This window comes from Trematomus bernacchii, unplaced genomic scaffold (genome assembly GCF_902827165.1).
Source record: "Trematomus bernacchii unplaced genomic scaffold, fTreBer1.1, whole genome shotgun sequence".
NCBI classification, from domain to species: Eukaryota; Metazoa; Chordata; class Actinopteri; order Perciformes; family Nototheniidae; genus Trematomus; species Trematomus bernacchii.
Genome location: NW_022987828.1, coordinates 9730567 through 9802655, shown reverse-complemented (window position 1 = coordinate 9802655; position 72089 = coordinate 9730567). Strand labels below are relative to the sequence as shown.

Genomic DNA, 72089 nt, shown 5'->3' with positions numbered 1-72089 from the left:
CTGTTGATAAGAATAGGTGTAATTCAAATGCTATAGTCTTCCCAATCAATAGATCTCAACCTAATTAAACTGACTTTACATGCAGACTCTATGGTAGTGATGATGCTGTGGGTTCAGAATTATAAGCTTCCTATTTTCATTTAAAAGACAAAAGGGGGAGACATGGCAGGGCGGTTGCAGCAGACACCTTGAGCTAAATGTGTGGAAGTTGTGAAAGAAAAGAAGGCTCCTTTCTGTGTACCAGAGAAGTTGTAAAGGAAATGAGCTCAGAGAAATGACAGTCCAATTTGTCCTTCTAAAGGTCTGAGTGTGGCTCGCTTAGAACCTACATCTAAATACATCATTAAAGTTATCCAAGATGAGAAACTTGCTGATGCTTTGATTGTCTCAACCATATACTGTAAAGGTCTCCACACTTACATATATATTATGCATACACATGGGCCTTTTTTGAATTAAATGTATTGTCTAGTATATACAGTAGACTAACTATAATTGATAATGATACCCCACCCGAATCAATACATTCTGTCAGTTTTTAAAGTATTAGATATGCCAGGCTTGCATGATAAGAGCAATATTCTTTTGAAAATATGTCCTTCTGTCATGTATCAATAGTGGTCTGACACCGAAATAACAGAATAACTGCAGATCCGAATGGATAACAAATTGAGTCCCTCCGCCACATTACACGAATAACTGAATTCCCTTAAAGCTGGATCTATTAATGTAAGGATAATGACAGCTTGGTCAAAGAACATTGCAAGTATGATATTTTCCATACTGTACTCCCTTGTTTCCTGATGCAGTATATTAACAGATTCATGCAATACATATATTATGTGCCACCTTTTACATACTAATCATTAGGTGTTTTCTCTATGGACTTTGCCTTTAAATAAGCAAAGTTAGAGTCATGTCCATTGGGCTTCTGGGACCATTTCACTAATTGCAATTTATGATTACGATGGATAGAGCCTCAGCAACTGGCACAGTGGAAATTGCAGCTAAATTGATATATTCACAAGTACATCAGGAGACTTCCTTCAAATTCTCTGACAGCCTTGTAGGGGGATAATAACCTTGTTGGTGCAGCTCTATTACAAAATCATAAAACTACTCATGGTTTCAAAAAAAGCCTTTTCCCATCCTTGAAAATGTCCTGATATTCATTAATTCAAGACCTGAATCCTAATAACAAAATAGCTATGTGAGTGTCTTCGAACATGATTAATATGATAAGAATTAAAGCAATAAAAGCATAATAAAATGTATGCAACAAATATGAAAATCAACATGAATACTTGAGTTCATCATGCAAAAGGGCCAGGTTAAGCTACACAGGGTAATTGTCTTCTGCAGTTCATGGCAGGTTCATGCAAATAAAATAAAAATGTACTGTACAAGAGTACATAAGCACTGATCCATGACAATTAAAGAACAGACAATTAGGAAAACAATGACACAACCATCACTCTGGATGTCTGCATGTGTGAGTGTACAGTCACCATGACATAAAGTTGGAGAACATGTTGAGAGGTGAGTTATTCCTTCGTTCTGAGGGTAAAGTGTGAAATATTTTGCAAGGCGCGAAAGCATTTGTAGGGCTGAGGAATGGCTTATATTTACATTTCTGCCATATAGCTGGGGAATAGATCTAGTCGTGCTTTTAAAGTGATCACTCAAATGTTAAAAACAACAATTATTTATTAAAGCTGATGGACAGAAGTATGGATTTGGGTGATGTTTTCTGTTAAAACCAAAGATAAGCCATTCAGAATTAACTTCTAGAAAATGTACAGTAGTCTAGCCAAGATAAAAGTGAATTACTTTTCCAGGTCACATTTCGGATCAGAGTTAGATGGTTATTATATAATTGAAGAAAGCAAGGTTGGTAAACTGTTTTGATCTGTGGTTTAAATCTTAATTCTAAATCCAATAATGCTGACAGATTTCTAGCAGTGGGTTCACATTAGCAAACAGTAACTGCAACTACTTGCTTAGGGTGAGGGAAGGATCAGATTTGTGGTAACACTTCTACTGAGAGAGGATAGTTCTTGTTTTAACAGGTTGGTTGACAAGACCATTTTTCTTGATAGTGCAGTCTCCCTCTGCAGTAATCCACTTTGAGATGTCATGTTTCATTCTACAGCAAACAAGAAGCTTGACAAAAGGTCAGAAGATATTTCAAATGATCATAAAATGTGTCATCTCGAAGTGTACTCAGGGAGGTATTTCAGGCCGTGTGTGTTTACTTTCCCCACAGGTTGGAATGAAATCGAGGGGTTACGTATGGTAACCCTTGTTATATAAGCACAGGCGGAGCCCTCTACTGGACTCTATGGGTACTCCCCTCGATCCTATCATGCAAGCATTCCTTCACTGAGACTTTTCTAGACGTAGCCGGCCCCTGGACGGGCCTAGCTGAATGCGCGCGCATCTCACCGCATAAGAGGCGGCCTCGCCTCCCCACTGCCATCCTTTACTTCTCTTCAGCAAGCAGCATAGGACAGACAGGGCCCCAGAGGTAGAGGGCTCCGCCTGTGCAAAGGAACCCAGTCATCTCTGGGAATCATGTCTGTCATATCCTTTCCTCAAAGTAAGAACACAACATAACACATTAACATCATAACAAGTTGTAGATTTTAAGTCAGATTGATAACGTGTTTCTGACAAGTTATTTGAATTACACAGATATTTAAACCACTCTTCTTAGCAAAAGCACAGACACAATTATATTTGAAAAACAGATACGGATTTTCTCTTTATTTTCTTCTTATCCTTGAAGTGAGGGAAAAGCTACTTCTATAGCCAGCCATCCAGAACACTTAATTTTCCTTTACTCTCCTTTCCATGACACCGGCACACAGGGCCGGTCCTAGACATTTCGGTGCCCTAGGCGAGATTATGATTTGGTGCCACCCCCCCCCTCCAAGCAATACACAATAGAATATATAAAGAATAAATGAAAAATCTCTACAAAAGATAAATACACTACAAAAACTGAAACGTATTGACATGTTGGAAGGTTGATACATAAAGAAGGTTTCAAATGTATTCATTATTGTATGTACATGTTTTAATTGGGGGGTGGACGTCACATCCTCTAGGGCAGTGGTTCCCAAACGGTGTGCCGCGGCACACTGGTGTGCCGTGAGGCAAGTCCGGGTGTGCCGTGGGATTTTGTGACAACCATACGTTATTATTGCAATATACAACTACACAAAAATAATTATTTTTTAATTTACTATATCAGTACTTTGTATGCACTCATTTCATAATACAGAGGCAAACTCTATACCTAAAAACAATTATTTAAAAAAAAATCCTCACAGAACCCCATATTTCGCTGTTAACGCAGTTGCAGGTGGGAATTATAAGACCGTGACACATCGAAGGCTGAAGGACAACATTAAAACAGAGAAACACGCAAGAGGGAAAATGGAGCGCTTTCTTGTGCGGAGCAAACCACCAACCACCAGTGCAGAGACTGCCGACAACCCACCACCGAAAGAAAAGAGGAAAAAAACTGTCAGCAGACAGTATCATGAAAGTTACCTGTCTTATGGCACTGCAGGCGAGTGGCAGATTTTCCCTACAAATAGACGAATCTACTGACATAAGTGGGGCTGCCCAACTTCTGGCAAACGTCAGATATGTTGATGCTGACTCTATCAAAGAGACGTTTTTCTTTTGCAAAGAAATGGAAAGCCATACTATGGGAGAAGAAATATTCAGGGTAACTAATAACTATTTAAAAGAGAACAGTCTGACCTGGAATATGTGCGTCAGTCTTTGCACAGACGCGCGGCAAGCATGACGGGGAGAGTGAAAGGATTTATTGCTAAGGTGAGAGCACAAAACCCACATATCGTGACAAACCACTGCATTTTGCATAGAGAGGCATTAGTTGCCAAAACCATGCCCCCAGAGTTGACTGAGGTGCTGAATCAGGCTGTGCAGATGGTGAATTACATCAAATCAAGGCCCCTGAAATCTCGCCTCTTCTCCCAGCTGTGCGCCGAGATGGGAGCCGACCACCAAAGCCTGATCCTCCACAATTTTTAATTTTGTGACCTGTCTGGTTTAAATGAGTGTGTTGCTGCTTTGATGAAGCCTAATTTGATAAAGTTTCAAATTAATTTCTGAAATATTTAGTTAATAAATATTTCATAAGTAATATAATTGTCTTTGTCACATTTTATTTGGCATTAGTAAATAATTATGCACATTTACAGATATTTTACATGATATGAGTGATAACACGTGTTATAAGGGCTATTTTGCACAATAGGTGTGCCTTGAGATTTTTACTTGTCCTTTGGTGTGCCTTGGGCACAAAAAGTTTGGGAACCACTGCTCTAGGGGGTCCGGGGGTATGCCCCCCCCGGAAAGATTTGTTTTAACATTTTAAAGTAAAATGCTTCAATCTGGTGCACTTTGAGCAGAATTACTAGAGACTAGATAGGGGGTACAACTCTAAAACACCCATATGAAAAAGATCGGTTTACATTTTAATAACCAAATAAGTATGTGAACATAACCAATAACCTACCATAGCCAATAACAAATGAATGTAACATATTTTATTTTTGTTGTTCATTTATATCTTATTTTACAATTTGTCCAGTTTTAAACGATATTTTTGGTTTACTGTCCTATAGTATACATTGGAATGATTTCAAACCTGTTTTTATTTATCCTAATAATTATAAAGGTGTGCCTTGGAAATATTTGTTTACATAAATTGTGACCAAACCGTTTGAGACCCACTGAGATAACTTAGACTAAAGTGAACTATCTAAACACTCAGAGTCCTTTATCTCTCTGAGCTGTAGTTATCAGCCTCAATCCAACAACAATCCACGGTACCGATGCGCGCCCTCTCTCTCTCTCTCTTGCTCGCTCGGAGGCTCGCTCGCACTTTGGCTGTGAGCTGCGGCCGCCTGATAAGTCAACATCCCCCACTTTCATCACTTACAGCGCCCATCGTACAGGGCAAATGAAAAGTGTAACCGGGGTGAAAAGGGTGTTACCTTGACTTAATTATGAATGTTGTTACATCAAGGCTGAAAATTAGGATGATTTTTTTTTTCCCAGAACTACCAGCACAGCGCCCCCCCAGATCTGGCGCCCTAGCTATGCCAAAGACTGGCCCTGCCGGCACAGGCTCATTGAGTTTGTACCGAAACACTCCAGGTCAAAATAAATTGCCCGCTGCAATACAACTTAAAAAAACAAGGTTTGCAGAGAGTAAAATGAAGATAGTAAATAGGTTAATTTGTCTTTAAAAAAACGATATTTAGGAGCGTTTCAAAATCCGTATTGTAACGACAAGTGGAATTGCATTGACAAAGAATAAGAATAGAATAGAATAGAATCGTTTAATGTCATTATACAGGTACAATGACATAAATAAATGCTTCTCCCCCCCAAGGGTGCCATCAAAACAAACAAAAAAACATCACAACACAAGACAACAAATACACGCAGCATACATACCCAGGAACAAGGAACAAAGTGCAGCAATTACCTCCAGGAGTACAAAAGTAAAATCCATAATGTCCATAATGTAACAAATAATAATAATAATAGTAGGTATGTATCTACAACAACAACAGTAATGATATACATGCATATATGTACCGGGTCACATCCACTTCACATGCAGGATGACCAAGAGGCAATAATAGCAAAGTGAAATGTATTTTCGAAGAAAAATACCATATATTTGGTCTGTTGTTTGTTATCTCCCCCTGCCTAATCTCCTGTTTTGCCACCTTCAGTTTGACAATGAGCCTCTTAATGCACCAGGCAGTAGCTGGAGGACCTGATTGACAAAGATCTCACGCCCGCTGGTACTTGAGCTGTGGAGTTTGCTATTGATAAAAGATCTTGGCAGGGAGTTGATGGGTAATGGGAACATGTACACATGGCCAGCTTTATTTACTTTTTCTACTCTTCTCCAAAGTTCCAGGGATGGTATAATCTGGACGTCGACAGCCTGTCATCACAACACCATGATGAGAGGGTTGTGCGACACAAACAACTAATGACACTGTTGGATGGATGATTCGCTAATCTCATGTCTGGTGGGTATGCTCCCTACAGTATGTGATGCTGCGTCAGAGATTACAATGAGACACATGCATCATACGTAAAATATCCTGTAAAATTATCATGTTCAATTTGTCACAGAATTGAATCACATTTATGAATAATTCAATGCAAAACATACTTAAATATTGCTTGTTATAGAGCCAAGCCACTAAGCCCTATGGTTAATTATAAAATGGTTCAAATTGCAATGTATTTACATGTATTTTGTCAAAGGCAATCCATGGATTTTCATTTGAAGATATGCTGCTAAGCAGGTCTTACTGTTGCTGTGCCATTATGGCATGTCTTTGTGGGACAGAGAGCAAAAATGGAGATTGGAAGAGAAAACAGACATTATGTAATTGGTTTGGTGTTAAAGCATATACGTGTTATAATTAAAAAGAAGAGAAGAGTTTACGTGCATTCAGGTTAAAAAAGAGAATGCATTGAATTGATGTTAAAGCCAATTCATTTTAAGAACATCTTATAACAAGATTGTTCTAAAATGAAGAAATCCTCTAATTTCACACACTCCTGTTTAGAGACGCCTGAAACACTGTATAACAAAGGACAGTAGACAAATGGACATTCATTTAAGCTGTTAAAGGAGCAGTATTGATCAAATTGTTCTCTAGTGAGTCATTATTCATGACCAGCCATCGATTTGCTGTCACAGGATGTCTCTAGCCTGCAAAGCTGTGGGCCATGTGAGGGCAGGGACGTGCACAAACATCACATTAAACTGCTATCGAAGAGTGGTTGTGGTCTTAACAGCCCTGAAAGACATCCAAAAGTCATTAGTGCGCTGGACATGCTAGCTCCTGGCAAGACCTACACATTGGTTACTCTTAATACGAGAACTTCTGTTTCTCTGTGAAATAAAGTGTGGTGAGTTGAGCAAAATCTACCTTTTCTGAGCTTTTTCCATTAACAGTTTTTAAGAAAATAGGGTGATATACACATTAGATGCATTTGTATATGTCTAATTGTGTTTTGTTTTTGTAATATTGATATTTTTCTTTAAGCTTTTATACACACATATGGGATTTGTATATGAAATGAGGGTAACACTTTATATTAAGGTACACAAATTAATCATCAACTAGTTGTTAATTAACATGCATATTAGCAGTATATTGGCTCTTTATTAGTCATTATAAAACACTTATTAATGCCTTGTCTAACCTTCAGTACACATTTTACAAAAATATAAATGTGCAAATATGAAACATACAGGTCAATATCACCTTGCTATTGGTCGCTGAACTGTCAATACCCCAAAACATATTCTTAGATATAAATACCTAATTTTGAATTATTTATACACAATTAACATTTATAGTTTCATGTATTGTTACATAAGAATAGATCATATTTGTTAAGTGTTATTATGGGAGAATTACTATTCTTGTGGTACTACTGCCTTATTGAGCAGAGCATATTAAGACCAAAGCTCATGTGCAACAACTTCCTTTCTTGCAATAAATAAGCACTATTTAGAGGTTTATTGAGGAAAAACTCTCAACTAATGGCTTATTACTTGTGGAATATGGTCATGTTGAATAAGGCATTAATAAGTGTTTTATAATGACTAATAAAGAGCCAATATACTGCTAATATGCATGTTAATTATCAACTAGTTGATGGTTAATTTGTGTACCTTAATATAAAGTGTTACCGAAATTAGTTGCTTATTTGTTTTCGTGTGGACGGTTAGATGAGAAGATCAAAAACATTTCTGTCCTTAACCGTAAGTAAAGCAGAAGCATAAAGACGTCCTTAAATTACTAAATACGCTACTGTACTTCACCTGTTAAGCCCCGAGCCTGTTTTTCAGGTTTCAGGCTCGAAAATGACATGCCCAAAACAAATGACTACAACTGTTACGGTTTTGTATTTATGTTTTCATTTTCCACCTTTTGTTTTGAAATGTTTTCCTCCTTGTGTCTTCTCTGTTCCTTCTTCCTGTGTTTGCCTTCCTGTCATTAGTTCCCCTGGTGTGTCTGATTGTGTTCACCTGTTGCCCTTGTGTTTCTGCCTCTCTTACCCCAGCTGTGTCTTGTCTTGTGATTACCCCTCCCTGTATTTAATCTTGTCTCTTCCTGTGTTCCCCTGTCGGTTCATTGTTGGTTTTTCCTGTCTTCCTCCATGTCAGTCACGATTGTCTCTCCTGTCTCCCTCCATGTGGGTCACGGTCAATTTTTTGTACAACCCATTTGTTTCATGCCTTGTTTTGATCAGCTTTTAAAATAAAGCTCACTTTTTGTTACGAGACCTGTTACCTTTTTGATAGTCTGCATTTGGGTCCTACCCTTCCACGCCATCCTAACAGAATGAACCGACCAGCTTTGGACTCAGCAGACTCGGATCGTTTTGCTCTACAGGCAGAATGTCTTGGGTACTCTCTGGAGTACATTTTTTATACCTGGAATGGCGCCTCTTCTAGACGTGGTAGAGAGGCTGCGTTGAAGGAGGCACGTCAGGAGGTTGCTCGCCAGCCCTGGCTTAGGAGCATGTTGCCTGAGTGGCTACAACTTTTCACAAGTAGTCCTGAGGACTTGTCCGAAGCCTCTAACCCTTTCCTGGGGTATGACCAGGCCTGGGGAGGCCCACAGATCCTCCAAAGAATCTCTAGGAGACGCAAGACCAAGATTCCAGCCCGTGCTCCAGTGGTTCCAGCTCCATTCTCTGGCCCTTTTTTGGGATCCCGCCTGGCGTTTGGAGGTCCACGGAGCCTCCAGGGGGCCTCGGAGAAACGCAAGGTCGGGAGGCCGGCTCGTGGTCCAGTACCGGCCCACACAGCCATGGATCCGTGCACCAGTACCGGCCCACACAGCCATGCTTCCGTGCTCCATTACCTGGCTCACACAGCCAGGGTCCAGGCTTCTGTTCCGTGCCCAGCAGCCATAGTCACTGCTCCAGAACCGGACCTTACAGTCATGTTTCCGTGTTCCAGTGCCGGTCCACACAGTCATGGTACCGTGCTCCAGTACCATCCCACACAGCCATGGTTCCATGTTCCGGTTCCGTGCCCAACAGCCATGGTTCCAGCCCCAGTTCTGGCCCCAGCAGCCATGGTTCCGGCCCCAGTTCTGGCCCCAGCGGCCATGGTTCCGGCCCCAGCAGCCATGGTTCCGGCCCCTGTTCCGGTCCCAGCAGCCATGGTCCCGACTTCAGTTTCGGCTCCAGTACTGGCTCCCCGGCCGACGCCAGCCCCCCGTGTCCTGTCGGTGGTCCGGCCGACTCCAGCACCTCGTGTCCTGTCGGTGGTCCGGCCGACTCCAGCACCTCGTGTCCTGTCGGTGGTCCGGCCGACTCCAGCACCCCGTCTCCTGTCGGTGGTCCGGCCGACTCCAGCACCTCGTGTCCTGTCGGTGGTCCGGCCGACTCCAGCGCCTCGTGTCCTGTCGGTGGTCCGGCCGACTCCGGCACCTCGTGTCCTGTCGGTGGTCCGGCCGACTCCGGCCCCCCGTGTCCTGTCGGTGGTCCGGCCGACTCCGGCCCCCCGTGTCCTGTCGGTGGTCCGGCCGACTCCGGCCCCCCCGTGTTTTGTCAGTGGTTCGGCCCACTCCAGCCCCTCGTGTTCTGTCGGTGGTCCGGCCGACTCCAGCACCCCGTGTCCTGTTGGCTCTATGGCCGACGCCTACCCCATGTCCTGTGATGTTGGAGGTCCCGCCGACTACTTTTCTGCCGGGGGTCCTGCCAACCCTATGTCCTGTGCTGTTGGAGGTCCCGCCGACTACTCTCCTGCCGGGGGTCTTGCCAACTCCATGTCCTGTCCCATTGGGGGTCCCGCCGACTACTCTTCTGCCGGGGGTCTTGCCAATCCTATGTCCTGTCCCGTTGGGGGTCCCGCCGACTACTCTTCTGCCGGGGGTCCTGCCAACCCTATGTCCTGTGCCGTTGGAGGTCCCGCCGACTACTCTTCTGCCGGGGGTCTTGCCAATCCTATGTCCTGTCCCGTTGGGGGTCCCACCGACTACTCTTCTGCCGGGGGTCCTGCCAACCCTATGTCCTGTGCTGTTGGAGGTCCCGCCGACTACTCTTCTGCCGGGGGTCTTGCCAATCCTATGTCCTGTCCCGTTGGGGGTCCCGCCGACTACTCTTCTGCCGGGGGTCCTGCCAACCCTATGTCCTGTGCCGTTGGAGGTCCCGCCGACTACTCTTCTGCCGGGGGGTCCTGCCAACCCTATGTCCTGTGCCGTTGGAGGTCCCGCCGACTACTCTTCTGCCGGGGGTCTTGCCAATCCTATGTCCTGTCCCGTTGGGGGTCCCGCCGACTACTCTTCTGCCGGGGGTCCTGCCAACCCTATGTCCTGTGCTGTTGGAGGTCCCACCGACTACTCTCCTGCCGGGAGTCTTGCCAACTCCATGTCCTGTCCCATTGGGGGTCCCGCCGACTACTCTTCTGCCGGGGTCTTGCCAACCCTGTGTCATGTGCCGTTGGGGGTTCAGCTGTGGGTCCTGCCAACCCCATGTCCTGTCCCGTTGGGGGTCCCGCCGACTACTGCTCCGCCAGGTTTCCTGCCAACACCAGATCCTGTCCTGTTGGGGGTCCCGCCGACACCTGCTCCACCAGATTTCCTGCCTACACCATGTCCTGTCCTGTTGGGGGTCCCGCCGACACCTGTCCCGCCGGGGGTCCTGCCAGCTCCATGTTCTGTTCTGTTGGGGGTCCCGCCGACACCTGTCCCGCCGGGGGTCCTGCCAACTCTGTGTCCTGTCCTGTTGGAGGTCCCGCCGACACCTGTTCCACCGGGGGTCCTGCCAACTCTGTGTCCTGTTCCGTTGGAGGTCCAGTCGACACCAGCCCTTGCTCCATCCGGGGTCCCATTGACACCAGTCCATGTCATGTCCAGGATCCCGTCTACGCCTGTTCCGTCGGCTCCGGTTCCTGTCTGGCCGACAACGGGTCCTGCCCGGCCTCCGGAGCTGTCCCGTCAGCGCCTTCCTGCCCGTCCTCCGGAGTTGTCCCGTCAGCACCTTCCTGCCCGGCCTCCGGAGCTGTCCCGTCGACGCCTTCTTGTTCGCCCTCGAGCCCGGCCCCCTGAGTGCCGGGGCCTTCGCCCTCGAGCTCGGCCCCCTGATTTCCCCAGCCGTGGCCTTCGCCCTCGAGCCCGGCCTCCTGACGCTTTCAGCCGCTGCCTTTGTTCTCATGCCCGGCCCCCTGAGTTCGCCCGCTGTGGTCTTCGCCCTTTTTTGAACTCTGCCTTGCCCCCGGGCCGTCCGCCCGAGACCCCCTCCTTGATCTCTGCCTTGCCCCCGGGCCGTCCGCCCGAGACCCCCTCCTTGATCTCTGCCTTGCCCCCGGGCCGTCCGCCCGAGACCCCTTCCGGGTCCTCCGCTGTGCCCCTGGGCTGTCAGCCCAAACCCGTCCTCCAGACCCCCTCCACCCACCCTGCTGGAATTTTTTGGACTTTTGGGGGTTTTCTTGGGACGTCTGGAATCCGTCCCTTGAGGGGGGGGTTCTGTTACGGTTTTGTATTTATGTTTTCATTTTCCACCTTTTGTTTTGAAATGTTTTCCTCCTTGGGTCTTCTCTGTTCCTTCTTCCTGTGTTTGCCTTCCTGTCATTAGTTCCCCTGGTGTGTCTGATTGTGTTCACCTGTTGCCCTTGTGTTTCTGCCTCTCTTACCCCAGCTGTGTCTTGTCTTGTGATTACCCCTCCCTGTATTTAGTCTTGTCTCTTCCTGTGTTCCCCTGTCGGTTCATTGTTGGTTTTTCCTGTCTTCCTCCATGTCAGTCACGGTTGTCTCTCCTGTCTCCCTCCATGTGGGTCACGGTCAGTTTTTTGTACAACCCATTTGTTTCATGCCTTGTTTTGATCAGCTTTTAAAATAAAGCTCGCTTTTTGTTACGAGACCTGTTACCTTTTTGATAGTCTGCATTTGGGTCCTACCCTTCCACGCCATCCTAACAACAACTTCACTTCTAAAAGGGTTATATGAATAATTTCTTTTATCAAAGCAAGGTTACATCTGTGAGTTGGATGTACAAGTGTCAGAATCAATATAGATTTTTCTCAGTCAGAGTAAATTCAGATGGAACATAGTAAAAAAAGGTAAATTCTTACCTCCGCCTAAAGAAAAAACATTACTTATAGTGAAAACCACCCTTGAATGATGGGATGGTAGACTAAAAGCTTTAGGAATCCAAACTATAACATATAAGTACCCTGTATCAATATTGAGGCAAAACAAGTTAAATTTGACCTTTTTAGAGAGGTTTAGCAAAAGAAAGTTCCAGGCGGAATAAGCTTTCGGCACATTTGGGTACATCTGGTTCCATCAGTGCCATTTGACCTTTTTCAGGTACCAGACTATAAAAATGATGTATTACATTGAATTATCACCATAGGTATTCATTCCATCCAAAGAAAAAAAAAATGTATAACAATCTTTTATAAAAATTTTTTATTTTTAATTTAATTTGTGAGAAAAAAAAAAGGCCCTCCGACGGGGGCTTTGGGGCTTAACAGGTTAACAGTTATACTGATGTACTGTATTGAACCATCACTGTTGGGAAACTCTGTTTGGAACATGAACACAGAGATGAAGGGCAGAAAAGTGGGTTATGCTGCATGTGTGGTTTGAGGAGTCTGTCTAATATTTAGAAATACGTTTTGACAGGGTTTTTTGCAGTGAGTCACCATTGACACCATTTGTGTAAATCCAAGCTGTCCACAGATATTTATAGAATATCTCAGCAATTGGTAAAAAGGGCTCTGTATTACTGTAGTTGTACAACTTTAACATATCATATGACTTCCTTGGTTAGGGATAAATGCTCTTATAAATGTTTGCCATTCGTATAAAAAGGATATTGGTATTCCCATTTGAGAAAAAGAAGGATCTCTGTATTATTAAGAATTGAACAAGATAAAGTCCTATTCAGTATGAGGCAGGCACATGCAGCAAAGGAGGAGAAGAAACAAAGAAAGAAGCAACTTGTTTGTGTTGAATGTGGTTTACTGCACACAGTCTTCCAGTTGGATCTGCTTCTGGTGACACTCAAACTGGTCCACCATTTAAGGAGAACCTTTTCTATGACAAACAGCTGTATATCTATGTAAGGAATAGGTTACAAAAGGGTCTAGTGAAGTACCGGCCAAGAACATTCAAGAAGTGGAAGAGGGAACGTTAGACAGGACTCTTTGTTAATGTCAGATTTTGTTCCCTGGATAGAGTCATCGGCTCCACATGGCAGTTCAGACTGAGAATTAACTGGGCAGGTCAAGAGGCAGAAACATCATCACTGCAACCACAGATGGACATCATCACACACATTTGCGCACTCACGCATGCACGAACAAGTACATAAATTACTTCAAGCATTCCTAGTGACAACAACGAATATGAATATGGCATACATTATAATGGGAGAGAGAAGTTTGAGTCCTTAAAAAGCTATTTAGGTTCATAACAGTGTCTGGAAAAAAGAAAATGATTAACTGACGGAATGAAGGTTGATGACTCAAACTGTTTCATCCCCCTCATTAGTGAATCATTTGTTTGAAAATGTTACTGAGTGAGTATCAGAGTTCCCGTTAGAATATTTTTTTGCCGGTCAACATGTCCGTTAAAGTTGAAATCTTCCGGACAAAATGAGAAAAGTGCCGGTCAAAGGTCTTCTTTGTTATTTATTGAGCTTTAAAACAAATTGATATGATTCGATATTAAACAAACTAATTATAGTAGATTAACTACATTATTCAAAAGTGTACTGTAACTTACAATAACACGGGAATAATAAACGGAGCGCTCTCTCCTTCTCCTGACAGCCCATCAGTATCATGCAGCTCACGGATCCAGTAATGAGTGACCCGACAGTAAAACTAAACATATCTCTAACTAGTTTAGGTAGTTTGAGAGGTAATTAAAATAGCTACGTGTGATATTCTAACCTGAAGTGTGTGTTGCTCCGCTCGCCGCTGCAGGGGATCATGCAGAGCTGCGTGTCGACTCGTCAGCAGCTGATCTCTCTCTCCCGTCAGATTAGACTTCACTCGCGTTTATGTCCATATCGATCAGATCTAGCTAGTTCTAGCTAATGATATGACTACCTGCTTATTAAAAGACACCTAAACAATAAGCGTCGCTATGCAACCGGGTGAGGCCACAAAGTATAGCGCAGCATTATGCATTTGTTTACATGCCCACCGGAACCCTGAGGCATTACCAACAGATCAACGCACAATCAACCCATACAGGACATCTCTTTCTCCACATTAAGTGTTAAGGCCCTGACACACCAGGCCGATATCGGCCGTCTTCGGTTGTCTGGCGACAATGCGTTCCTTGTCGCCCAAAGTCAATTTGGTGTGTCCCGAACCCTCGGCCGTGACACGCCTTATTTGGCCTTGCACGGTCGACACCCGGCCGATTCAACATGTTGAATCGGCCGGGTGTCGGACACAAGCTATCGGGCCAAGAAACCACTCTGATCAGCTGTTCAGCTAGCAAATGAGAAGCGAAACGGAAGTGAGGGACGTAAACAAACGATTTAAGGCACAGGACAGCAGCTAAACACCAGCAGGTGATACTTAAAGACATCAAACATAGCCCTTAAATGTCCTGATATCGGCGGGAGCGTCCCCGGCTGTCCTCTGCTGAGAGCTCCGTGATTTTTTTGGTCAAGTCCGGTTTATTTGTCAGTATAAAGTTTCAGGATTAGTCTCAAGTACCTCAACATTGTCCTTAAGTACAGTGTCTAAGTAAATGAGATAGTGTCTACTGCTGTTCATTTACCTATTGTGAGTCGCCTCGGATAAAAGCATCACATGGAAATGTAAATTTAGCAAGAAGTGGCCATTATTACATTACATACATTACTACATTGCTGACTCAATAAACTACACACCCGCCAGAACACTGCGATCATCAGATGCAGGTCTATTAACTGTGATTTTATAGTATGTCTGCACTTTATGTGCTCATTTCATCATTCATGTATTTTTATATTCTAAAACATGTTTTCGATGGACGAGAGTGAAAATGGAACGCACACGCTATTTGCTGTTTGTTTATATCACAGTCTGTTCTTCTTCTCTTTCTTCCGGTTGTTGCCTATTTTGAATGACGAATACACACTACCACCGCCTGCTGGTAAGGACAGTTATTGCCACTCACGCATGCGCAGTTCGTACGTGCTCGGCTGAAGTCTTTGCGGTGTGTTCCAGTGCGACACATGGCCAAGACGCAGGAGAACTCGTCGATGGAACTGTCGGTGTCGGTGTCGGCGAGTTCTCTGGTGACGGCCTGGTGTGTCAGGGCCTTTAGACATTAGAATTGACTCTTCACATAGTCTTCTTGTCTGTCACATACTCGTCTTGTCTGTCACATACTATTCTTGTCTGTCACATAAGTGGCGGAACTGATGCGCTAAGGGAAAATTATTTTGACCGGACATTTTGACTGGAGATATTTAGATTTGCCGGTCTTCAGCATATTTTACCGGTCATAGTCCGGTAATTACCGGCTAACGGGAACTCTGGTGAGTATACAAACAAGTTGTGGTTGCAATGTTAACCCAAAACAAAAAGAGACATTACTATGTGCTAGGAAAACAGTACACTGGCCATCTAAACATCCAAACTAATACTGGTTGTAAACAGTCTTAGTCAAACTTCACCATAATACAAGAACAACTTTATTTTAGTTTGAATTGAACTGTTTACATAGGTCTTTGTGATTTTGAAAGAGTGGCCCATTCATTAGTATGATTTATATCAAAGGGACCTGCTGTAGTGCAATTTTCTTATTTTCCTTCATCAGGACATTTTTGAAAAGTGAAATTCTAGAAAGATTGAAGAGTAAAGATAACTTTTTACAATTTACAAACAATAGTTGATATAATTATAATAAAATAGCATGTCAAAATGTTCAAGGGTGTTGCAAATGTCTGTGAAGTTTAAGAAAATATCCGGCATCTGAGCAAGTGGGAATTTCAATCCTGAGGAGTAATGGTAGGGTGCAAAAACCCGACCATGAGAAATAGCCCATCAGAACCCCACAATGAGGAGCTGAGCTGCCTGTTCAAAGCTAAATATGTGTTTGAAAATGTTGTTTATTTGTGCAACTTAATGGTAGGTTGTCCCGGAACATAACGTACGAGGACGAGGAGAGGAAAAACACACACCTGCGCTAACTGACACTTCAGCCAGGGGCCACAGCACAGAGACTAATGTGGACAATAAGCAACGACCCTGATAGACGAAACAACAGCCTGTAAGAAAATAATCATGAGGGGTGACCATTTCTACAAGCTGCTGTCTTACTAAACAAGAAGTTAATGGCCATATCAGGAGAAACATGGCGATGCTCAGTGTTAAATAATAATAGTGACTCACGCTGTGGATTGAGATCGATGAGTAAAAGGTTAACATAATGCACTTTTAAGCAAATGTGTTTCAGACATGACATCTTGTTGCTACCGATGATTAGGAGCTTGTTAAGCACTGTATGTACGTACAACTGAATGTAAATGACCCTGTTAACCGTGAGTTAGCAGTGAGTTTACATAAAGCTGTCATAAGCAGTTAGAGGGTCATGCCTTGCGCAATGGAATTATAATGATGCACTCTGATTCCCCCACCACAATATCAGGAGTTACAGTTTGCTCCTGGTGATGATTGTTATGTAATCAATATGTTATTCTTTTGTCTCTTAAAACAATTAACCCCCCCACTACATGTGGTAATGCCAACTGCCAACGTTGTTCACAGTTTATATAAGGGAGTACAACATCACAAACCAATTATTGCTGACGTGATATAAGGTGCATGAAGAGGCTGTTTCTTAAGTCACTAGTCATGTGCATGCCTGACCTTTTATAAATGATGGTCACAATATACCTTATGCTGTGAAGTAGATTATATATCTCTGACGCTCTGTCTTAGTGTCCTACAAGTACAGCGTGGTACCTTTCTTGCTCTTTCTTTCTCTTGTTTCTTTCTCCACCTTGAACTCTCGGTCCAGAAATCTCTGTGTTTACTATCAATCCTCCTGGGAATTCTCTCTCTAATTGTTTAGAAGTTATTTTTTGGCATCTTAATCCATATCTGCATCAAGATACACTTAGATGTATACACATTTGTTTTAGATTTTCCTTTGTGTATGAGACAAGAAAATTCCTTTTAGAGACTTTGAGGCTCCAGATGTTTTGCCATCTTGTCAATTTCACCTTGATTTCCTGTGAGAAATATCTGTAAATTAGGTTGGAATCGCTGAGACATTTCCTTTATGGTAACAGGATAGAATGAACTATTGCTAATATGTAGTTTTGCCAACTCATTCTTCATTCAGGGAAGGTTGTGGACCCTTCATCTCCTTAAACATCAGCAGCCTGTGCATGTGTCTCTCTTATGAAATGTGTCCTGAAGAAACCTGAAGACCCTGAGCAATATAACTGATTTATTAATGTGCAGATGACTGTCTTTCAAAACACCTTTGGTCTCTGTCACCATAAGTGCTTTTTGGTCATCAGAGAACTGTCTCCTGTCGTTAAATGCAATTGCACTGATTCTTGACAGGAGACGATGTTATTTCTCACTGAAGTTATTGTTAATATCCCACACCTGAATGAGACAGGATCTTTACGGAGGATTTATTTTCTAATTATTTTCCTAAATAATAAAACACTTACTAATAACTTGATTATAGAATATTTACCTTGTGATAATCTACCACATTTAAATATAAACTATTTGGGATGTTTAATGCATATTGGTAAAGTCTCATAAAGTATTCTATCAGATATAACAAACGTGAAAAGAGCATGACTGTGCTACTTTAATTCAGAGGCAGATGCTTACGGATAAGTAAAATATGAGCTGGCCCATCAAAAAATTGGTTTCAGGATTTCAAATAAAGAAAATAGTCGAGTGTGCACAAAGTATATTAAAAAAGAAAACCTTACAAGTTGATGCTGAGAGAATGACTTTAAAGCATAGCTAACATGGCTTTCTGTGGATGTTAAAACAAGTAAAACGTTTCTAGTTTCTTATCATCATGTGCAGTTTGTAATTTATCATGGTTATTGTGCTACAAGAACCCAAAAATTCCATATCAGCCTTTATCACGAGTAGGGATGCTCCGATCGCCAATTTTGGGGACCGATCGCCGATCGCCGGAATCAGTATCGGCCGATACCAATCGCCGATCCGATCGAGTGGGCGGAAAAAAGTGATGTTTAAAACTCAGTTAATGGGGCTCATTCACTGGCGCTTCCACAAACAACAACCAACATAATTATTACATTCAAATGAAGACATTATTCAAGTTTACATTCACTTTGGATAATAACACGGGAGAAATGAGCGGAAGCGCCCTCTCTCTTTCCTGACAGCCTGCCAGTATCTCATGCAGCTCACAGATCCAGTAATGAGTGACCCGACAGTGAAGAATAAACATATTTATAACTAGTTTAGCTTGTTCCAGAGGTAGATACAATAGCTACGTGTGTTGGGTCTAACTCTTGTGTGTTTTTCTTCACTCACCGGTCCGTCACAGCGGGTGGAGCTGCAGGATTTCTGCTTGACACACGTTGCATACCACTATTTTATTGTCATTTTCGGACACCTTAAAATACTGCCAGACTGGTGAAGCCATTTTGGCGAGGTTGTTTTGCCGCGCACAGAGAAAAGTGTCATGTATTTAATGTCATCCGATCGGCTCTCGCGATCGGCATTTTTAGAAAGCACCGATCGATCAGCAGAGAGTGAGTGTCGGCCGATATCGAACGGCGGCCGATCGATCGGAGCATCCCTAATCACGAGACACTTTAAATGATGTTAGGACTGAATTCACTTGTGTTATTGTCAACATGACTAACAGACAGATCTCACCATCCCTGAATCTCCGGATTATTTAGAAAAAACAGCAACCTGGACTGTTTAACAAAAGCCAATAATTAATGTGTTCCTTAGCCCAACACTATTTATTTAACAGAGATAATTTGACTTGTAAAGCATTCCTTTTTTTTTTAAATACATTAATTATTCACGCGATTATCAACAAAATACATTTCCTATTTTTCAAGGAAGTAACAGTTTCACTTCATAAAAAAGCGTCTAAAGAAAACAAGTGACTTATAGTTATGAGTGAAAACGTTCACGTAGCAACAAAGGCTGGGGTTAGCCGCCATTGAAAAAACAAGGAAGAAGAAACCTTGGCCCACGTTCAGTCTGGATTGATAAAGGTGGATTGGTGCTTTTAAACAGTCTACGGCGATAACTAAATACTGAGGAAAGAAAAAGTGACGCTTGTATGTTTACTGGTCTCATGTTCTCTTTTTAAGAATAGAAAGGTAAGTTATCAAGAAAGAAAACATTGTGTGTGTATTTGTGTTTCTGACTGCCGACTATGTGAGCTAGCGCTAGCTAACGTTAGCTGACTGTTAGCTAGTTTACATTACTAAAAGCAACAGTAGCCTAAACGTTTACATACCTTCCATGGTTTGTATTCCCTTTAGGTCGTTAAATGCTGCTCTTCATATAGTATATTAATATATGTTAAATTATATATTTATATATTCATAATGAATCTTGTGCCGCTGAAGGAGAGTCTCTACACACCCATTGCCATGGTTACATTTCCTTCTAGCTGGTGGCTACATCCAGCATTAATTCGACCAAGTGGTTTTTTAAGACGATCTGTTTGCATGCCGTAGTCACAATGCAATATGCTGTGAGGTAAATATGCCTTTTATAATGAAAGGCTCCCTGAATTAAAAAAGCAAATTAAAATACAGCTTAATAAATGAAACAGCTTTTATTTTCAGTGTCCCATTATTTATTACCATAAGCACATACAATATATTAAATGACCAAGAAAGCATGCAATATATTATTTTTTTAAGGACAAATAACCAAGAAAATATATCTTATTTTAAGACATTCAAAATACCTTTTCAATTGTTCTACATTCCACAAAGTTACATCTTTATTTAAAAACCCTGAATTTTCAAAACATAGAGGACCCTAGAAAACACACAACACTTGAAATACAAAAGCAATGGTGGTCAATGAAAGGATATCTTAAGTATTAAGTTAATTGACCTTACTCAAATCTCTTTTCAAACAAGATAAAAGCAATACGAAAAGAATAATTAACAATTATAGTAAACATAGATAAGTTATGGCAGTATCAGTTTACAAGTCTTACATGTCATAGATTATACACATGCTACAACTTTTAACAATAATGGAGTGTCACAGTGTACACAACAATTATATTCTCATAACACCTCAAGGAAAAGTCCTGTATTTAATACTGACTTAGTCACTGACTATGTTGCCCCATTTATCAATGTATAAGGTTGAACCTTTCATTGTGATTTGTGGTGCTTGATATCTTCCCAAAATGTGATCTAAACACAAGAGAATTGTTGAATATAAACTCATCACTATCAACATTTCTGTAACTCAACAGCCAACATATATATGATTAAAGAATTTCTTCTCTGCACCTCAAGTGAATGCATTCAGTCTCCTCTGTAACAGGCATGGAGGAAGTCCTAACGTCCATCTCATCCACAGTCTTTCCAGGGTCATACGTGGACCTCCAGCGCATCAGTACAATCTTCTTAAGGTACTTAACTGTGTTGTTCTTGACGCTGACAAAACAGAAGGTATTGATCATGCTGTTGCTCATGGCGATGCACTCGATGATGTAAAAAGCAACCAATGAGTTCTTCTGGCTGGTGATTAGTGTTGGGTGGAAATCTCGTATTATGTTGAAGGCATAGTAGGGGGTCCAGCACAGGATGTACGCCGTCATGATCCCGATCAGGATGATCACTGTCTTGCGACGACAACGCAACCTCTTCCTAATCTGCTCCGTCTGGAAACCTGGAACACTCTTGAACCAGAGCTCGCGGGAAATTCGGTAGTAACACATAACCATGATGATCACAGGCCCAACAAACTCCACAGCAAAAACAAACAGGAAGTAAGAGCGGAAGTAGATTTGTTGGTCTACAGACCAGATCTGGGCACAGAAAACTTTGTGAGTTGTTGGGGAGTTGCCACCATGAGGAAAAATGGTCTCAGAGGTGAAGTAGGCTGAGGGAATTGATATCACAATAGGAACAATCCAGACTCCTGTGATGAGGAAGTAGGCGGTTTGGTACTTCATACGAGGCCTCAGAGGATGGACTATCGCCATGTACCTGGAAGAACACAGACATATTGATGGATTGAATGGCAGGGAATCAACTCCTAATACAATGCAGTCCAATTAACCTTTTAGCAGTCTGTGTGCTATGTGAAGTCGATAGATTTGACCAATAGCTTTCTGTCACTTATGGAAGATTAAAGTCCAATAGACATTGTAGAAAACAGTTTTAGAGGCTTTCTGCCACTCAGAGCACACTCTCTTATCCATATGTAAAGTGTAAAGCAAAGGGTACAAGCTTGAACTAACATACACAAGGTTTGTTAGAATTGTTTACACTTGTGTCTTTAGAAAACAGTAATATAATAAACTCTGGCATCCATATTTAATATTGATGTGTCAGCTGTACAAAAGCAAAATAATTATTTAAAATTCTCTCTGCTCAATATGTTTAGATGTATATTGATTATGTTACTTGTTCACAGACACTCCATTAAAGGTTAGCATGTAATGATGTTGCTGATTTAGTTCATCAGCAACATCATTACAGAGCATCCTCTTAATGAGATTCTCATTGATATATACTGCACCTAATGTGGGCGATCTTGAGCTAAATGTCAACAAACAATAGATGGATAAGTGGTTAATTTGATGAAAAAGCGAAAAATACACTTCAAATAGCAGCTAATTAAAACATTTTCTAAATTACCAACAATTCACTTCAATACGTTTTCTGCTGCAGTATTACCATTTACACCGCCTTGAAATATATTTACAATTTATTTTTGCAGACAGAATAAAATACAGAGTACCACCAACTAAGAAGTAACCGATTATCCATGACCTTGGCAGCATGCCTGGGGATTCTCCATAATAGTCTGCACTCAGTAGGCAACAATATGTGTGTTGTTAATATGAGTATTGAATGAACAGTTTTATAATAATCACTTGGCACACTCAACCATTATCAGCCACAGCCTTCTTATTACATTTAAATCTCCTTACAAGGCATACTACATTTTTAAAAGGCTTCTTTGTGAACCAATCTGGATGTTTTGTGCACTCATGCACAAATGTGTCACCCTACATTAATGTGTACACTGCAAGTTAGTAATCTGATATTCATGTAGTGCAGGGATATGGAATGGAGGTAGTGGTGGAAGTTTAATTTTGGAGACTTGGATTCTGTAGAAGTCAGTGTTTTTTTAAGCTGAGAAAACTGAACTTTCTTTGCACAAAACATGGGAGGGAAGCCTAAAGGAAAGAGAATCTGCAAAAGTACTCAAGTATCCTACAAGAAAGGCAAAATGCAATGGTATCCATTTGAGTCTCTAAGACGCATTGTTGCCTACAGAACCTTGGATTTAAGACGTTTATATAAAAAAAACAGGTGCAGGCAATTAACCAGACAATTAATTACATTAATTATGACGTGAAATGCTATATGCGTTACAGCAATACAGTGCGGATTAACTGTGGCTCTCCCAAGGGACGTTTTCTTTAGCATAATTTATCTAGCTTTGTAACTCCCAAGAGTATATTAGTTTATTTGAATATAGTCCTTTTTCACAGCAGACATTTTTTAATTGTTGAAGAAAGAGAAGCACAGGTGTTTCTAATCACATTAACAATGGCTTTGTCATATCCAAGTGTCCCTGTGACAGTAGTGAGTCAGCATGCAGAACCCAGCCATAATTAGTTTTATCATTTGCACCTGTGCTTTTTTTACTGGGAGAGGTTAGAATGTATTTTGTGAAAAGGGCCTTTTTAGAATGTGTATATGTGATGTTACCTAAACCCTTCAAATATCTAAATTTGCTCATCCATATAAAAAATGGTGGTTCTATAATTCTATTTATGTGTCTTCTACGACCCTTGTCTTTTCCCACGTACATTCTGAAAACATTATTGTGAAAAAACAATATCTAACCTGCTTAAAGCCTACTTTTAAGCATGATTTTAAAGATTGAGCAGATTGAGTTTTGACATTGGCTGATATGCTCACTAACGCCTCAGGGTTCCCATTCCTTCTCTTACCAACAGCTATATATCTGTAACTTTGGAGGTGATTTCCAAAACTTAAACTTAGATAAGGTATCATACTTTATAATATACTAGGTGCCAATGCTTTTGAGGGTATGATGATATCTAGAAATACCCTGTACTTGATGTTTAGTGAACAGGACAAAGGTTTGATCTTCATCCTCAGAGTCTGTGTGTTTCATCATTGCTAAATGTGTTCCAACAGACACCTTCTGTAACTTATTCAGCTGTCAGTCTATCTGTGGACAGATTTATTTGTTTATGTGATAGCCTCACAGACCTGCATGACTCATTCACCAAACTTGACAGTTGTGTATTTGAGAGGTTCTATTTTTAAAATGGACAATGGGTTGGGAGGGCAAAGGAGCCATTCGCTCATTCGAGGCATCATTTGCCAAATAATGCCTCACGAAACTTGACACTTGTGTAGTTGAGAAAAATGACGGAATAGTTTGATAGACATCAGACTTTAAGCCCCTGGCCCGGATTGTCAGGGTCTCTGGTTTGGTATGTAAAACAGCATGATTTACTCGTCAAACCGGTTGGTGTCTGATGTATTTTGAAGCATATTTCAGCATGTGCCAGAGGGAGACTAAATAAATAATGTACCTGGCACAGACTGATAAGGATGAACAAATTAATCAGGAGAGGATCTGTACCTGTTGCATACTGAACAGATAGCAATGGTACTGTTTTAAGGCTAATTAACAGTTAATATTGAATTAAAGCATGTTATTTACATAGCCTTTGAAGCATGAGTGATAGTGTACACTGAACACAAATCATTTATTTTAATAGGTTATACATCAACATGTATCTGAGTTACAGTATAGGGCCAGCTTGTGCCATAAAAGTGATTGATCAGTGATAAAAGGAAGAACCAGTATGGAGTAGAACCACTGCATGTAAACTTCAAGTGTATTTCTCATTAGCAGCTGCAAAGTAGTTCAGCTATATTGAAATGTAGTTAGAGGCTGATCATAGCTTGGTTTAATCACTTGAGATTATATGTGAGAAATATTTATTTTCGAACACTGACCTTTTTTTCAGTTTCTTGCTTTAATCTAAGAGGTCAGTCAAATGTATTTTCCAATAAAAAACAGCAAAATGAAAACGGGTCTTCAGATCTTTAAAAAAATATCTTGGATAGACAAGACAATGTACAGCTGGAATCTCATATCGTCAAAGATAGAACAGGCTTTATTATTATAGATTTTGTGATGCTCTTTGAGGAGAGAATATTGCCAGATGAAAAAAAGTGAAAGCTTTATTGATTTAAATCTCTGTAGACAATGCTTGAAGATTTTTGAGAAAAGTAACACACTCACCTGTCAATTGCAATGGCAAGCAATGCGTTTGTGGACACGTAGAGTGACACCGTCTGGAGATAGTAGACGGACGCACACAGCAGTAATCCATGATCCCAGGAGAGCTGTTTCACCACATAGTAGTCCAAGAGTAACGGGCAGCACACAACTGCCACTATGAAGTCTGAGATGGCAAGGTTTGCGATGAGCAAGTTGGTGAGGTTGCGCATCTTTTTGTAGCGTGTCAGCGTGGCAATGAATATGAAGTTCCCGCACCCACAGACAAGCATGATGCAGACAAGCACCACTCCAATAACAATGGTGGCCACAAAGAAGGCCTGGCCCTGCGTGATGTCTGGGATCTCATCCAGAGGGATTCCATAGTCCATATCATAGCTGTCCATGTAATGAAGGAGATTGTCCTGCATCTCTGTACAAGGTGCGATGTGGCTTAGGTTGGAGTCTCCCATGTTTTAGCAAACTATCTTTTCCTGGTTTAGAAAGACTAGTATTTAAAAACAACCTGGTCCATCAAATTAGGGCTTAAGGTTATGATGCTTTCTGGTTCATGGTACCAATAATTCCAAGAAAACTAGCTCAATTATTTGACTGTTGAATTCTGAACAGGGTGAATCTTCTTTGGATACGGCAGCGCATTTTCACCTGGAACAGAAAGTTCCCTCAGCATTACTCATGCAGGGTCAGGGTTCAAGAAGACAATACTTGATCAAAACAGGTTACATCAAGTGCTTGAGGCATAATAAATCATGCTGGCATGTGTGACATTTGGATGAAATTTTCTGTCAACATTTTTTAGTGGGTGAAGTAATTATATCTAGCAAAGACCTGAATGTAATATATGATGACATAGTCTTTTTTTTAAATCACAGACTCAGCATGATGACGGGGCATTTGATTTGCTGCAAAAGTGGTCACTTAAATCATAAGCAAGCATATGAGGTTAAGCTAAAATATAATATAAAACCAATTAAAATATCTATTTAGCCAGATTACACCAGATTTATGTTGAGAAAGTAACACAAAGCAATTAAGTTCAAACTCATATTATGTTAAAAAGACAGAGAAAGAGAGATGATGTTTTATTTCTAATTGCCCGAAGATCTCAAATAGCTTATTTTGACTATCTTAATGATCATTAAGCGATCTTCTCTGAAGTGGTATTGCTTCATTAAAATAATGAAAAAACAGTTATAGCTCAAGGAGATCAGTAACGGTCTATGTTAATGCAATGCCATGCAAAAACTATACATCTGCAGAACTTGAAGAAAAAATTACTTTTAATAAGAGCTCTCGGATAGTTTATAAAACCAAATGTCTATCTATTTAGCAGGTGCTCTCAGTCGAAAAATTAAGATAATAGTTTTCAAGAAAGGATGTATACTTACAGATGAGACACCTTCTCTTACTCTATTACAATAAACATTAATCTCAAATGTGTTTCCAGGGATAAAACCTAGAAAATTAAAAGAAAGCTTATCAAACACTTACCGTAAAATGTTGAAAAAGGACTTTTCTCGGCTGAAAAATGTAAATAAATATTATTGACGGCTCTGTGTTATTTGTGATACCCAGGCGAAGTGCTGAAATAATAAAAAATCCCACCGGTGAAGCCAGAAGGTCACTCTATCAGCCTCAACGCACACTCACGCTGTGATTTCTATCTGCTGCCCGTCCGCTCCGCTCTCCTCAGGAGTGATTCCGAGAAAGGGGGAGGAAGAGGAGGGGGAAGTTGCGTCTGTATGCTTTCTTCTTTCTTGTCTGCCTCAAGTGAGATATCCGCAAATGAAGCGAGGAGGAGAGAAAGCACAGGAGGTGTGAGACAGGCAGGTGCATATGTGTGGTCATTGGTAATGAGAACTGTTACAGGTTCACCAGCTTTATTGATGTTAAAATGTTAACATGATGTTCCTCACATTAAAGGCTGGGTTAACCTTTACAATTTATTTCAATATTAACTGATAGAGGAAAAAAAGATTTCAAAGTAATGCATGCAAATTATTGCAAATTACTGGTCACAGGATGTCAGCCTCATTTGCATAATGTTCTTATTTCTTTTTAAAGTTTGAACCCTATATTTTTTTCTGGTCAGTCCAGCATTTTCTGCAATCCCACAAGCTCCGTGTTCTCGTTGAGAAAAAGTCATTTGTTGCTCAATAAAAACAACACGCCAGTCAAACCAATGGGTGACTAGGTCTAGTTATAATGGCAACAGTCTGTAGTCCTCAGTGCGTTTTCAATCTGACAGAGACCATTTATCAAAGCGTGTCTCCGAATTCCTAGAGTTATACAACTTCACTTTGTGATCCTTCTTGGAAAAAATCTCAAGCATGGCAGAACGATGGGAATAGTGATTATAAAAGGAGTCATTTGTTTACATATTCCACATTCAATCCAATGGCACATGATAGTACTGCATTTTTTCCTTGTGCTTCTCTCTTAAAACAGAATCCTTGAACTGAATTAGTCTACTTGTCCAAATAAAGCATTAATAAACTGACCCACTTTCATTTTGAGCTCATCGAAGATATCATTAACAAAACAATATTCTGCTTTGCACCTTCAATGTTCCAGTACCTGTTAGTGGAAATTGTCTGAGAGGATGGTGCTTGAATGCTGATTATAGATTATAGCGAGCCATAGCGTTAAGTGTGGCATGATGTCACAAGTGCACCCCTCTTTTTCACTAAACATGTTTGATATTCACACCTACGAATGTTCCTGACACTGATGCATAGTGGCATTGGGAAAAAGTAATCTAGTATGAAATGGAATATATTTGCCTACAATAAACAAGAAACCCTGTCTGAATGTATACATTGAAAGAAAAGTTATTTAGAATTTGTTATCAGCCCTGAAGTGTTACTGCCTTACAAATAAGCTTTAAAATGCAATCCCTAGCTATAAAACGAATTAGTGAAATTTGGAGATTAATGTAACTTTTTTTGTTTTTCTTTCTGGTCTGGGTACATCTATGGACAGAGCTGTCACCACCATATCTCTGTGTTTAACCATGCTGAACAGAAGGTGATCAGACACAGACAGCAGCCGTGATGACATTCTAGGATCAATTCCTTATTGTGATGAAAAACACTGCTGGGTTTCGTATCGCCTCTGACAATCATCTGCCAGTCGAGGCGAGATAGCTTTCTCTGTCCTCTTACATTGAGTGCAGAGAGCTGGCTGATATAAGCGATTCCGTTTAAGCATAATAATGGATACCAAGAGTCAGGAGGGAAGCAGGCCCCTTCTTCTGTCATTTATAATGAACACTGAGGGATAAAAACTATTTTTTTTTTGTTGAACATATCTCCCCCTTGGATCATGAGAGATGAGAAGGCCTGTCAAGTTGTTCTAGGTTTTGCCCTGTATTCAGTGTTATGCCCAAACTTGAGAGGCTGGAGGGCAACAGAGGACGCTTGGACAACTCAGATTCTTTCTTTATGTCTTTATTTTCTGCTCAGCAGTTATTTATAAGACACTTTTCGTCAGATTCTCATCAGGTTGAAAACCTTCAAACACAGGACAAACAAATGTTAGTTCACATGCAAACAAAATCACAAACATTTTGTATGCCTCATTGCATTATTTCTAATAATAATAATAATAATAATAATAATAATTCAGTCACATTCCATTTTCAGGGTATTATAATTCAAATGATAAATTGTGAGTTATTCTACAAAGCATCATTAACTTAAATGAATTAATAAGAAAGTCTCTTTCTCTACTTGAAACCATAGCAACCCAATAAACCTCACTGAACACCATCTGCGCTCTCTAAAATATACACTAAACAAACGGAGCGCACACAAACCACGCTGCGTAAATGCCGTTGATTGCGCAACAGCACTCTCACACAATAAGGCAACAGATCAAGAACGCAAAACGCAATAAACAACGGAGAAACATACCAACGGCGTCTCTGGAGCCTCACACACACTGTCAACACACAACTTCTCCCTCCGTGGCTTTGGGAACAAAAGACCGGCCATCATAATTCCTGCCCCTTTTGTTGCCGTGTTACCGGAAGCAGCATTAATATTTTGTACTAACTGGCGCTTCTCATTTAGAAAAAGTAGCCTACGCTATTCAAAATAAAACGAATACCCCTCCTGGTATTGAACAATACTATAATAATAATAATAATAATAATACTCTAAACGAAAAAACATACAAACAATTATTTATCCGTCCGTTTTTATCAGATATTATTCATATTGACTTTCGTCTCGACAAGGCCCTTGCATGTTTCTAAGTTTTATCACCCTCTAAATATTAGGGGCTGCTTACTCGTCCTTGCTAGTGTCTGTCCCTGTAGCCCAGGAGGCTTGACCAGCAAGATAAACACTAGGCTCTCATTTCCAACTGGACAGCTTTCTAATCTCAACCACGCTTCAGATTTATTGCCACTCGTAACAAATGAATATAGATGGGAAATGACAGCAGTGGCATCCTGGCTTTCTCTCCTTACCCATGGAGAATACGCTCAATACCTCTAATCTGTGGCCCCTGCTTGATGTTGGACAGATAGTGATGTAGTTTATTAGGGACAATGTTATGGGTGCTAAGCAGCAGTGAAACATAATCCATACAAATATACTGTTTATATGGGATTTATATCTGAATAGAGGCCATCTGTCTTGGCAAATAGTCGGTTAGGCTCGAGGACACAGAAGTGTTTGTACAACCTCATTCCTCAGTAACAATTCTAACTGTTTACTTTTTCCTACTGAATTTATTTTTCATTTGCTTTGATTCTGTCTCTATTGGTGAATGCATTTGGGTGGCAGCAAGTAAATATCAGCTTAATATCTGTCTGGGTTCACTTGCGACAGTGTGAAACAGGAAAGAATGAATACGCTTGTGGGTGCCTTTCATACTATCGCTAGAGAAACATTTGCATTGCCATTTACAGTAATTACTTCAACATCAACTATCTAACTGGATGCAGGTTCAATTCCTTAAACGCCACTGCAGACTTCCTCCTGGTCACGATATCAAAAAGGACTTTGAACAGATTTGACCATGGCTTTCCTTTAAATAGATCTTGGTTCTGTGGGAACATATAAGTGATAATTGCTTAACAATACTAACTTTAGTAATGTGTTTTCATTACATATACAGCACTTTGGCTCGACCAAAAATCGCTTTTAAATGTGCTTTATAACTAAAACTTGATTTGATTTGATTTATATTTTTCAAAGATTAAATTACAGTTGGTAGGAGTAGGTGAAGGTCATCACATTATTAAATATGATCATATAGATTCGATCAAATAACTGTGAATGAGAAAGAAAAGCATAATAAGAGTGCATTGACCCAGACACGTTGTGCCTCTTCACCTAATACATCTTAGTTCTTACTCTTTTCCCTCACTGATGGTATAGATGTAATTATGTTGTGTGTAGACGGTGGAAGCAGGGAGAGGCATACACGTGCCTTGATCCCTGCCGAGTCGACGCACAACTGTTTATTGGTGTCAGTGCCAGAACACATTTTTAGGAGCAATGCGCTCATGGTATAGATGTGGCGCATACATCTTAGTTCCTACTCTTTTCCCTCACCCTATCCTAAGGGAGTGCATGTACGAAGACACGTTATGCCTCTCCACCTCTGTTCCTTATTTCTTACCTGCTACCCCTTTCCCTCACCCTATCCTAAGCAGTGTTCATTTTGGCAGCTGTTTTTGATTTAGTCTTAGTCTTAGTCTTTAGACGAAAATGGTTATTAGTTTTAGTCACATTTTAGTCATTCCTATCCTTCGTAGTTTTAGTCTAGTTTTAGTCGACGAAAACTCAAAACGTGTTAGTCTAGTTTTAGTCGACGAAAACTCAAAACGTTTTAGTCTACTTTTAGTCGATGAAAAATTACATTTTAGTCAACTTTTAGTCAAAATGTTTTCTCTCTTTAAACTAATTCAGTTAGGCAAATACAGGTATCTGACATTGTAATCAATGTGACGGCATCAAGTGTTGAAATTCGTAAAGCAACATTTCATTCTCTTAACACTTTACTTGTGTAATATATAGGGATGGGTATCGCTAAGGTTTTTAACGGTACTACTACTCTTATCGAAACTGCTTATCGATCCGGTACTTTAACGGTATTCTTGTAGGTACTTTTTGTTATTTTTTAAAGGGAAAAACTAAACAAATTGTTAACCGAATTAACATTGCTTTATTTACATGTGAAATAAATAAATAAAATATGTATAGGTTGAGGTACTTGTACTTTACATTTAAATGTTTTGCTACTTAGTTCTTCTTCTCCTCTACAGTTCAGAGGTAAATTATGTACTTTTACTCCACTACATTTATTTAATACCTTTAGTTACTTCACAGATCTGGATGAATGATGTGAAATATATTCAAGTGTTAAATCAGACTTTAGTTCCACCTGGAGTAAATTCACAAGCTACCCTGCAGTATACAAAGTCATTCAAACTAGCTGCACCTTTACCAGCTTTGAGAACACTTTAATGATCAATCATTATAAAATATATCATATTATTATGGAATGGACCAATCTGCACAATGACTACTTTTACTGTCGCTACTTTTATACTTTTACTTGAGGAACATTTTGAATGCGGGACTTTTACTGTAACAGAGTATTCATACACTATGGTATTTTACTTAACTACAAGATCTGAGTACTTCTCCCACCTCTGCGCACCTGATGTGATAACGTTACTCGTAATTGGCGCAACAGAGCTACGAGTTAAGGAAGTCGAAAATTGTGCATTTTGGCCGGCTGTTTGGACAGACTACTCTACTCGTGTCAACGCGCTTACGCCATAACACTAATGGCAAACAAGCTTTTTCCACATCGAGCCTTGTAGAGTGTCTCTATACTTCTGAACGCTCCGTCCCCGGCAGATCTCTGTGTGCCGCTGCAGCGTGTCTGTTAGGCCCCGCCCCCCGCACACAGAGAGACACAGGGGTTGCGTTCGAATACTCCAAAAAAACAGCTCCTAAATTCTAACCCTATCGTCTATTCCTTGACCTCGGAGTGAAACGTCATGGGGTTAAGGGATAGTGGATAGGAGAATTCAAAAGGATTTAGGAGAAGAGACTGCGGCACTTTAGAGAATCCGACTGCACTTTCACTATCCGACGTGTTTATGATGCGCCAGCGGAGGTCATAAATGTGCGCCTGCTGCTGTGGGGAAACTATGGAAACTACAGTTTTCTATACAGCGGACTACAACATGGATGTTTAATAAGAACGAGGGACTACTGTAAACTCATCTAGAGACTCTGCACCGTGCTCTGATGCTGTTGTTTTATGCTTTATGAACAGGGACAACAGAGAAACATATTCTTCATGACCAAAGTTGGAATTGAAATAAAAAAGGAAAGTGAAACTTATGCTCGTCACCCTCTCCCTCCGGTCCACATTAATACAAATGATCCCAATACGTATGATTGTATGAAAAGATCTTAAAATCAATACAAATGTATTTATTATAAACGTTAGTCCTTAACATCTATCACTGTGTATATCACCATTCAAACATCTTTTAAAAGTTGAACAAACCCCACACAGCTCAGTAAAGACTGTGAAATGTTGACTTTATTTGATCATTTCAGTAAAAACTAACGTTCATATTTCTCTTTTTGATTATAATACTGATGAACGTTCAAAACAAAGCACTTTGGCAACTTACCACATACGTTTTAAATTGCTTAATAAGCACCGTAACTTTATACCGATATCATTTCTCGTTCATAATCGGTTGTTTCCGTGAACGGCCGACTGTTGTGTGACGGCAAATGCTGCGGCCGCAAGGCATTGTGGGGCAGCATTTTCTCCTCTCCTTTCGGTTAGGGAGGTCCAGTGGTTCCTAGGCTAAAGGAGGTTATAAAGGAAGTTTGAAACCTCCTTTCCTTTTAATTTAGAGAATTCGAACGGCACTTATCATGGCTGCCACTGAGGGACTTCCGGGTCATTTCACTCCGTTAGGAAGGTTCCTAAGCTAAATGGACTATTCGAATGCAACCAGGGAGATCGCTCTTCTGGAGTGAAGAGAGCGGAAATAATGATATTGCAAGTTAGAAACGTAAGATGCATTTTGACAGACAAGACGGACACTTGGGGGAAAATATGCTGCATTTTGAATGTCCGATAGTCCACCATTAACACCTTAGTCCCGTCTCGTCTCGTCAACGAAAACTAAATATACATTTCGTCATAGTTTTCGTTATCAAGAATCTATTTTTAGCTCGTCATCGTCTCGTTTTAGTCATGTAAAAAAGGTCGTTGACGAACATTTTTCGTCATAGTTTTCGTTGACGAAATTAACACTGATCCTAAGGGAGTGCATGTACGAAGACACGTTATGCCTCTCCACCTCTGTTCCTTACTTCTTACTTGCTACCCCTTTCCCTCAACTTATCCTAAGAGAGTCCATGTACGTAGACACGTTAGTTTTGCTGCGATAGGCTTAGACTGTCGGGGGATACCTTACTTCTTCCTTCTGTCTGTCTGTACCTGTGTACTCTCATGTTCCGAATAACCCAGCTTCCCCCACATTTGTGGTGTCTATCTACGCTGGGATCCTGAGTCGTGGCTGATCCTGTTGCTGCGGTCCTGTGTCCTGGATCCTGAGTCATGTGTCCTGGATCCTGCATCCTGAGTTCTGGATCCGGAGTCCTGGATCCTGAATCCTGGATCCTGAGTCCTGGATCCTGTGTCCTGGATCCTCTATCCTGAGTCCTGGATCTGAGTCCTGGACTTCGAGTCGTGGCTGAACCTGTCACGGTGGTCCTGCCTGACTCTCATCATACTACTTCCCTGATGGCTCCCACAGGATTGTTGACATCCTCGTGGATTCATCTTATTATTATAGACACATGCATTTCCAAACATTTGGTCTACCTATGCTGTAAAATGTATTATCTCTTCGATTTACACACGGCATCTATTGCACGTCTGTCCGTCCTGGGAGAGGGATCCCTCCTCTGTTGCTCTCCCTGAGGTTTCTCCCATTTTCCCCTTTAAACTGTGGGGTTTCTTTGGAAGTTTTTCCGTATACGATGTGAGGGTCTAAGGACAGAGGGTGTCGTATTGTCATACTGATATTCTGTACAAACTGAAGTCCACTGAGACAAATGTAACATTTGTGATATTGTGCTATATAAATAAACATTGATTGATTGATTGATTGAAAAGCATACATCTAGTGTTTTAATGACAATATAACTATAAAGCAATATTCAACCCTCACTATGTCTATAAGGATTTTCTGTAGTAGCTTATATTTCATACTGCAGCTTAGCTATCTCAGTCTACCCTTGAGCTGTGGGCTTTGCTGGGGCCAAAATATGCTGAAGTGATGATGTAAAGCCATTCGACGTGTGTTTCATTCAGCCGTTTTACAGACAGCTTGCTAGATCTGTCTAGAGAGGCATTTTAACTGACCTTGTACACAACCCGCAGAGAGCGCTGCAGGGCAGTAGCTCTTCTGCCTTCCTCATTGTTTCATCACTCTCTCAGCACTGCTAAATGTTATCCTGTGCGTTAGGGAAAGCATGGAAATCCTAAAGGGAAATAACTTGAGGAAAACAAGTTGAGGCTCTCGTCTTACAAAATGATCTGAGAAGACACTACATCTTTAGAGCTATCTTGCCTGCAAATCAGGAACATTGCCACACTTGTCTCATTTGTTTCAATTACTTATCTTTGATTGTTTTTCTTTATTAAAACAAACAACACAATCCCTTACAATAAATTAAAACCTTTATTACATTTCTAGATCATGATTATACCCTTAGTTGCTCAGTTCAATTGCGGTTGGTTGCTACTCGTTTTCAATTCGGACATAAACAAAAGTAATACAACCCCAAAACCACGATTAAAAACATTAACTCAATTATATTTTCACAATAACTGCAGGATTCCCAGCTGCCTGCATATCACCAACTATGAATACATATTTGTAGGTTGCCTTTTGTAATGCTTTGGAGAGAATGAACTCAAACACAATAGCACTTCTAAACAAAACACAACCGTTTTTGTTTTCAGTGATGCCTCAGTGTGTTAACACTTCTAGCAGGATTGTTCTCCACAGTCCACACAATTTGCACTGCAGGAACGTTCCCCTCTGTCCTGGTACTGGGCTACCATCCAGTTTGCCATATCAAACAGGGCTCAACAAAGCAGCTGACTAAGAACCAAAATAATGGAGTATGACAACCCAGTGCTTTCGCGGACCTGCCAATTGTTTGTTATGGTGGTTCTGCTTTGTCATCACCAGAGTGGCTATTCTAATCTCTGCCACAAAGGCAACAATAAACTCTGGAAGGCCCCAGGCTCGTAGCGTGCGTGGCCACAGCTCGGGGGAGGTTTTGGGGGTTATTTCGCCAGCAGCCAGTGCTGTACTGCGTTTATTCTAGCATGAGACAGCCAGGGGTGAGCACCCAAGTTTTCACACAATAAAGGTGCTGAAAAGGACCGAGCACTCCGGGGATACCACCAACCCAGGGAGGGAAGCGTACCACCATGTACAAGACCAGCTACCTGCACGAGGTGCGCAAGGAGAAGTATGAGCGCTCAGATGTTTTCGATGAGGAACCTATGGACTCTGAATCCTCTGCGGGCATCTCAGCCATCCAGGGCTGGGAGAGCCTCCAGGAGCTCAACAACCGCTTCGCCCGGTACATCAACAGGGCCCGGGTCCTGGAGCAGCGCAACGCCGTGTTCCGCAAGCAGCTGGAGACGCTGCAGCGGATGGAAGAGGCCAGCGGACTGGAGGAAGCCTTCACAGAGCAGACTGATGTCAACATGCAGCGCATCAGGGAGCTGTCCTCCGACCGGGCCAAGCTGCAGAGAGATCTGAAAGAAGCCTGCCGCATGCTGGATGAATTCACCACCAAGTAAGAGAGTGGGGAAGTATTGTCGATTTGGAGATGTTGTGATTAGAAATCTAAAGAAATGTTCTCGCTATTAAAAAGAAAAGTGATAGAGAGCTTTATCCAAAAAGATGATTTTAATGGTTCTCCAAAATAAAGATTATTTTCAGCAAATCATGAGGGAAACTATGAATTAAGAGATAATCATTGTCAGAATGGATGTAAAGCAAAGTCTATTAATGAATTGCCCCATAATCAGGTCATCATACAATGTGTTTATAAATGCTGTGTTCTGAAAGATGTTTGCTCATCACAAAACAAGCCACTGACTAAATATTGAAAATAAATGTTTTACCATTAAAGGGTAAAGAGTCAGTCCACCCAAATCACACAAAAAGGCCTGAAGACATTTTCTCAAACAACACTAGTGATATCCATGCCTGTACTAAAAATAAATGGAATTTAATTTGAATTGCTCATTAATTATAAGCAAAATGTTATAACATGTAACATTGTCTCCTTGTTGTGTTGTGTACATAACACACTTTCAACACTTTGAATAGAGAACTGTTTGTTTGAAAGAAGTTCCAGTGAAAACTGTTCACAATGAGGTTTGTGAATAACCTCTTTCAAAGGTGTGGTCGCCACAAAGGAAATTCCATTAACCTCAGTGTTATTGATGATGTGGTAAACATTTCAGAGGCACATTTTTTATAACATGGTCAATAATATGGATACATACCATTCAAGAGAAGGAAATATAAGGATTTTATTTTATTGTATTTGAATGAACCAAACCTTTATTTAAACGAGCTACAAAAGTGGTTATAGGCAACAAAGCATCCCTAAATTATTTGTTTAGAAAAATATTAAACAACTCTGGTGTCACTGAGACGTGAAAGACATACAGTAATAGTCATGGTACAATAAAGAACTGAGCCTGTCACAACACAGACATACAATAAGACTCAAAATAACACACAGATTATTCAAGGTAAGTTTTCTTACATTATAAAATACAGCAGCCTAATGTGATAAAGTCAGGCTGTTTACACATACTGAAATGTATACGTTTTCTATTCCAGGTACAGAAATGAATGTGATTATCAAGAGCAGCTCCGGGGCACACTGGAACAATTAAACAAGGTACTGTATGGATTCAATTAAGAATGTTTATAGCATATCAACTGAAATAAATAGCATTTGAATGATTCTGTATCAGATTCTCCAACATGTAAACAAACACCTGTGCATGTGAAACAAGACACTGTGTCAAATAATTACTATTATTAATTTAAAAGTAATGACTACATTTGTTTTATTATGTTTTGTACATATTGCTTAAAGAAATACAGAGATTGAATTAGTACTTTGAATTTTATTTTATGAAAAATGGTTTATGATTACTAAAAATATAACATACCTTAAACGGTACAGTGTTATCTGGCTCTTGATAAACTTTACAGTGAACGTTTATTTCCATTTCCTGTTTGGTTTGCTCTCCTCTCCTATAGGAGGCTGACAGTGCTCTGCTGAGAAACCTGGAGTACCAGATCCAAACCCAGTTTCTGCAGGACGACATCAACTCCACCAGAGACAGGCACAGGAAGGTGAGTGGCCCTCATCGTAAATATCCAAAATAAACTAGCCTGAGAAAGAAAACCTACTGTTGCAACTCCATGGTCTCAAACAACCTGTACACTAACCACACCTTCCAAGACATATAATCAATCAATACAGTTGCCCAAAAGGAAGCTATTCAGATCTCAATCAAATCTTCTTATTGCCATGTTCAAAATAATCTTTTATATAAAAAACAATCATCTTTCAAAACCAGATTTACAATGTGGTTCAAAAGGGACAACACCAACCTAGCTAAAAAAATAAAGAATCATAATGAAATGTCTCATATCAATATCATATATCAATGTTTTGCTATCTTATTATGTTTATCGGAAATGATATTCACGTGGCATTTAGGGTCTCTCAAAGTGTATTTTCAGTTGCAAATATTTCATATAAATTAACATTTCTGGGGATGGAGTTGCATGTAAGTGCTATCCTTATTTGTTCCTAGTCTTTTTTGAAGAGTCTATGCTTGTGCACAGTATACAATATGTATTTTTTCAAAAGAAAGCATGACTAATTCAATCGGAATGCTCTACAAAGCCATGTTTTGTCAGTGGCTAAGGGGAGAGTGTTGTGTTCTTTCAAAAACTGCTCATGTAAAAGCCACCCACTGAATAATGGCTTCAATAACTCATCGTTCAAAGCTGTTTATATGTCTGACATATTGTTTTTTAGAAAATGTAACACAGGTATAGACATATGACAATGAAACACATAGGAGGGACACATAGCGAAATATGACCCTCTGTGCAGGAGAAATGGCTTGAAGGTACATCCCAGCGACCAGAAAAATATGCAATATAAAAAGAAGACTTTCACATAATGCATCTGGCTTACTTAGCATACACTTTCTTGCCTGAGCAATTTCTCCCTTTATATTTCCCCTTGATTTATTAAACCATGACTCTCTCTCTGCTGTCACTATATTATGAGGGAAAGAATAGGCAGCCGTCTCACATGAATATAAGACATTTGCTCTTAGGCTTTTCATAGTGTCGTTAGAAAAGAGGAAATATATCTGTGCTTTATTACTGAGTCTGAGATCATACTTGTACAAAATAGATTTGAAAAGAAATGCGAGCTCCATTATAAAAGTATATTTCCACCAAATGAGAACCTTTTATTGGATATCAAAAACGTAATAAGCAAGAGGTTTGTGATAAAGTGGTTCAGTTTGCAGATGCAACTGCTCAGGGATGTTTTTCCTTTTGCTGAGTTGTATATTTTCCTTTTTTTTTTCTCTCTTTCTCTACAGAACATTGCAGAGATTCAGACCTATGTAAACATTTTACATCAGATCAACCAGACACTTCCCCTTGCTCCCAATGTGTCACTGGGCATCTCTGAGGTGAGGTCATTCATGTTGTCACTGTGTGGGTGTGTGTGGGTGTGTGTGGGTGCTGCAGTCCCTTGGGGAGAAGATGGTGTTTGCATGTGTGTCATCCCTGGCTACGTGTCTGGGGTTGATGAGGTTACTGGCTCCTCAGTCCAATTAGTCGCCTGCGCCTGCATTTGTCTGTATTTCAACTCGTGAGTGTGTGCATGGTACACAAGGACCACAGTTTCAGTGTCAGGACAATTAATGAAGCAAATGTCAGGAAGAATGGCTGTGGATGCTAATTTCTTGCATTCATGTAGCAGATTGCAATTGTATTCATACAAACCTTTCTCTATATCTACATTTCATTCATTTTCATTACATTTCAATCTTTATTTCGAACAGATTAAAAAATAACAAATAAAAATAACAAATGTGAAAAAACAGAATACCGTATTGTTAAAATACAGTATTTATCCACATTCACAATCATATTTATATATTCAACAACAAAAAAAATCTTCATATTAATAATAATAATTAAAAATAAAAAATAAAAATCATATGTGTCCGAAAGGGAGTAGGATGAAGCAAATGCTTATTAATTCCCACCCCTTACTTGATCAATGATTGTCCTTTAAGTAAGGGGTGGGAATTAATAAGCAAGAATTGTGTATTTGTTAAGTAAAATCTCAGTGAGCAGAGTTGCTTTGTTGAGCTGAAATCCAAACAAAGAAGGAGATAATGTAATGTACTATAAGCTATTATAGTCAAGCTGTATGGATTGTGACCTGATTTAATTCATGGAAAACCAATATGTATGGAAATCATGGGAATCCTATAGTTTGGCCTTTTTAATCACCAGATAACAGAATAATTTAAAACCCAGGGAAGGTATACAACACTTAAAACATGTATTCTTGGAATAAACCATTGTTAACCATTGTGTACAATGCGTGTGGCGTGTGGCGCAGTGAAATAGTGCGTTGGTGTTCGGATCAGGGGAGCAGAGGTTCAAACCCCACTGCAGTCAGCATGTCGTTGTGTCCCTGGGCAAGACACTTCACCCCAAATTGCTCCTGGGATTGTCCACAGTATTGAGTATGTAAGACGCTTTGGATAAAAAGCGTCTAACAAGTAACATGTAATGTAATATACATATAAACTGGGGACCTGATTTAATTCATGGAAAAACCAGAGAGTATGGAAATCATGTGAATCCTATAGTTTGGCCTTTTTAATCACCAGATAACAGAATATTTTAAAACCCAGGGAAGGTATACAACACTTTGTTAACCATGAGTATCCAACTGTGGGGGAAACTTCTGAAGCAATTGGAAACAGGACTCAGAGAGACACGAGGAGAGCTGGAGCTTTGATGGCAAACACTGATGGTTTATTTGGAGTTACAGCCGGAGAATTGACAAGACAGGTGGTGTGTCACGAGTTGACCCAGCGGTTGCCAAACCAATTCTGAAGAACTCTTCTGCAGCTCGAGGTTGTGCGTCAGGAAACCTACGTCTCTGAACAGTAAACTACCTCATGGCAGCTTGTGCTCTGTCATAGACTGGCAACAACAATGCGCCCAAGCTGCGAGAGAGAGCTTAAGAGAGATAGCAGCAATACCCAAGGCCGTAGACCTATGCCATGGGAAAGGAGACAGTGAGAAGAGAAAATGATGAACTGTGTCGAAGGTTGAATACCTAAGCAAATGATTCCCTAACACCAACTAAAGCTCTTTGACAGCCACTGTTTTTGGGTTGTGGACACTGCACTCCAAACAATCAATAGGATACACTTAACAGATAGACGAACAGAAAACATAACTGCGGTTAGCAACACAATGTCATAGCTCATTTATATTGAAAAAACAAACAAGAACAGTCAGTAAAGCCTTTAAAAGATAGACTTCATGAAGAGACCTGACTGCAGCTGTGTGTGTAAGTGTGTGTGGTGAAACCTTTATGCTGTAAAGACACACTGAGCCTGTCTGCATGTTCTCATTGTGCTCCCTGTGAGAAGGACCAGGAGAAGCTGCTGGCCCAGAGGAAAGTTCCCGCTCTGCAGAGTCAGCTGGAGGAATATAAGAGCGCCCTCTGCCAGCTGCAGGAACAGAAACAATGCCTACAGACCGAGGTGGGTCACACGGTCACCATGACAACTCAAGGTTCTACTTTATTGAAATGCGTGACATGTCTTCATTTTCTTTGTTTGCTGTTTTATAACTACAAAGCAAATATTTGCTCAGGCACATTGAATAATTATTTCTCAAAGGAACTAGATCATTAGAAGAAAGGCAAAGGACACTCAGAACAGTTCAAGCTCCTGTTTACTGTAACTCATTCATAACTTAAAAAGTAAGACAGCTGTACATTTGTTTGGGCTACAACTGATAACATTTCATTTTATTAATGCATCCAGAAAACATTAATATTTGTGTAGCTTGGACCATCCAATTTTTAGCATTATTCCCTTAAAAAGGAATTAAATGTTTAAGTGACGTAAAATGACCAGTTCACTTTCTCAATTCATTTATATTATTTATTTACATTATGTATTTATTCTAAATGTTGATGGATACCACAAGGCTGTGGCTTTGTTATAATTCAAAACCTGTTCACAAGATAACTAGCGGGGATTCATTGATAGAAATAGAAAATAACAAAACAAATGACAAGTAAGAGAAATACAATTACAAATAAATGCAGCAATACTAAACTTTTCGATTTTTATTGTTCACTTTGTTTTATTAGGTAAGACAAAGCAAGACATTTAATCAGCATTAGCTCTGCAGAAATGTAATGCTAAAAGCTAGATGCTGCAAAAACACCACTAGATGTCAGCAATGACCAGCTCATTACTGCAGAGGAATAGGAGGTTCAGTGTCGGAAGTCTTCCTTCTACTGTGTGTTCAGTTCAATGGAATAGAATATCACACAAACAAATGTGGGTTATATCAAACTCACCACATTGTGAGTCTCTATAGGGTGTTTTGCATTCAAAACAGTGTTGTTAATTTATCTGGAATCAATGTTTTTCTTTATACAATTTTATATAAAATACGTTGGACACAAATTAATTTCAGTTTTTTCGTGCCTTCTCACTTTCATTAGAAACACATACTACTGTCAAATCTCCTCAATGGACTTTGTAATGTTTTAAGTCATAATTTCGCAACTCATTTTCCCCTCTTTTCTTCTCTCAGACTACAGTGTTGGAGCAAACCATCAAAGGTACACAGGAGGGTTATGACAATGAGATCCAGATGTACAACGATCAAATCGATTCTCTGCGCAAGGAGATCGAGGAAGCTGAGCGGTCCCTCGAGAAGTTCACCAATGAATGTCGCCACCTGGCCATGTACCAGACCTCCCTTGAGAATGAGCTGGAGAGATACAAGAGGATCATCGAGAATGAAGATAACAGGTACACTACCTCCAGTGATTCTCATACAATGAAACAAGCTTTATCAGGCATGCAAGGCCTGACTGGAGAATGGCATGTACAGAAATATAGCACTTCAAAAAAGGCTTAAAAATGTTTTGATAAACAGTCATACATTTAGATTTATTGTAAAATTCCTTCATTAAACGGATGCTGAACATAGATTTTGTTTAATTTAAGGTCATGAGACCAGATTCAGAGTGCACAACCCCAGCACAAATGTTTGACTATGTGTCAAAATAGGTTGTGAAATGGTGGTATTATCTTATTATTTGTAGTTATGTAAATATTATCTCCAAACATGAAAGTCTAAATCCTGTTTCATGGACCTTCCCACATCTAACAGGTACAAGATAATCATCTTGTAACTCTTGTCAAGTCATTCTTTTATGTAAAAACAGCAATGTTTAAAGCTTTTGACTCTAAAATATTGTAGTTTTAAAATAACAAAATGGGTCATTTGAGTGGTACAATGTACATTCTTGGTTTGTTTATGTACATGTTGGAACTATGTAAATGTAGAGTGCAGAATCAGCCAGCAGATGGCACTGGGTGACAACAAATGATTACCTCAAGTGCTCTAACACAACAAAAGAAAGAGGGGTTTTGTAATGGCAGATTAGCTGAATGAGAGTTATTTAAAGTTACCTGTTGTTTCTCTTTTTTTAAACATATTAATTACTGATTTTCTCACCAGATTTCTCTGCATAGCAAAGCTGCTGTTGCGTACATGGCTGTAACATGGCTGACATTTCACCTCCTTCTTTCCTGCAGGTTGAACTCAGCGATAATTGGCACCCCCATTACCCTGTTCACCTCTAATTACCACTACACTCACACGCCCACTGCATCAAGCAGGGGCAGAGGTAAGGATATCACCTTTGAATGCACACACAATCAGCCGCCATTAGTAGCGATAACCACACTCTCTCCTAAAGATTCAGCCTTACATAGATGCTATTGTCTTTGGCATCCCAGAACATTTTTGCTGTGTTGCATTCACAACTGACTGATGACCTAATTGGTTTCTAGATATCACCCAGGCTATCCAAGATATCACCAGCATCAAGCCCCGCCAGAAGATCATGGCCAAGAAGGTCCTGAAGAAGAAAGAGCTGAACCCGAAAGATGTGATGGACAGTGGCCAGGAGGAAAGAGATGGTGGTGCTGCTGGAGAGGCACCGGATGAGGAGACAAAGGGGATCCCATCCATGGAAGTGAAGGAGGAGAGCGTGAAGGGAAGAGAGAAGAGATCTGTTCTCACCGGAGTGTCTCCACAGGATGTCCCAGACGGAGCTCAGATCAGCAAGGCCTTTGATACTCTTTGTAACATCGTGAGAGACAGAATGAGGAAGTACAAGAAGCCTGAGCCAATCGCTGACTTCTACACCAAGGGGCGTTACGTTCTTGTCACCGGCGACGGCAGCTACCCGGATCCATGCTTCTGCACCTCAACACCATCAGGCGGACACATCTTCGTCACTATCAGAGATGGTATGATGCCCCCTTATGAGCCTTATGAACCCATCACACCCTTTCCTTCACCCTCACCTCCGATTCCATCTCCTCAGCCCATAGTCGACCCCAAGCCTCCACCTCCCAATCCTCCACCTCCCAACCCTCCACCTCCCAACCCTCCCTTCAAAGGAGGAGGGGGAAAAGGTAAGGACAACGGAGGCAAAGGTAAGCATAAGAACGTAGAGCCTCATCCGAACCCTAAAGATCCGAGCCCCATCCCTTCACCCTTTGGCCCCAAAGCTCCAACCCCAGCTGACGACCCTCGCAAGAATAGCCGAGATGACAATGGGCCCACCCCAAAGCCTGCGCCTCGTGGGGCCAGCAACAGCTCCAGCTCCAGCTCTGGCTCCGGTTCCAGCACCGGCACCAGCACCAGCTCCGGCACCTATTCCCCAGAAGCCATGAGCTACGAGAAGTTGGAGGTGGTGGAGTCTGTGGAGAAGTTCTCCAATGGCCGCAAGGTTCAAGGTTACGAGGAGACTTCCATGGTGGTGGAGACCATGATCGAAAAGTCCAGCAAGAAGAAGTACTGAAAACCCCGTCACCTGACATGAAGAGTCTGTCAACTCCACCAGGGTCACATGGTTAAGGTCAACTAACAAGAACACGATGCTGATTAATACCAGTGTTCCTCAAACTGCTGCAATAAGGCCATGTTTGTCTCTGAAGGAAACCAACCATGTTTAAATACCAACTACACATTCCTGCTCTGATATTCAATGCTCTTCCATTTGATTGCAGTCTCTGGTCTTGCGTCCAGAATAGGTTTTGCTGGTTCATAAGTACTGATGTTGTTGTTCGACTAACACCCATGCTCATGCTATAAGTCCTTTACTGTCTGAAAACTTGGGACAATTTAAAGAAGCTCCATGCCACCAATAAAACAATTATAAAATGAATACAAAACTGAGAAGTTGTGCCACCCCTCTGAACTCTGTCTTAGAACTCCAATTTTCCCCTTTGAGAAGATTTTTACAATTGGATGCCACTGCCTGACCTCAGCACTATTTTGCTGTGAATTAATTTGCTTTGATATATTGAATCATAAATAAAGAATCAAATTTCAATTGATACTGTGTTGATTAATATTGTGTTCTGCTTTCACACACTAAACACTACACACACATATTTACTACCTGTTTTTTTATTAATTAACCCATTCACAGATGTTGATGTCAGGATCCTTCACCCCCTGACTTTTTTTATCAGTGCAGCATCACCCAAAGGAAACTCATTCATGTTTTTATGTGACTTTCAGTAGTTCACAATGTCCCCCATGCATTTAGTATTTCTCCAGAAAAAGGAAAACACAAAGATAATTTGTTATGAAGAACGAGTATAGGGGGTCAGAGAAGATAATACATATTTGAACTGATTAAGCTAAGCAGTCTATAAAAGTCTTAAAGCCCGAAGAGAATACACATGGTGAATGGAAATAAAACATCAGAGGTGCAACTCTCTTCACTGTATTATTTAACTTGCTTTTTTTTCCATTTCTTTAAAATTCGTTAATTGTATTGTATATTATGAGATACTTTCCTTCATTTAAGTCACATTGGTTACTGAGTAAGCACAAAAGCAACATGACAATAATCATGTGAAAAATATTGGCCAAATTAACAGCTGCGACCACAAGAGGGCAGCAGTGACCCGCTGCACTCAGCTGACTCTGGAACAGATAAATGGTAAATGTGTTTGTTTACTGGCCGGATGTCAGGGGGTGCAAGTCTCTGCGGGAAGCGGGGCTAGGATTTAGTGAAAGAAGTGGCCTGCGAAAGTGTATAACGATACTATAAAATGAGCTCTTGCATCGTTATGGTTATGGTTAACATTACTGTGGTCCGGCATAGTGGCAAAGGTTGTCGCTACCTTAATGAATCACGGATTCAATGCAAAGTGAACCAAATCAAACACACCTGCGATACTGCGTCACCAACAGGTGGATTCTGGCTGTAGTTAACATGCTAAATGCTAAAACCATAAATGTTGACTTACCGTGGAAATGTTACCCTGGGTTTATAAGGCCGTTCTGGTCTTTGTGACATTAAATAGCGTTAACTACTTTACAAAGCCTCTTTTACTGTAGCTGTTTTCTGTTAAAACTAATACTTTTTTATATGCGTTACAATGAAAAGACAAGTTAAACCTGGAGCAACATAAGGAAGATTTCTCGGTGCACGACACTCAAAAAAATGCCGTCGTCTTTACGCCAAAACAGGTGAGTTCACCTTTTATTATGCTAATAACTCTGCTGTAAAGAGGGGGCGTTAACAACAACTCTCTCATATAGTAACTATGGCTTGCGTGTGAACTGTGTATGTACTGTATACTGCGCAGTGTTTGTGATTGTCTCTGTCGGTGATGTTTTATAATGTATGTGAAATATTGTCGCGTTCACCCGCCGCGGTCTAAATAGCTGTCTTTGCTGCTTTGTTTAGTTTTCCAAACTACGTCTGGTTGAGTTGGTTGTGTTGTGTGATGACCAAGGTCTGTGATGTTGTTCGATGAATGTGTAGGCCTTTCTTGACACTTGCTCTTAAAAAACATGTAACGCAGTTGTGTAAACTCGGATTACATTTTTTAACAGACCTTTTTACACTTTTTTTACAAGTAGCCAACATTTGTTTTTTTCCAAAGTAAGCCTACTTTGAATGGGGAATACTTCTTTAGGTACAAGTAGGCCTAAGCTCTTTTTTATCTTGAGTATGATTTTGTGATCAAATTCTTTGTGTTACCCTTTCAAATAGTTGGCCCTTGATATGACAACAAATGACCTGCTACTCTTTCTCAGTATGTTTGGTTTTGTGTTGCAAATCACTCACATGCTTTAATAAACAGCTGAATAGATTTATTATAGCATACGTCAAAGATTATGAAATATGAACTAAGGACCACAGGCTGCAGAATTTATCACATAATATTTTCCTTGTTTATATAAACAGTGCATGTCACATAAAAATATAAACTGAAAGAAGTATCACTGCTCTGTTTGCAAGATATTAAACTTTAAGTAGAATGACACAGAAAATCATTTACAGTCACAAACTGTACAACAGTTGGCAGAGGAGAGGTGCAGGGCAGTTAAAGCAAGAGCATTAAAGAGTGGTTATTATTTGGTCTATGTACAATTCTGTAGAGTGTAAAAATCCAGGTGATATGGTTTGCTTTCTCTAGAACAGTTTAATAACACTTTTATCATGATTGGATTACATGAAACATTCATTAAAAGTTGGGGGCTAATTGAAACACTTGATAACAAAAAGCAGATTGAGGAGGGGGAGAGAGGTAGAGTACGGGGGGGGGAGATGAAGAGCGGGAGAACTAAGGAGACTTGGAGAAGGACCGAGCGAGATTGCAGAGAGGGATAAGAATAAGAGAAATTGATAAATTTGGCAACATGCAGACGGGAATTCAGTTGTTTTTACTCAGCAAGCTCTTCAGACTTCTCTCTACAGCCTCATCCAGCTCCTCCTCCAGCTCCTCCTTTTTGGACATAGCGAGTTTGGACTGATAATCACGTACTATCTGGTCTATGTAAGGGGCACTTTGTGTTCCGTGCAGCATGAGAGTCCACTCCTTCAGGGCTCCGCGCTGGGGTTCATCGCCCTGAAAGCCCACCTCCATGACCCAGGTCCCGCGGGGGTCCTCGCCCCAGGTGTGGGAGGTCATGAAGGGCCATTTGTCGAAGCCCACCTTGGCGTCGTCGTCACGGGGCCTTCTGCTCAGCAGGAGAGACTTTGTGGCCATGGGGGAGGTCATGTTGATGGTGAGGTCGCCGCGGCGGGTGGCGTTGACCGTGACCACCGCTTGAACGTGCTCCAGGTAGCGGACAAAGTTGTCCTTCCCCTGACAGGCGTCGGTGTTGATGGTCAGCAACACTTTGTTGCCAGACTGGACTTTACTGGAGAAAGGAGAAAGCGGTTGAAGAAGTTAAAACCGTGTAGCTGAGAAGCCGAGGAAAAAAATCAAATATCAGTGTTCTAAATTAGTAAAAAGTCAGGGAACGAGCTATGTCCTGTAATAAGAAAACCAAAACCAGTAAATGTGAAAAATTGTTTATTGTCTGTTAAATCTGCACTCCTTAATAAAGAAATTAAAACAAAAACAAAAAAGTCAGGGAACGAGTCAAAAGAGTTAAGAATGAAATACATTTTAATTTTTACATTTACTCACACCTTTCCCTGCTCTCCTTTGAATTTTGTAGTCACTAAAGTACTTGACCTAGTTTTCATATGGAACCACCCCACCTTGACGGAGAATCAAGACTCTTTGTTCGTCACACAAAAGCAGAGAGTCTTTTGTCTGCTTTCTTTACCCAATAATATATCTAATGGTTGGAAGAAAATACTCTGGCCTATAATACATTTATCATCCATTGTATTTGGTGCCACCCATTTCTGACATTATGTTCTAATATAGATGCCTGTTTCACGTTAATTGTAACACTTGCTGTTCAAAGGTCTATTATGGTTTAAGTTCAGAAAGAAAAGAGGGAAGTTTCAGTTCTATGCAATCATTGTAGCATGAGCAAAAGCTGCAAATATGTGCGATTAAATCTCACCGCCTCTGGATATTTACAATTGTTTTATAGAAAAGTTTTTATTATATAGACAACTAAGGCCTATTGCCAATAAACTAAATTTACAGCATGTCATGTACTAGACCGCCTGTGAATTCTGGCTGCTTTTCAGAGCATGAAGAGATCCTTTTTCTTTTTGTCACGATGGATTTGTTCAGAGGAGATCGTAAAAGCAGGCAGGTATTGTTATTGCTTTGTGGTCGGGAGGACATACTGCTGTTCTCATCTCTTTGGATGATGGAAGGAAAGAGTGAGAACCCAGCAGGGCAGGGGTGTTGGCCAAAGGCTATGAGGAGGCTTAATAACATTATTAAAGGCTGGGACCGCGCCACAGGAAGACAAGAAACAGAGACTGAGAGCGATGTGTGGAACAACACTCAGTTTGAAAAATGATTAATAGAGCACTATGCTGAGCACAGGGAGGTGCGTGCAGCGGGCTCATGAAGCAAATTACTAGTCCCAGAAAAACAGAACAATTCACAGTGGGGTGTTTCACAGTAAGTTACGCCCTGGAATTCATATTGAGATGTTTGTAATTACCAAATTACAGTTTTTCTATTGACATAATAGGTTGTAGTTTAAAAGAAAGTATAAAAATACAGCGTTAGATTTATTTTACAAACTGGCAATTTACTGCCATGACTGTTTGTTACCAACAGCGTGTGGGTCGGTGTAGGATTGCAGTTGTTGATCAAAATGAATGCTTGTTTGTAATATGGGTGTGGTCGGGGAAAGTGCTCTGGAAGTTAGGGGTAGGGATGGGGAATTGGCCATTTTAATTCCCAACTAGCATCATGGCTTCTGTGATCCAATCACCAATACTCTCTGGTTTAATTACTATTATTAGTTTATTAAAATGTAAGATTTTGTAAAACTAAATCCAGCAGTGAATATGTTAACATCTCACTTTTGACCCCTGAATGATTCTGTGCGCAGCAGGGGCACAGTTCCCATCAGATAATGTGTCAGAGTAATTACAGCGGTCGGTCAGAGAGCAGAGAGACAGATGCCTCTGAAGGGTAAGACCGGTGCAGATTAAAAACAACCCCACCGCTCAGTGGGACCCTGCATGCCAGCTCCACTGATAATGAGAAGTTCACCTCCAGCTAAGTGAGCCACAGTCTGGCAGAGCAGATCAATGCTGAGAGACTTTGCAGGCATGGCTATGTTGGTGTTTATTTATTTTTTCTCTGGCGATACACTGTCACCAGAGGTGGGCTTGTTGTAATTACATATCCTCCAATAGAGACAGCATTATCCCTGTCGTGCTGCGGAAAACCAGTGAACTGATTAAAACAAATAAAGAAAAGAGACAAATATCTCTCTCCTATACCTCTATGATCAGTTTGTCTGTTTATGAGCTAAGACCTGATAATGGGACGGATAAAGGCACATCTTCTCTGCATGAAAGGACAAGCCCCACCATTTGCATGTGTTGTCCTGACGATGTAAGCCACATAACACTTAAGGGATTTTCTCTTTTTATCTGGCACTACCCTTAAGGGAGGCATTTTCTTTTTTACACACATGCACACTTTCACACCATTTTGTCCTGACTGCCTCATCTGTGGAGCACTGATTAGAGGCTAAAATAAGAAATCTGAGGTGTTGATGGTGGCAATAAAATGCACAGACGAAACGTATTCAGTCTGTTTTTTTATCTTCACACACACATTGACACTTTCACAATGAAAGTTCAGTGTTAGGGCACACAAACCTACACACATGAGCAACTCCACCTGGAATCCCGCCTGTCAATCAGTTCGATTGACAGTATTTCCAGGACACGTCACGCTGTGGTGCTTTATTTAGAACTAATAAGAGGGCTAGCCACAGGAAAACACCAGGCTTCACACACATGGGAGATCAAAGACATGAGCAATGGAAGGGTAGCAGAGGGAGTCAGGGTAGAGAGGAAGAGGAGGTGAGAGTGGAAAAAGACAAGGATGGAGGCTGGAGGTAGGATAGAGAAGATGCGGGGAAGAAGATGGGTGACACAAGGGAAGATGCTGCTCAATGTGTCTGAGGATCTCCTCCAAGGCAGAGTCCAGATGGTCTTTAACAAAAAAAACTTTACTCGTATCGCAAATACAATCTAATTATAGTTCAAAACCAATATAAAGGACATAGTCGCCCCTAAAAGTGCTAATGCTATGCTACTATAATGTTTAGCGTTAAGATAATGTGCTTACCTATAGTAACACTTTAGAAAGGGTTTATACAGTACTACTAACTGACTTACATCGAACAGCAATACCATTTGGTAACATGAGTTAAGATAAGTCACTATAAGTTACAGGACACACCAGACCAACTGTGTTTTATCGCTCATGAATTACACTTCTGTTGGGCAATAGGAAGGGGATTTTAAAATAATTCATGTTTTTTTATAAAACTGAAAAAATCCTACATCTTCCCTTAAATCAAATTTTAAAATGACGCCATTCATGGGATGGTGTTTACGATGAACTGTCAGAGTACAAGAGAAATGCATTCATTATCAAATCGGATGTCAGGACATCAGTCTGTCATTATAAATCTACAGGACCATTAGACAGACTGACAGCTAATCTAAATATGACTGGGTTATGAAGTAGACTCTCCCATGGCAGATGTTGTATTGAATTACTCAGTAATTAGATGAGTGTGTCTCTTTTGCTCAGTAGTGTTTTCCCTTCAATGTTGTGTCGAACTGAGTTGGAAAGTGTAGAATAAACTGTGCAAATGGTAGTTGTGTTATAGCATTTAGAAGAAAAGAGTAGTAATGTGACTTACTGGACATCCTGAATGGATCCGGCTATACAGTGGAAACGCTCAGGCACAGTCTTCCATTCCTTGGACATTTTCACCATGCCCCCAGCGTCCAGAACACCGTAGCCAAACAGGTGGTTGAACTCCAGACCGACGCCGTTCCTCCTCCACTGGTGGACCTCGTCATGGAGCTGGTTCCTCTTGGAGGTCAGGACTGACAGGTGCTGCATGTCTCTCCATGTCAGGTCAGGGCTAAGGCGGGAAAGAACAGTCATCAATGTGCAAAAGACGGAGGCAGGAGGATGAAGGAAGGACTTAGTAATGGAGAAGAGACGATAGTGTAAAAAATAACTAGTAGGCATATATGAAATAAAATATTAACACATTTATATTTAATGGCTTTGCATTTCGTCCATGCTTTCAGTTATGTACACTTCCTAGTGTATGTACTGTAAGCAGATGGTTGCCTTTGTCTGTGTCTCCCTCCATTATCTGGCTGTGTGTAGTGAGTGACAGCTTTGTTCTGGCTGACTCACTGACTCCTGCCATTGGTTCAAGTGTGTTTGGGCAGTAAAATGGCCGTGCAGTCGTCCTAACAGCCTTGTGTGTTATTTGCCGTCGGACAGGGTGAGCATCCGCTCCTCCCAACAGCAACATCATTATTGTGTGTGCAGAGCAAACAGGGTTTCTTTGCTCAACTCCCCTAACTGGTGTCAGTTAATGGCAGCAGAATGTAGTCGGCCTGTAATGTGAGAAATGAAGTGTCTGAGAGAAAGGAAAGGCTCTCCCCTGGGATTTGTGAAGCACTAATTCTCCAGGTTTTAGATTTGTCATATTCGTTTAATTAGGTGTGGGCGGCTTTACTTAAGTGGCATATATTTTCAATTATTTTGTTATCCACAAGGAACAATCTAGACTGAATTCACAAGGATTATAACATAAACTCCCACTTGTAAAACAGTGTTATAATGGCACTATTGACACACTCTTTATCAATAAAAGAAGCTTTGCTATCACCATTTAGCCTAGTACATACAGTTTCCAAGTACTGCAATGTGTTTTATCATTCCTGTCTCTCTGCTACAGAGCTACTAATGAATAAAACATACTGTAAACGCTGAGCCCAGCGTAACAGTATTTCAACTCTATTTTTCTAGCCTCGTACTCAGACATAAAGAGCAGTGCACGAATGATGATGTGTGTCCTTGGCACAAGTATGTACTTTGTGGGCAACACAATAAGTGCTGTTTTTCTTTTCATTTAGTTGATGGTTGTGATAAATAAGCAAGTGATGTGAAGAACTGATTCATGCTTTTAAGGAGTTCAGAGACACGGAGAGAATAAAGGGTCTGAGAGTGGAGATTGACAGAGGAAGTCAGATACATCAGTGCGGTATTAAAGCTCAAGGTTGAACTTAAAAAACACAAGCAGTTCCTGAAGGAGTAGCATATAACATTGTTCTATTATATCTCATATCTACATCTTATGGTTTAAAGCATGTCATTGTGACTTTTATGTTCAGAGTGTCCTGCATTCCAGCATACAGGGATCAAACACGGGATGTATTAATGTCATTAATCACAAATAGTACATAAAAGATGTTTGTAGTACATACTTCGCCTCAATAGCCAGAGCAAAGACACCGGCGGCCTCTGGAGCTGCTGCTGATGTCCCGGAGTGACGCAGCGTGCAGTTTCCATACAGGTCTGTGGTGGCCTGAAATAACCCAATCACAGTATTCTTAGTCACTACCGGCTCTCCCCTTCACGCTCCGGCAAATGTACATTACACTATTTTCTTCAAATGAGAAGAACATACACAACACTCCGTCTTTTCTGAACCCCCTCTCCTCCCCCTAATGTTCATGCAATCTCTAAGCTACTATCTCAGACATTCAATAAACAATTTTCCCAGAAAGCATTTTCATTCTACGGACTTGTGCTAAATCGATATAATCCTCTGGCTTTATGTATTTATACGTTTTGGAAACAATTTTGAAAAAGATAAACAAAAGTGCAGTGTACTTGGCTGAACTGTTATGTACACTCATCGGCAGACTAGTCATGCTTGTATTTACTGAATAAGCATTTGATTATTTAATTTGGTGCTTAATTAGAAATGATAACAGATTGACTGGAATTAGAGGGGAAACCCTAGGGAAGATCTGTGGCTCTGTCAACAGCCAAAGGTGATTTGCATAATCACAAACACAAACACTGCTGCTTTTGTACACTGGGAAATAGTTTTTTACATCAGTATGCTATGGAGTGTTGGTCTTTAATCTCGATGGGTGCATGCTACGAGAGCATTCCTTTTCCTGACACGATCCTTCAAGGTCAACGTATATTTTCTGAATACAAAGAAGAAGGCACAACCTGTCTTGCATTCTTTGCCTCTCTTTTCAGATATAGTATACTCCCATCCATTCCTTCTACAATTCTTAAACTTAACGGTCAAATAGCCATGTTGAAGTTACAGATCATTGTGTATGCTAAGGTCAGTCATTCAATTGCCTTTGATCTCTCTTCTGATTGATTTGTTACTTGTCTTCAACAGAAAAAAAAACACTTTAAGTAACCCTAATAACCTCATAAAAGGGAGCCTTTAAAAACACTGTCCTTCTTATGAAGCATCTGCTACGACCTGAATGCCCTGATCAACACAGTATGCCAGCTGCTCTGAGCATCTACAGCAAAATGATGCATCTGGACGTCCAGAAATGTAATCACAGAAAAAGCTATTACAGTACTCCACCTGAACCTCTATTTTTCAAAAGCAGACAGCAATAACAGCTTCTTAAGCTTTATACCTTGTCTCGTCCAATCTCCCAAAAGGCCAAGGATACAGTACTTGTTAGCCAACTGAAAAGGAGCTATTTACAGATCAGTCTATCTTTGAGAGACATAAAAGGTTACAGAGCATTGAGTCGTCTTTAAATGCTAAGAGTGCACGTACCCAATGACAAAGTCAACTTCTGGGGCCATATCAGAAATCTTTGATACACTTTACATAGATTACTTAAACATTTATCTGCTTAAAGAAAGGCACACTCACAACGCCGGCCTCTGGGTTCCTCTTGCGTCCGTTGCTGAACGTGGATGCCAGGGTGGAGGAGCAGCTCTCATCGTACAGGGCGGTGCGTCCGTCATTGATGGCCGAGTTGATGGAGATTGTCCACATGCTGGAGGCATAACCGTCACAGTTGCAGTCGTCATAGCTACCACCATCTCCCGATGCCCACACATAGATGCTGCCTTTTCCTCCGCGCCCCTAGAACCACATGATCATCATCACAAAGCTTAATAGTTGGACATACATGGGTAAAGATAACTATTTGGGATTTAGGAACTTCACCTGACTTTAACTATAGTATGTATCAGTAATTGCCAGTTAACAATTATGCAAATGATCAGAGACCAAATTAGAATAACACAGCTAGGACAGATAAAGCCACTTCAAAAATGTTATATTATATAAAAAAGACATATCATTTGGGAAACTATCAATCAATCAATCAAATCCTTACTCATACTTACAAACTTCATTGGCTGCTCTCATAGACTTTAAGATGCTTAATATGTGGGCTTCTACATACAATGACTCTCTAAAATCCAATCAGACTCGGTTACAGGTGCGGTTGTACGAAGAATAACATGTTTGGTGGGTTGAAGGCTTTATTGTCTTTTGGGGGGTGTTTGATTCGTGTGGAAGAGGGAAAGACCTTGAGAAAATGAACAGACACTGAAAAAAAACAGCTGCTCCATACAATACAATCATGCAATAATTAAATCGGTAATATCAATGTGTATAACAAAGGAAAAAGACAAGGGTAATTATACATTTGTAGAATTAAAGAAGACATGGATACTGATTTAAATGAACTTGATTTTCTCAGGTCATTTCATAGCTGACAAAAACCTGGTGACGTAAACCCTTAAAAGTTGTCAGTTCAATCTTTAAATCATTCTCAATAACTGTAAACAAATAGGGACACGCATTCGGTCCTATCTAATAGTTGAGTTCATCTCTTGCTTGTTGCAGCATTCTGAGCATATCAGAGCTGTTATGTCTTTGTAAAGTACCCAAGGCATTAAACAAATCAAAACATGTATATCTTTTCTGTAACTCCTTTTTGCAATAAATAGCTTTTGTAGATTTGAACACAGTAAAATGCCATCTTTGTTGCTGATAGTGCCTTGAAACATGATACAACTGTGGCTCAACGCAGAGAGCATCCTCTTCACCTAATGCTGCACCTGTTTCTACAAAAGGCCGACCGTTTCTCTACAGAACAAAAGATCAAGTGGAGGAAGAGTGCCATGTCCTTCCCTTCACTATGCTTATTTATGTCGCTCTCCATTTGAATAGCAAAGACAAGTTTGAGCATCGTTGAGCTCACGTAAGAGCTTCAGGCCTTCTGTGTTCTACACAATCAAAAATAAAGTGCTTTAATTTTGCACGGCATTCTATTTCATTTATTTCCATTATTGGTGGCAATTTGCAAAACCACACTGTTATGTTTAGGATGCAGACTTGAAGCCATTCTGTGTGACTCAGTTGTTTATATAGCAGGATGTGCTTATTCATTTAAAATCTTTTATTGTTTGCACTGTGTACATCATGTTTAGCATAAACAATAGCTCATGTAAGTGATCATTAGAATGTGAGATGCTTGATTAGTTGTGTTGATCAGAGTTTACAGTTAGCGTTGCTCCCACTCAGCTAGCCTGCCTGAGAGGCGGTCATTTCAACACAACGCACACCTGCCTGCCACAGTGCATAATGACTAATCAAGCAGGGAATTGGCAATAGCAATGTTAGCATGACAGCTCTGTGTGGTGTGGGTGTGAAAGAAGACTCCTCTTCAACCAAAGGGCCTACGTTAAGCCCCTGTATCACCTTGCTGGAGTGTCCTTGAGCAAGACCAGCATGAACAGTTCCATCAACCCTGTAAATACGTTCTGACTTTTCGTTTTGGAGGGGGCAATGGGTTATTAATGAGAAACATATGCTTGTAGAGTAAGGAGTAACACATTAGGGATGCTATATTGGATTGACTACCAAATTGCATCCCTATTCTCTAAATCAGGGGTGTCAAACTCAAGGCCCCCGACCTCATTTTATGTGGCCCGCAAGAGCTTGCAAAGAATATAATATATATACAATACAATTGGTGTAATTGTTTAATATTTGCTTTCAATTATTTGCCCTATACTTCTGCATTCAGACGTAGTTATTTATGAAGTTATTACCAGAACTGATAATAATCCAATGCAGAGCCAATCATGTAATATAATACAATATTTAATATATATTATATATTTATATATGTACATTTATATAGTCTTAAAGTTACAACCGGCCCTTTGAGTGCAACCATAATGCTAATGTGGCCCACAATGACATTTAGTTTGACACCCCTGCTCTAAATGAATCTGGATAAGCTCGAAGTAAAGCAACAAAGACCTTTTTTATCTTCGTATCAGTAGTGAGGAGCTTTACTGTCCTTGCATGGCAATTGGGTTTAAGGACATAACAATGAAAAATAATGAATGCAAGCTAATTAAGCAGACTTTGTAGACGGCGAATAGATCCAAATGGAAAAGATTCATACTAGGGCTGTGCAATTAATCGTATTTTAATCTCGATTACGATTTTGGCTTGCAACGATTACGAAAACAATGTAATCGAAATAAAACGATTATTATTTTTATTAAAAAATAAATAAATGTAATTTTTTTTTTTTTTTTTTTTTTTTTTCTGTTGAATTATACTTAAAGTTCAGGGTAATCAACTGTTAAAAACATACTGTTCAAATGTTTTTTTTCAATATATGGATGTTTTCAAAGTAAATGGATAATCGTTTTTAATAATCGTGATATCAATTATTGACCAAAAATAATCGTGATTATGATTTTTGCCATAATCGCACAGCCCTAATTCACACAATGTACAGCTTTCCTTTTTGGCACATTATTATATAACCCTCTGCAGAGCGGGTATGACGTAGCCTCACCTTGTTAACTCCGTCAGCCATAGCCTGCAGCGTGAGCTCTCGGGGTCCGTCCACCGTCTTCCCGTCATCGGTCGGTCCCCAGCTGGCGCTGTAGATGTCAATCACCTGGGGCATGTGGCTGATTGATGACGCCTCAATGATGTCAGTCATAAAGGGCTGGTCCAACATCCTGATACCTGAAAGAGCAATTTCTCCATATGAATCTGATAGCAAAATGATGGCAACTTGTGGTTTGATATATTGCTAATCCTCCAAGAAAGGTAAGGTAGCTATAAATTGGTGATCTACATTTCATTAAAATCTTTCACAGCTGGCTAGGTTCAGAATATATACCGTCAGCACAATACAACAACATCAAAGCCTTTAACGATAGCAAAAGATTGATGTCCTCTTTATTGAAGCACACAAATCAAGCAGTCAATACTCATCCTCTTTTTACTGTCTTTACTGATTTTTACTGTTACTCCCAAGGAAGATCCATAAAAAACAAAAACATAGAGCTTAATGTTGTTGTCTTGTTGCTATGAGGACTCCAACTGACCTCTGGAGTCATTTGCAGTAATGCTATGAGGTAAACGGTTCAAATGTGCTCCAATACCAAACAATGTTCTTCCACAGTAACATATATAATACATGATGCGTACACAGTAAAGCACCATCATCATACCTTTGATCCCTTCATCGTACCATTATAGAGAAATGTTATGTTCTATCATTGCTAACTGCTCATTGTCATTCCTCTCACTGTCCAAACTGCAGCTTGAATATGATACACACCTGCCACCTTGGAGTTGTAGGCGACTCCCACGCCGCAGATGTTATTGTTGGCTGCAGCAGAGACCTCTCCAGCACATCGTGTGCCGTGACTGATGAGAGCAAAAAGCAGAGAATATACTTAGGAGGTTCTGCATGAATTTGCATGAATTTACAAATGATAAACTGTGGTTTAAATTGAGATGAGACTTCTTGGATAAGATGCAACTTCTGCTTTTGTTGACTTACAACCAGTCTGAAAAAGTGAGGTTTAGCATTTTCTGTAGCCATAAATCAAATCAAATAATCATGAAAATACTGTGATTTGAAGAACGTTGGCTCATAGAGAGGCAATGAGATTTAGACTTCCCCTTATCGAACATTCATCCGAGTCCGAATGAATATGTTTGCACATATCAGTGTTTTGTGTGCACCATGTGATGTGTCTATCTCTCCATCCTTCCGCTCCCTACAGGGACACTGCAGAGAGTCAACCCTCTCTCCCAGCATGCTTTGCTACAGACAGGCAGCTATTTATAACAACCAGCTGATTAGCCAGCGAGTTGTGCCCGACAGTCAGCAACTGCTACACTGGGAAACCCAAATACTCCCTTCTCACTCCCACACACACGCACACACACACACACACACACACACACACACACACACACACACACACACACACACACACACACACACACATATATAGATACATGTGAGCAGATGGAGGCACGGTGGAGAAGGAGAGGCGGAGAAAGAATATATTCCTCTTTGTTCCTCTCTCCGACATGTGTTGCCGTGGCAGTGGATCACCGGTGTGATTGGGAGATTCTAGGCAGATAAGACACTATCAGACAGAAGGTCAATGTGAACACTGAGAGGAGGCTAGACTTGTACTAGTTGTCCTTTATCTAGCTTATCTCCTCCAAGTGAGCGGGTAAAAATAGATATTATGTTTTCTATTGTGTTGTGCCAGACCACAGCTCTGTTTATGCTGCACCATTATGCCTTAATGGAACTATGTGAAGAGAAAATCAATATAGGAGAGCTACCAGGCTCTAGGGAGAGCGTGCGAGTGTGCACATGAAAACACACTGCCTATGTGTATATATGGATAGGGGTCGGCTGGGTGAGCTTTACCTGTTGAACCAGTCGTCTGTGTACCGGGGAAATGGGAACGGGTCATTGCTGCTGAAGTCATAGCTGGCATCGGCATTCTGAAAGGACCAAATGGATGCATTTACAAAAACAACATCACCGAGACAGAAAAACAAAAGGAGAGGAATCAGAGAGGATCATTTCATGGAGAATCGGGATGGATTTTTCCAAAACATGGCTTCCTAGTGTGAAATGCTGATGCTGCTTATACTTATAGTGTATAAGTTAGACTATAACTCACCCCCTGGGCAACCAGACAAAACTATAGCTCATGTTTTATTTTCTCTGGCAGAGGCTTCTGGCACTATGGACAGGTGGTTATACACTTTTGAAAACAGATGAAAAATAAAAATCCAGTTTCAGCCAATAAATCTCCATAAAACCGTCACACCATCATTTTAATACGACAGACCAGTAATAAATGCAGCTTCTAAGTGTTTTGTTAAAAACGTTTTTCTAGAGAAGTTAACGGAAACAAACTCAGCTCAAATATAACTACAAGTCTTTACTCTACTCTGCGGCTCTACTGGAATAATGTGTGGTCACATCGGGGATTTCTAGCTGAGAAAATAATGGCCCAATCACTGCCAGCATTTAATTCCACATGGCCAAAAGTAATAGGATAAGAACGAACAGCAGCGGAAAAGCTGGAGAAACAAGACGCAGGAGAGACATATCTGCCAGAGAGACATTATACAGTCAACATAATTCCCAGAATAGCCTCGTCTGAGGATCACACAGAGTTGGATTCAAGATTCTGCAGACATCTTCGGGAAAGTCTAACAGTTATTGCTCTTTCTGTACAACACTCCCAAAAGACATTCAGGCTATTGCAATCTGCTCTAATCTCCCTTATACCTGTCACTCATGTCCCTTGGAGTGGTATCTATTTTGCCCTGTAACCCAGTAACAGGTGCTTTGTTTGGTCCGAGTATGGAGAAGCCACAGCCTGGGTCATTAGCCATAGAGCTGAACACATCAGATCAATCTTGGGGGCTGTTTCCACGCGCCCGCCTGACAGCTCTGCTGGCTGACATTTAGACGAGATGACTCAGTCGGTGACAAAGAGAGAAAGCAAAACAGCAAGGCTTACTGACCCAATGGAGAAACACTGTAATTATCACGATGTGGAGCAGGTGACTCCGAGAGGAAGCAATGCTTACGGCGACAAGGGCTTTCTGACGTAGAGGTGGTCGATTCTGTGACTGTTTAAAGAGAAGTGAGGATAAATATGAAAAACGAATGCCAACTGTTTCCCTCATAAGCGATGACTTGTTCACTTTCTTTGTCTTTTTTTTTCTTGGAGAGTTATAAGTGGTACAGCATCAGCAGTGAAGCTGGTTAAACATTTAAAAAATCCAAGAATAGGCTTAAAAATGTTCTTATTATCAACAGAGAGCTGATGTGTAAATGGAGAACATGCTAGTCCCCATACGGGTGTTGTGCTCAAGTTCTTCCTTCATTAAATGGAGTGAAAAGTGCTGAGTCCCGGTAATAAATGACACAGGGGTATGTCCATGAATCACTCGCTGTGCTTCACAAGCTCATATCCCCTGCTATCAATCAGACTCTGTTCTTCCTCTGCTGTCCTTTGAGCAACCATGGTCGTAATAATGGATTGTCCCTAGCTTCAGACACCTCACCTTTCCCTGGAAACCCTCGTCTGTTCACCTTTCTGGGAGCGAGTAGTACTCCAAAGAGCAAAGAGTCAAAGCTGCTACGTTTTTGTAAAACAGTATATAGAATAGCATCATATAGATAAGATAGAAACATATTTTTAAGTAGAATGAACTAAGGAGCTGTCCCCTACTCAAGTATAATTAAAATGATTTTACTTTCCTTAAATATTTCAAGTTTCTGCGTATTGCTACTTCTAATCCACCACATTCACCACTACACAGGGAAATAGTGTATGTTGTAATCCATTACATTTATCTGAGAGCTGAAGTTACTGGTTTAGTTGCCGTTTTAGCTCTTGCATAATAGATGCATACATTTGTTTTATAGCATGTTAGCTATATTTGGTAGTGACAGCTTGGAGAGACACAGTGAAGGCAGGGGGGAGAATGACGTTTATGACATGCATGATGTCTGTGAGTTATTATTAGCAGTTTTACTAAACAGTGATTATCTTCCTTCATACTTCTAAGATTCATTTAATTGATTTAAACAAACACACGAAAACACTATCTAATATTCTCTCCCATTAACAATCTCCTAGATTTAGCTTGTGGCCTTTTTGGAGATGATATTTCTGTACTGATTTTGAATTGACCTAAAATGATATGTTGTTATTCTTACAGTATACTTTTAGTTAGGTACAAATCGATATTACTAAAACTCAAAAGGCACATATTTTAAATCCAGAGTAAAGCCCGTCATGATGTTTGGTATGTTTTTAATTCCTGAAGCACAGATAAAACACCCCCTCTTAGGGCCATTAATCATGTTATCATGGCTGATTTCAACTGTCCTTTGGAAACTGATACAACTAATCTGTAATCTAGAGAGCAGAAGCAGGATTTCTGCATAATGTGACTTTATGAGAAAGTCCTTTGCAAGATGCGTTAAAGTCAAAGGAACATCAGAGAAACTATTTTACAAGGTCCGAGCTGTCGGGGAAGCTGGATACTTTACATCTGCTCTTGGAACAGCGGTTGTGAACATGATGTGAAGATGTTTCTGTCGCAGCGTACGATGAGCTTCTGGGAAGAAAAATAAAAACCCCGGCAATCTCTTTTATCAATTTATTTGAGAAACTTTGACTTCTCTCTCTATTACTCTCTCTCTTCATCCCTCATTCACACAAAAGCAACATATGAGATCAATTTATTGTTAGTGTGACATCATAAAATGTTGTCATGGTAACTTCCCTGAGTGTAATAACACTTGCAGACAGAATAAAAAACCTGTCACCTGCCGATTAATGCTGCGGTTACTTCGAAATCCTCAGAATATTGTAGTAGCCAAACACAATAGCAGTATTGAAGCAGGTGCTGGCAAACTTGGAGATGGAAGGAGTAACTGCACACTCATAGCTCCGTAGCTTCAGGAATAAGGTCAAATCTTCATCACGATTTTATTACAAAGAAATGAATCACTGATAGTTATCATTTATTAAAACTGTTAAAGGTAGGAGGAAAACATAATACAGTTTATCTGCTATTAAATCTGCCGTTTATGTTTTATTTGTGCAAAAAAATATTCAAACATGCCATGAAATTGAACTGGCAAGCTATGAATGTCTTATCTCAGGCCAACACATTTTCCCAATCAACAAACCATATCAAATTATATCTTATTAAAGGTCGTCATCACACCAAATAGGAAGTCTTGAAATAAAAAAAGGCCGTGCACGTCCAAAGCTGATATGCATGTACACGTAAACATCCACAACCACATGGCAGATGCCACATAAACCCAATATTGTGTGTTTTTTCAAATGTAATATAAGACAGCTGATAGGAGGTCTTTGTGGATCTGCGAAAAACCATGGCGACGGTAACAAAAACAGGATTACATACAGTGTCTCTCTCACTCACTCACACACAAATATACACAAGATCTATGCACAGCGTGATCCATCACTCCAGTAGAGCGTGCTCCTGCATCACCCCAGCTGAGGCTGAGTGTTATTTTTGGGGCCAAGGCTCATCTCTGTTCACAGGCGAGAAACATGCAAAGGCAGGCAGACATAGTGCCAAGAGTACAGACTGATGCACACCGGAAAAAAAACCAACTATTATGCAAGCCACATTTAAAAGGATCTCACAGTGTGCAAATGAGCTGAGGGGGAAAAGCATAACAGAGAGCACACTGTACTCGTATAATCTTTAACACCTTTTTCCAACAATATATTCACAAAAAGAAAAATTTGGTATGTCTTAATAAGAAAATGGACGTATTTGTCCAATGTTTTGAGGCAAACGAATCACATAACCCAGTCTGTAACAACAGCCTTAGGCACCCTGCAAGGTTTGTATTTAAACATCCTGGATTCAATACAACAGCAGTGTGCAGTCGTGCTGACGAAGCTGCATATTTTATAATCAAACCCACTAAGCCTTCTTCGCTTCCTTGTTCCATTAAGCGATCCTTCTTGTCCTTTAAGGTTTTATCAGTATTCTGGAGATAGAGCATCACATTATGCAGCGCCAACTACCCTGGCATTATCTCTGCTTGTGACATATCAGCCTGCCATTGTGCCTGCCACAGTGCAGTGTGCATTAACATTAAACAGCTTGGCTGGCCGTCTGCCTGCCTCTGCGTCCTCCACGAATACAAGGAGACTCGGCAGCCATGAAGGCAACGTGGAAAGCACCTGTCACTGCCAATGGCACGCCAAAAAAAGCCCATGACATTCTTCCACCTGAACCCCTGCTTCACTTATTAACAGCACTTCAGAAAATGGAAGGAAAATATGAAATCCAATAAGACTGGAGTACTCACATAATTTGATGCCAGGTCGGGATGTAGATAGTCGATTCCTGAAATGTGATTTTGACATTAATCAGTGATATAATTAAGTCTGAGAGGAGGTGCTTTACAGAGGATACTGTGACCTTCAGTGTCTTCTTCACCACATTTTCATATAGTTTGGTTCTTTACTCAGGAAACAAATAACTTAACAAGAGGCGCTTTCACACCAAGTACTTTTCCCAGGAATAGTTCCCGGAACTTAATTCCCCGGAACTCTTTAATTCCTGAACTATCTAGTAGATCGCGTTCACACCGGAATAAGTCCCTGAGGGAGGATTACGCAAATGAAGCATGGATGTATAATAAGAACTGGATACAGCGTCGGAGGCGGGGTCTCGTTCTTTCCTATGAGAGCTGCCCATTGGCACATGAGGACAAAATGGCCCAACTTTTGAGAGAGCGAAACGTCACAGATTACCCATCATGCCTGGCTGTCAGAGCAGAAGAACCCGTATGTGCGCTCACAGAGCATGCGCCCCTTAAGCCCCGCCCCCGGAGCTCCCACTCTCGGCTCAGTAGAATGAATGGAGACAGAAAATAAATCTAGACTCGGCTTTTAGTGCATTTTACAACTTTAAGGACCTAATGATTATAATAAGGGCTATAAAATAGTTTTATATAGTCAATTTATTAATCGATCAACATATAATTAATTGCCAACAATTTGATAATTTGCTACTATTTTCTTGATTTGATACCTGATTTTTAAGCATTATCGTATTATTTACTTTATTATATTTGTGTATTTTAATCTACTGCATTTCCCAACACTATACAAAAAGGTCATACACTGATAAGTACTGTATATTGAATCTATTTTAACTCCAAAATGTTTTTTCAGAGATATACCGAAAGGATTGAAGATGCTTCATTAGAGTTTGCGAAAATTCCACTACATCTTAGGCTTGAAAATTATAACGTTGGATTTTCAAGTTGGGTTTCGTTGCACAGTGGGGAATAGCTTTAGTTTTATGTCTCATATTAAATCACACTTTGATTCAGTGAATCGCTTTTAACACAGAATGACGAACAATCTAAACGAATGCACTTTACCGAATTGTAAGTGGTTACCATACATACTCTTGAAAACTACCTTTTTTTTCCATTCCTTATAGATATAAATAGAGTTACTAATCGAATATGTACGATGAACATATGCATGTATAATTAAGTGTTTTCAGAGAGCGCTCAAGGGTAAAACACTTTTCACTCACCGTCATCCATGATGGCGACGGTAACTCCTTTGCCCGTGTAGCCCAGTTGCCAAGCTTCAGCCACATTGAGATCCAGCCCAGGGGTCCCGTCTGCCTGGCCCGTGTTTATCTAATCACAGAGGCAATATGGAGAACATCCATGACTCATGGCACCCAGGTGAGCAACATACAAACATTAGTCAACATGGACCATGTGTGTGTGGGAAGAGGAGGCTATGGATAAGGACTGTTTGGGGGTGTGAGAAGGGGAAGTAAATGTCAGCGAGATGAGTGACAGCGAGCTAACTGCAGCGTAAAAGTCACGCTTGCCAGTTAGAGTAAACAAGAGGGGAGGAAACTAGGCGGCGTGAATGCAGCGATGAGGTGGCACGGACCTTATTGGCAAGACTAATTAATGAATGAATAACAACGTTGATTCAGAAAGTAGTGGGGAATATGCTGGCCTCTGAGTAATTAGGGTGGAAGAATGGTGGTTCGAGCTGAAGGTCAGGCTGCATGCAGACTGCTGCTCGGCTGATAACTCACCAGATACCACTGTTTGGTGAATAGAGGGTCACTCATGTTGACTTCAATATCATTGATATCTCTGTAGCCTCGCTTCTGACGATCAAAACCCTCTTGCTCAACGACATTCTTTACCTGGGGTGGAAAAGCAAAAGAAATGCCAGGTCAGAGTCAGTTCAGGCAAGAAATGATATCACAAAAACATTTTCTGAAAGGATCATACAAAGGGCAAAATGAAATTGTTAGTGCACAACGGTAACTCGGCTGGAACACGTAAGTAAACTAGAAATAGGACTTGGTATGAGGGTTGAGATGGAGGTTTGTGCGGCTCTGTATGCAGGAAATCATCAAAGCCAGCTGTGCTCTACTGTACCATGAAGGCAGAGCATCATGTAAATCAAAAGCCCTATTCTTCCCCTGCTAATCAGAAGGGCTGCAGCTGGAGCCAAGGCTTCCAAACTCACCTGCTACACAAGAGATGGAGTCTTTTTTTCTCTGCTCCCCGTCCATTTTTAACAAAAAGCCATAGCAATTACACTCACAGATACGCTTGTGTTTCTTGGAATCATCAAAGACACTTAAAGGCGGATGAACAGCTGTGTTTTGGATTGAAATTGCTCACTGAAAGCTGCCACAATACTAATAAGCAAGCAGTAGGAGATAACGTAGGACAGAGGACATAAATGATGAGGATAAATGTCTTGAAATGTAGATGCCTTATTAGCTGACAGCTTTTATCGAAATGACTGGCAATGGTGTTGTATTTAATACACTCCTAATATTTCACTGCCTTCATCGTTGTCAGCATTTGTGGAGAGGACAGCAATCAACAGCAGCCAATACATGTGTCATTCCTAATTTTAAATGGTATCCAATTTACTGTGAGCTTTCATTAAATAGTCCCCCATTCACACGTTAGGAAAAACTGAAGAGGTTAAAGTGAGGTAAAGGAAGTATGAGTCATTACATCTATTAGAGTCTGGCAATGTCTGAAGTATGTTGTACTTTATTACTAACAGTACTTTTCACCAAGGTCGCCGAGGAACAATTATATAATTTGAAAGGTTGGATCCTTTGTATGTGTGTGGGTGTACAGGGAAGGCCCTCTTAATAAAATGAAGCACTCCAAACATTTAATGGACACTCATTTTGTTCAATTATCCTACCTTAAATACTGATAATCATTTAATACTAAACAAAAAAGGTATTTTCCAGCTACATTTTGAAAGCACGTCTCTGTGGCTAAATGTTCCTCTTGTGCTCACAATGAGCAAATTCACTGCAGAGTGACGGAGAGAAACAGTCATTGTTCGGTGTGTTTACCACCACAGATAAGAGAGCAGAGCACTTAAGATGGCCTTTTAAAATGGCCAAAGCCTATTCATCCGGACCTGTCTTTTATGGCATACTCTAGGCAATCAGGATGCACACACATTGTAAAACGACACATCTGTAAGTCCTTTAAAAGACAAGTCACTTCTGTGAAAAAAAACCTATTTGCATATTAATCTTCTGTCTGGAGGATTTAAAATGGTGAAAAATAATGTATTTTTTCATTTTGATTTGGCCTTATGTCCCATTTGCTGTTACATAAATGCATTCCGAGGGAAACTACCAGGACTTTCTACAGTGAGGTCTCCCTGCATCCCCCCCCTTCTCTCCATCCATCATCATTTTATTCCATCACTTGGCAGGAGAGCTGGTATTTCCCTTGAGACGACATGTCATACTGCCCACTCACAACATCAAACAGTGCCTGTGCACCGCCATCACTCGCCGCCTTTGCCCCTTTGCCCACTGCCTGCTCCCAACGCTCCAGTTCACTTCAAATCAAAGAGCTTTGCTGCCTCTCTCCTTTCTCCTTGTCCTTATCCTCCAGGCTTTCCCAGACATGTGCCTTTCAGGGCCGGGGATGCTGCTCATTCGCACAGATCTATTCTATTGTCCACCTTTTACAGATAGATAGATTGTATTTGTATCAAGTAAAAATAATATGAGAGAAAGGAACCACAGATGGATGGACAGGCCAAGCCAGGATACATGCATGAATAGACGTCTCAATTGAAATCCATGTAGGGCATGTGTTGTAAAAGGACTACAGAGGACAAGACACATAGAAAAAGAAGCAGAGGAATAAAAGGAGAAGCTAGTGGGTAAGTCAAAAGTGGGTCAGCAGGCTCCAGTAATAGAGTTCAACAAAGATTAGGGCTTCTGGGACAAAACATCCATCCATATACATTCAAGGCTTCTGCTCAATTGAGTGTTGACTCCTTTAAATGAACACAATAAAACTACTACAGAAATGTCAAACTCCTATACTGTATACATTAATGTAGATGCAACGAAATCCTTTCTTTTGACAGAACTGCACGTGTAAAACTGAGAAATGCACATCTACCGCCTTGAGACATGGGAGAAAGACACTTCAGAATGATAAACAGGCAACATTAAATCAGGCTAGCTGACCTCATCCATTCCAGTGATGCATAGAAATCAATAACTGCAGTGTTGCATATGAGCATGTCAAGGATCTGATTAAAACCCAGCATCTGGAATGTAGACCTGGCCATGTCCACGCTGTCACACTTCCATTAGCTGTATTAGCTTGTTGGAGTGGCTCGCATATATTTTCATTAGCACCTTTCACAACCGCAATTAGAGGGGTTAGTTGATTGTCTACAGCAGGACCTTCACTTTCACCGCCTCGTTCGGTGGGCAGCGCTAAACACACAGCAAATCACCCAGCCCAACTGTTTATTTAAATTAGAGCTTCAAGACACAACAGATCCTTGGTATTAAGTAGATTTGTCAATTCATCACTGAGCCCACCGATAAACAATTAATCTACAACTACTGTTCAGTATTTTCACAACACCAACACCGGTGTTGGTTCCAGCATCTTGAATGTGCTATAGTTGGATTTAAGAGAAAGGAAAAGCAATTAGCGGATATCACCTCGAGCGCTAGGAAACTGTGATCCACATCCAAAATGACATACATTATTTCAGCCTGTCATTTGACTTAACCTACTCATTATGAATGCTTTACAGAAGGCATATAAACACAAATAATACACAAACTAAAAATATGAAGGAACCCGATTCAAAGCAATACAAAGAAACATCTAAAACTATCACCAAAAGGCATGTTTATAACAGGGAGTTTAGATAAGTAATTTGGAGCTGGATATTGAATTAGTGGCATTCCACAGGGTTTTGAGTTGCCCTGATGCCAAAAACACTTTATTTTCTTGAAAATAGAATCAAAGAAAGTCAAACGGCATCAATGATCTTACAGATAATGATAGTTATATTGGTACTAGACCATAGATACATCTTTATATATATGAACAAATGTTGTTCTTCTGTCCTTCCTTACACACATGAACCACAACTCAATATATTTAAATGTATATTCAGGTTTTAGGGATTTTATATTTCTGAAAATACGTCATTTTAATTGTTCTGTTGATCCTTTATTATTATTGTGAGGACGGTTTGAATGCGGTTTCATGTAAAAAAAAAGTACCGGCAGTGTTTGTCTTGGCAGTTGCTTAATAAATCTTACAATCATAAGACACCGTCTGGGGACCAGCGCTTCTGACATCATCGTCATCATCACTACACCAAAAATAATTAAAACATACAGAAACTACTCACACAATTAAGTGTCATTAATGGGAATCGACATTTGCATTATAAATTAATAACTTCTCTACAGCTGCACTTTGCTAAATTCTATCACCCTCATGCTATGTTCTTAACTCATATCTCTTTCTATCTGTCTAGCTATATTGAATGTTTGTTTATTTTGGCTTCTTATTTAGTTAGTCCTGTATGTATGTAGTGGCTCTTAATGCCATGTGGTCTGTCTATGGTGAGCTCAGTTTGCTCTGCAGTTTGAAAGCTAGGTGATTTGTTACTGTATTGCTGAAGCCCTATTTTGGACTGTTTAATACATGGACACTCAAAAATAACCCTTGTCATGCAAGGTGAAGGGGTAGCCCCAATCTTTTAGGAACATGTACAGAAAACACACAGTGCTTTTATCAGTGTGCGTCTGTGTGTGTGGATGCTTACCCTGCGGTCTTTTTGGAGACGCTGTCTGCTGCGAGCACTGCGTTTGCTCCGCCTCTTTGAAGTGTCCTGAGGATAGAAGTGGAAGAGCCCCTCTCCAAAGGAAAGCTGGGTAAAATAAAAAACAACAGAGGCAGAGAGATCAGTAGCAGAAGCCAAAATGAGAGTCAACACAGAAGCAGCAATAACAGAATATATGGTCATATCAAATGTAACAGAAGGACGGCAGGTCACCTTACAGATGAAGTAGGAGCCCTGATTCCCTGGCTTTCCCCGTGCGGGCTATTTTAAGGCACTGGAGAACAGTGCTGGAATTAACCATAATGAAACCACAAGGGCAGGGAAATGAGAAGCATCATCCAGAGCTTTCCCTGCGGCAGATTAAAGACCCCCCTATGCTTCAGTAACAGCCAGGGTACGGGTCAATCCTCAAAATAAACGCTTGCAGATGCGCCTGTCAGATCTAATATGGAAATGAAATTCTCACGGAAGCACAAGGATTATTCTCATCTTCCGCTGCTCTAGGTCTATTGTTGTGGCCCAAAAACATAGATGAAAGCTCATGTATGTGACGCAAAAAAGCAAATACAAAAGCGGTTTTTTATTAATCTTTGCTGATCTCCAAAATAAAAGAGAGGGAGGCTTTTATCTCTCTTTGTGCTCACATTTGTATGGGTCTGGATCCTGTGCCCCGGTCTTGTTAATTAAGCAACAATAGCAGATAATTCAAACGACACGGATTGTTTAATGATGCTTATCCCATTAAGACAAATATAGCTGCAGATTACATAACCTGGGAGGTAGGGAGGCAGTAGATGGAGTGGGGGGTTATCTAGTGCGAGAACTAGCAAACAAGACTAGCACAGATATGATATTATGACGGGTTACAGACTGAAATAATGTTTTTTCTGTGGAGGTAAAAAAAACTAATCAGAAAATCCCTATTCAAAGCAGCGTAGACACTCTCTGTTCACAGCTACGCCTCACTGGCTAAGGCTCCGGCCAATTTCACCCACACATTTATTTTGACATGTGACAAGGCACACACACTGCCAGGGAATTATATCAATTGGTCTGCCATAAATGGCTTGTTATCTCTTTTGACTTGTTTTGATACGTGCTGCATTTTTCAAGCTATTTGAATACACGTATGTCTCAAGTGAGTAAAATCATGTCTGCTAGGAAGGCCATAGTCACGATGAGCAATGTAAATACATCATGTTTTAGAAATGTCCAATATGAAATGTAAGGTTAAGAAATAGAACCTCAAATTAATTCAATGTAAATAAACACATTTCATCCCATTCATTATGGGAATTTAATGACTTAACACATGGGTTTGAATTGTCAATTTTCTAAAAGCTATGGTTAACCTAAACCTCATGTTGTGAGTGATGTAATGAAGATAACAACATTATTCCACAAAATAAATTACGTCTTTTGCTTTATGGGACACACACTGGATGTGATCTTCTAGTCCCCGGGGCTATAGGCCAATGTCAACCTACTAGCCAGAGCCTGCATTTGATGACGTCATCAAGCCAAAGTGTAACGAAGTCAAACCAGCTTTATTCTCTGAACTGCTTTGTTTTGCGCAATGTTTGACTATTTCTGAGGAAAGTGAAGATAATGTTAAGTATACCAAATAGCTTAAGCTATGTTTCAGGACTAATTACTTTGGTTTGCTATGAGACATGAATTCTTAAAGTTTTTCCCTGAAGAGAAAAAACAAAACAATATTTCCCGTAGTGGCAGAAAGCGTGACAGTTTCCCCCCGAGCATCCCTACCTTGCGGGCACTGTGGAACCCATGTTGTGTTGCAAGTTGGTGCGCCTCGTCCTGTGCGCCCTCGTGCAGCTGAACCAGGAGATGGTCCGTGAGGACTCCTTCTGCAGCCTGCGTCGCGAGCAGCAGCGCGTTCAGCAGCACTATAAATCCCACGGCTGTCCCATGGCGGGGAGATCCACACATCGTGTCTGGCTTGTGTCAATCCGCCTGTCTGCCTGCCCGTCGGAGTGAAACCAGTGTGCGGGATGCTCCGCGCTAAAGATGGGAGGAGGAGGAGGAGGATGTAGAAGGGGTCGAATCAAAGCTTTTGCGGACGCATCTCCTCGTCGTCAGCTGATGGAAGTTATTTGTCTCCGAGGTGTAGCCGCTCTTGCTGTGTGGTGCGAGTGGGGAGGTTGTGTGTTGTGGACCAAACCTGCATCCTCAGCTTTATCTCTCCTCTTCCTCCTCCTGTCATCTGTAATTCATTTACCTTACTCGCTCGGGTAGTATGTGCGCGTGACGTTGTAGCCTACCAATGGGCTCGAGCGGGTGGGTCCCGTTTCTTCCTCCCCCCCCCCCCCCCAGAAGAGCTAGGGGACACTTTTCAGCACTTTGGAGAGCTCCTCCCATAACCCTCAGTGTTGATAGGAATTGTATCGATTAGTGTGATGCTGATGGCCTTTTTTGAAGGTGCATTTCAATCCCGACAGGGAATAATGTGCCATACAGCTCATTTTGACCTTTATGAGCAAATACCTCTTATAGAATTCCAATGGGCACATATCGAAAATATACTATTCACATTTTTTTTTAACAACATGATGTAAAGCTCCTTTTCACCCAGCTCAACCCTCTTTTTGTAGTGGAATGTAAGAACAGTGCCATTGGACTATAATTGGTCATTTGGACATGAACAGCAGGTTGTTAGAAAGAACCGTGAAATACTTCTCCTACAGAGGCTGCTCATTAAAGGACTCCAGCTCCCCTGCTTTCCTCCTGCTTCCTTGCTGCTATATGATACATGGGTCACTGCTGTAGTCTGATGTAACTGTGATGTGAATGTGTGAGGAAGTCGAGAACAAGCGGGAGAAAAGAGTATCGGTGAGTGATGCTACAACTTTCCCTTTCACAGAGAAGGTTCAGTGAAAAGAGGCATATGCATACTGCTGCACAGCTGGAAAACCGTGGTCTTTTCAGTTCAGGAATATGGACCTGACACTAGTTAGTCACCAATGTGGCAGCTCAACATAGATTTCCCCAGAGCCATTTTCATTCAGTGGCCCATTTAAGAATCAGCAGGTTGTCCAATTAGCAGAAATCTGTATGTGTTTTTATACACGAGCATGTGGACTGAGTGCAGCATAATTGTTTTGTTTTTCAGATTATAATTACACTGCTGTTGTGCCTATAATTTACATTGTCTAAACTTGCATGACTGTATGCT

General features: G+C 40.7%; 3 protein-coding genes across 3 annotated transcripts; 1 reads left to right on the top strand and 2 right to left on the bottom strand.

Moving 5' to 3' along the window:
- Nucleotides 1–20447: 20447 nt before the first annotated feature.
- Nucleotides 20448–25032, bottom strand: prokr1b (prokineticin receptor 1b). Its single transcript, XM_034152645.1, has 2 exons — nucleotides 24584–25032; nucleotides 20448–21267 (listed from the first exon to the last, which is right to left on the bottom strand). The coding sequence occupies exons 1-2, from the start codon at nucleotides 25030–25032 to the stop codon at nucleotides 20544–20546; spliced, it is 1173 nt and encodes a 390-aa protein (XP_034008536.1). The 3' UTR covers nucleotides 20448–20543.
- Nucleotides 25033–35086: 10054 nt separating this feature from the next.
- On the top strand, nucleotides 35087–43878 carry LOC117499910 (filensin). The gene is made up of 8 exons (XM_034152590.1): nucleotides 35087–35460; nucleotides 36522–36582; nucleotides 36951–37046; nucleotides 38321–38413; nucleotides 40406–40519; nucleotides 41589–41809; nucleotides 42602–42693; nucleotides 42860–43878. The coding sequence occupies exons 1-8, from the start codon at nucleotides 35087–35089 to the stop codon at nucleotides 43876–43878; spliced, it is 2070 nt and encodes a 689-aa protein (XP_034008481.1).
- A 2451-nt stretch (nucleotides 43879–46329) lies between these two features.
- Nucleotides 46330–71127, bottom strand: pcsk2 (proprotein convertase subtilisin/kexin type 2). The gene is made up of 12 exons (XM_034152591.1): nucleotides 70664–71127; nucleotides 68879–68983; nucleotides 64821–64934; nucleotides 64296–64404; nucleotides 63052–63089; nucleotides 58585–58661; nucleotides 57469–57557; nucleotides 56692–56867; nucleotides 53730–53945; nucleotides 52291–52391; nucleotides 50700–50927; nucleotides 46330–47246 (listed from the first exon to the last, which is right to left on the bottom strand). Exons 1-12 carry the CDS (start codon nucleotides 70844–70846, stop codon nucleotides 46757–46759), a joined length of 1926 nt encoding a protein of 641 aa, XP_034008482.1. The 5' UTR covers nucleotides 70847–71127; the 3' UTR covers nucleotides 46330–46756.
- Nucleotides 71128–72089: the final 962 nt, after the last annotated feature.

Excerpts from the sequence above, each read along its gene's own strand:
- prokr1b (XM_034152645.1), bottom strand. The coding sequence starts at position 25,032 with ATGGGAGACTCCAACCTAAGCCACATCGCACCTTGTACAGAGATGCAG. Across the intron at positions 21,268-24,583 it reads CTTGCCATTGCAATTGACAG|GTACATGGCGATAGTCCATC; the intron begins GTGAGTGTGTTA and ends GTGTTCTTCCAG.
- LOC117499910 (XM_034152590.1), top strand. The coding sequence starts at position 35,087 with ATGTACAAGACCAGCTACCTGCACGAGGTGCGCAAGGAGAAGTATGAG. Across the intron at positions 37,047-38,320 it reads CCAGAGACAGGCACAGGAAG|AACATTGCAGAGATTCAGAC; the intron begins GTGAGTGGCCCT and ends CTTTCTCTACAG. Across the intron at positions 40,520-41,588 it reads AACAATGCCTACAGACCGAG|ACTACAGTGTTGGAGCAAAC; the intron begins GTGGGTCACACG and ends TTCTTCTCTCAG.
- pcsk2 (XM_034152591.1), bottom strand. The coding sequence starts at position 70,846 with ATGTGTGGATCTCCCCGCCATGGGACAGCCGTGGGATTTATAGTGCTG. Across the intron at positions 58,662-63,051 it reads CCGACCTGGCATCAAATTAT|AATGCCGATGCCAGCTATGA; the intron begins GTGAGTACTCCA and ends TGGTCCTTTCAG. Across the intron at positions 53,946-56,691 it reads TGGCTGACGGAGTTAACAAG|GGGCGCGGAGGAAAAGGCAG; the intron begins GTGAGGCTACGT and ends ATGTGGTTCTAG.